General features: G+C 35.0%; 4 protein-coding genes and 1 long non-coding RNA gene across 6 annotated transcripts; all 5 read left to right on the forward strand.

Moving 5' to 3' along the window:
• The first annotated feature begins 18,824 nt into the window (after window positions 1–18,824).
• LOC115963166 (F-box protein CPR1-like) lies at window positions 18,825–21,477 on the forward strand. Its single transcript, XM_031082063.1, has 2 exons — window positions 18,825–18,970; window positions 19,653–21,477. Exons 1-2 carry the CDS (start codon window positions 18,855–18,857, stop codon window positions 20,692–20,694), a joined length of 1,158 nt encoding a protein of 385 aa, XP_030937923.1. The 5' UTR covers window positions 18,825–18,854; the 3' UTR covers window positions 20,695–21,477.
• A 3,053-nt stretch (window positions 21,478–24,530) lies between these two features.
• LOC115965067 lies at window positions 24,531–25,553 on the forward strand. Its single transcript, XM_031084271.1, has one exon. The coding sequence runs from the start codon at window positions 24,531–24,533 to the stop codon at window positions 25,551–25,553; it is 1,023 nt and encodes a 340-aa protein (XP_030940131.1).
• Window positions 25,554–29,966: 4,413 nt separating this feature from the next.
• LOC115963167 (F-box protein At3g07870-like) lies at window positions 29,967–31,335 on the forward strand. Its single transcript, XM_031082064.1, has 2 exons — window positions 29,967–30,780; window positions 31,060–31,335. Exon 1 carries the CDS (start codon window positions 30,158–30,160, stop codon window positions 30,761–30,763), a length of 606 nt encoding a protein of 201 aa, XP_030937924.1. The 5' UTR covers window positions 29,967–30,157; the 3' UTR covers window positions 30,764–30,780; window positions 31,060–31,335.
• Window positions 31,336–36,015: 4,680 nt separating this feature from the next.
• Window positions 36,016–37,734, forward strand: LOC115963332. Of its 2 annotated transcripts, XR_004085797.1 has the most exons (5): window positions 36,016–36,300; window positions 36,549–36,691; window positions 36,917–36,971; window positions 37,099–37,138; window positions 37,236–37,734. It is a non-coding gene; the product is annotated as an uncharacterized LOC115963332 (long non-coding RNA). The 2 variants fall into 2 exon arrangements; XR_004085796.1 differs by having other exon boundaries at window positions 37,099–37,255.
• A 9,282-nt stretch (window positions 37,735–47,016) lies between these two features.
• On the forward strand, window positions 47,017–47,649 carry LOC115965068 (receptor-like protein 9DC3). Its single transcript, XM_031084272.1, has one exon. The coding sequence runs from the start codon at window positions 47,017–47,019 to the stop codon at window positions 47,647–47,649; it is 633 nt and encodes a 210-aa protein (XP_030940132.1).
• Window positions 47,650–64,942: the final 17,293 nt, after the last annotated feature.

Genomic DNA, 64,942 nt, shown 5'->3' on the forward strand with positions numbered 1-64,942 from the left:
CTTAATTAAGTTAGAATAAAAGTAATTAAGCCGTAATTTAGAATTAGGGGTCAAAACTAGTTATAGTGTTTTACACTATTTGAGCTTTCAACCTATAATGTGGGAAATCAAATGTGAGGAGAGGATCCTTCAAGTGTACACCAACAAAGGACCAAAGCATGCTTCAAATTAGAAAAAGCTTATTTACTATATCTGAGACTAATCTGTGGGGTTAATCAGAAGTACTTTGAAGGTTATGTTAAATAACAATGGTGAGAGAAAAATTCCTTAAAATAGGTGTGTTAAAGTTTTTTTAATGACAAAATTTAGGTACAATACCTTAGGTACTGTTCATTAGGTTCTTAAAATTTAGCTATGTGGCTTTTTCTCATGGACGAAACTATATTTTTAGTTAAGTATAGCTATATAACTGAATTTTAAGAGGTGAATCTCAAAAAAAAAAAAACCTAAGTTTTGCCCTTTTTGTCAAACCTTTGCATGGAGCAATGTTTGGATGTCCTTTTTGAACTATATAAGGTTTGTTGATAGTGGGCCTTCCATGTTCTAACTTCTAAGCGATTGGGTTTGTGTCCCATGGCTTTTTGGCCCAAATTCTTTATGTTCCACACCCAAGATAATGTTAAAGACATAATAATTTTCATAACTATTAACATGATAAATTGCAATTGGATCAACATCACTTTCATATAGATTCGCCATTATCATAACTTTTATTTACATCAATCACAACATACTACCTCAACAGTTAAAAAAATATTATGAAAATTGTTATATTTTTAAACTCGTTGATAAACCTAATGATATGCCAATATAAATAAATACCTCAATTACTTTTGGCCATTTATGAACACCATCAAATGCAAGCAATGTTTTTTATTTTTTGGTGTAAAAAAAATGCATGTAATTACCATGCTCTTTTTATTTTTATTATATTTATTGTTTTAAAAATGCTCTTAAACACCCCTAGAGATAAATATTTTAGGGGAAAAAAGGAAATAGAGTAGATGAAAGCTTTAAGAAATCAAATCCTAGCATGAAAATGTGGAAACCATCATGTGAAATCAAATCCTAGCTTCTCCCTTTACCGAAAACTACAGGATGGATTCCATTATATTAATTTAAGCTGTTTGGCAATATGTAAAATATTTTCCAAGTGAAAATATTTTGTGTAATGGAAAATATTTTTAATTGTTTATCTGTGTTGTGGAAAATTCACCAGAAAATCATTTTCTGTGTTTTGTTTTGCATGTAAAAACCTATGGACAAAGTTTAGCTACAAAACCAGTTGTAGCCTAAGACTACAAACTGCTCTAATAAAATGACATATGTAAAAAATAGCATGTGCATTGCACATGATTACTTAAGTAAACTTAACTCAACTGATCCTAGTTAACTACACCACCTATTAAATAAATAAACAATAAAATAAAAACTAAAAACCAAAGTATATACGTATGATGTGATCTCTCTCTCTCTCTCTCTCTCATGGACTTCTCTCTCTGTAAAATGTAACCCAGAACCCAACTCCAACTGATCACCCATAGCCTTCTATCTCTACCGCCGGCCGGCCAACCTAAAGTAGTCTGGGAGCTTCATTTTCTGTCAGTGGTTCATCAAGCTATACGGTAGTTGAGATCCTTGATTCTGATATAGTTCCTGCTCCGTCAGGGTACTAGCAAGGTTCTTCCAAAGAACATGACAGACTTGAAGATGATTTGAAATTGACAGGTGAAGCCCAAAATTTTGGGGAAGGAACAAGGGTTGAGAATGAGAGGGTACAGAAAGGAGTGGCTAAAGGGAGAAGTTGCTCTAGTACCTTCAGGAATGATGGAGGGGAAAAGGAACTTAAGCTTACTGGATTTGAGGTTGTGGGCCGGCGGTGGAGACAGTATAGGATTTGAGGTGGTGGGTCAGTGGTGGAGACAGAGGGTTTGAGATGGTCGGTCGACGGTGGAGACAGGAGGGTTTGGGATCGGTGGAAGCTGGGTTTCTTCGTTGATTTTGGAGCTCCTCAGCGGCTTATCTCTAATAGTTGACCCAATGTCTGGGTTTCTTCGTTGAGAGAGAGCGAGAGAGATTATACGTTCTGGTTGTTTTGGTTTTTTAGAGCCCGTTTGGTTTGTCAACTGAAAACACAGTGTTCAATGTTTAAACACTGAACACTAGTGTCCAAAATTTGAAACAATATGTTTGGTGACAGAGTTTAAAATAGGGCTGTTTGGAAATGGTTGCTCAAAAACCCCTGTTTGAAATATATTTTTTGAAACATGCTCGGCTGTGATTTTAAACAATGAACAGACGTTTCTGATGGCACAACGGTAATAAAAATTGAATTCAGTTTTCACTGTGCTCGGACCCACTGATCAGCTTTTTTCTAATGTTTGTCTCCTCTCCTCTCTACTCTCATTTCTTCAGTCTTCACGCCCCAAAGAATATCATCAGTCTTCACGCCCCAAAGAATATCATCTCATCTCTCCTCTCCTCTCTACTCTCATCTCTACAAAGAATATCACAGTTCGAACTCCATTACTCCTCTCACCCACCTCCATTACTGCTCTGACCCAGCGGCATTCCACCTCACCCCTCACGGATCTGGCGCCATTACTCCTAACAGTAGCTTCATAAACGCGTCAAAATCCCACACACACATCATTTGGAAGAAACCCCTATGAATCACAGTAATCCCTTTCTCCCAATTAATTCCTCACCAACGACGCTCTGTTGCTAAGGAAAAGGCAAACTCACACAGTCTGAAGGGGTCGGTCAGGTAAAGGTTTTTAATTTTGTTAATTACTTGTTTCAGCTTTCTTTCACATCCCAATCAAGTTCAGATCATTTCACATTAATTCATGTTAGGGCTTCTTTTAATCCCATATATTCTTTCAGATGGACGCCTCACTCCCTTCCTCATCCACCTCTCTCGTGCATTACAGAGCATCTGCTTCCTCCTCTGCTTCCTCTTCTGACCGTGTTCCCTTACTGGTACGTCTGTGTAATATATAGTGAATCATGCTTCTAAGTTCTGTTTTAATCTTGTACGTAGCTGATTGAAAAAATCTCTTCATTTTGTGGCTTGCTGATGTATGCTTGTTCTGTGTTATGGTTTAATGTTTTCGTTGAAGTAGAAAGGGAGTATGTATAAACGGTTGTGTGAGAGAGAGACTTCAACTATTATATAGGGTTCCCATCCCCTGCAAATATCTCCAAACATTTTAAAATCCAGTACATGAAAATAACTTATACAATACACTGTTGGTCTATTTAGTTGCCAAAAAGTGGAAGGAGGGGAAAGAAAGTTTGGATTCCTAAAACTACCATTTTAATCCCAGATAGCTACAAGCTCCCTCAGGAAATAAATGAAGCATAAGTCAAATGTGGGTAATCACAAACTGTGAAAAAAACCTGCATATACAAAAAATTAAGTGAGAACTTCTTAAATGGTAGATCTATTCTTAAATTAAGTTATTATCAAAATTTTCTTTTCTTGAAATTATAAGTGCATGAAAAAATGAATGTGGTAATTCACAACTAAGATTTCTGTTGGCCTGCTTGAACTTGGTGTTGCTAATGCTGTTAACCTCTTTGGAGGTTTTTGTTGTTTTGAGTGTACTATTATCCTGACTGTGTGTTGACTCTTGTTGTTTTGAGTCTGGCCTTTTGGCTGGACTGTGTGTTGTTGTTGATGGTAGTTCCAACTTCTCAGATTTACATACAATCTTTGAAGCTTCACTTCTGTGTATGATAATTGAAAAATAGTATTGTGCATTCCTTGAAAAGATTCAAAATAGTATAATTGCTTCTTTATGTCATGAACGAAAAAGGCTTCAGCTTTGGTTTGATACATTAACCTTTCAACATATATTCAACTATAAATTTATAATATGCTCCTATGCCTTCATAAATATACAATGCCACTACAAGTTGAGCTAAAACTAATGTGTATAGAATGTGTATCTTTGTATTTTCCTTTATATGGGGTGAATTTTCTCTTATATGCCTGCTGCTTGGGTCTAGTAGTAAGTTAAAGATTTTAAATCCATATCATAGAAGACCATTTTACGAGTCTATGTAAGTATACCAACATGTATTTAGATGGATGATGCCGAGAATAAGAAGTGGCCTGAAGCAGTTGAGAGACATTTTATTGATATCTTGTTAGAAGAGGATGCTAAAGGGAATATGCCCCAAGGCCAGTTCAAGTCTGGAACTTGGACAACATTTGTCAATGAGTTTAACAAGTGTGCGTCTAAAAGTTACACCAAGACACAACTTACACAAAAATATCAACGACTGAAACAGAGACACCGCACATTCTCCCAGCTCATCGCACGTACAGGAATGGGATGGGACCCCATTTCAAATACGGTGACGGCCAGTGACGATGCTTGGGCTGCTGCATTTGCGGTAAGTCCTTAAATCTGACTTAAATATCAAAAATATAAAAAATATTAGGTTTATTGGCTTATGAGTGTATTAATAATAGTGGCTTTAAATAGTTGTTTTGTAGCATTTTCCCATGATGATACTTTTAGGAATGGAATAAAATCTGACTTATATATGGGGTTTACTGTGGGTTTAATGGGGTTTAATGTGACTTATAAATTCTGACTTATATCTTTGACTTATATTATTTTATTTATATTATTCATCTGTGAAATTACTCAATGTCTACAATTTCCTAAAAAACCTTTTTGGCTTTCTGAAATTTGGAATAAAGAGTGCTGTTATACGGTTATTATAAATTAGCCATCTACTTTGTATTGGGTTTTATATCAATAAAACATCTAACCCAATATATATGGTTGTTAATAGGTCAATCATAGATTCAAGGAGTTCAAGAGAAAGGGGATGAGACACTATGAGCTGTTGGGCACTCTTTTCAATTCAAACACAGCCACGGGTTTCCTCCAAATGTCATCTGCCCAACCAGCTCCCAATAGTGATGAAGAGAGAGAACTTGATGCAGCCTTTCTATCTGAGGGGGTACATGTCAATGTCAGCATCGATGGTTTGGATGACGTGGAGGAGCTGCCCACACTGAGTGAAGCCCAAAGCCGGAGGCAAGCTGAAAAGCGGCCAGCTGAACCGTCTCATTCAAGTGGAAAAAGGAAGAAAGGGCACTCCCTTGAATCCATGACTGAGGCAATATGAGGTTTTACTGACATGAGGAACTGTCGGGGGAAAAAGTCCATCGACACTGGAGACTCTGCTGTGGGGGCTGCCAATGAGTCAATTACAGCAGCTGTAACTCTTCTGAACCAGCACACCGATGTCGATTATGTCACGTATTGCAAGGTCGTGCAGGAGCTTCATAACGCCAAGAGTAAAGCCGCTTTTTTTGCCATGACGGTTGATAGAAGAAGGGCCTGGATTGAGTTTATTGGGGGTGGATTGTAGTAGTGGTGGTTGTGGTTGATAGTCTAGGAAGTTAACTGATGATGTGCGCCGTGTAGACAGCATAGGAAGTTAATTAGTACTCTTAGTTTGGTTTAATGTGAATACGCAAAGTTTGTATTATGTTAATACTATGAACAATGTTTGCATTATGCCTTCCTTTATTATGTTAACCTCCTTGGGACATGTATGGTATTTATGTAAGAAATATGTTTTGTGGTTGTCGTGTCTTCTATGAATTTCTAACTTTGGTGACATATATATATATATATATATTTAAAAAGTAAGCTGCTACATTCCATTTTGTAAATTTCTTTTTTGTGTCATATATTTGCTTCAAACGTTGTCAGCTATTTTAAGAATGTAGTATTTTATTGAGCATACAAGTGACATTGGCTGGAATGAGTATTTGGCTTATCCTTTCTCTTTTGTTAGTTATTTGTAGTTTTGGTGGAATTAGTTTGAAAGCAACACATGAATTGTCTGCAAATTTTGTATACAACTTTGGCTAATAAAAGGATTGTAATTTCTATGAAATCTGCAGGTATGAGAGAGCCACGTCTGTTATAATTGATCCAGGTCTATATAGCTTGCATAAATCAGGTGCATTTTGGGTCTCAGAGCAAAGGAGTGTACCATCTGCATATACGGTATTTACAGGTGAGGATTTTTGTTTATTGCCTCTCATTACTAAATCTTCATGCCTCCACAACCAGCTTTAGCTTTCAGGTATTCCTTTTTATAAATCTTTGTTTCATTCTTTGTTAATTATGATTTGATTTTGCTGGAAGTATCAGTTTCTTCGTTGAAAAATTTTAGATTAAGTCTCCCTTTTTCTGCTTTATGTAAGCTTTATTAATTTTGTTTCTTGCTGCTGGTTTTTTGTTTGTGTTGCAAAAATATCAACTTCTTAATTAGAGGTTAGAGTGTGTTCTTTCTCTTCTTCACTAATAATAATGGAACTACTATGGAAGTGGGGTTGGGTTTGGATCCTTCCAGCCTGTCCTTATTGATCTTATAAAACCAAGAAAAGATAGATGCATTTGCTTGCATTCACTTCTATTATTTTGTGAACATTGTAACAAGTTAAAAAATTGAGCTAACATTGTCTCTGGGTGTGTATTTGAGCTTTGACTTGCTTTTGTAGGCTTTGAAAGGCTTTGTCTTTTTTTTTTTTTTTTAATTAATTTTTTTTCCTGTTTGGGTTTAGATCAAATGTCTTTTCTTAGAATATTTAAACACGTTAAATAGTATATCTGATGTACTTTTACTCCAATAATAATTGAACAGGAACAAGTAGAGTATATAATTGCAGTTTTTCCTTCTCTTAACTAGAGCTTTTGAACTCATTTTGGAGGGCTTTTTTTTCCTCAGAAATCAAAAACTGCATAATTTGTGGAAATCTACAAGGAGAGGTACTATATGTAGCCTTAGCTCTTGTTTACTGCTCTAGGGCACTTCAATTCATAGGAAATGATTTATTTTCTAGTAATTAGAAGGATGTACTGAAGTTTGCTTTCAGACCACTGTTCACAGATGTTCACTAATTTCTTATTCTTTTCCTTTCTTCTGCTTTGCATGCATTTCTGGGTGAATAAAGTATATCAACCTGACTGTCATATGTTCTAGGAATCTGTTTTGTTAATGAGTTTGCTGTCAGGATTGGGATACTCACTACTGTACTTATATATATTCTCATTTTTTTAGGTACAATTTGATCAGCCTTTGACAAATAATCCGGAGAACAGTCAAGTGCCCAGAAGCCAATTGTTGCCTCTAAGAAGAAAAAAAGTAAATAAACTTTCAGCACTTTACATTACTTCAATGAAATTACTACATTTATATCTTGAAGTCAAAAGTTTAACATTGGGCAACCTCTCAAGATTTAAAGAATGGATATATTATCATAGATTCACCTTCTCTTCTTTGATTGCCTGAATTGAGTATTATTAACAAGTATGTGCGTAGGTGATGCTTGAATGTAAACATGCATGAATATAATCATGATTGTATCATTTTATATGTGTGTATAACACACGCTTATGATAGGAAATAAGTTAATATTGATGCCAAGAATATGGGAAACAGGTCAAAATAAGTTGATATTGAATTATTGATGCCAATAATAAGCTAGTGTTTTAATTTCTTTGCTTACATCCATGATCCATCCCTTACTTCTGATAGGAAATAAACTCTGTTATACTATATATTAAACAGCTTTAGAATGGGTATTTTTGGTCTTGTGTCTGAATTAGTTGGATGTGCGTCGGAGGGCATGCAGTTTATCTTTTGCCTCTATTTTTGGGTGTTTTTTACATCAAAATTATGCCTTTGTGTATTTGCAGCTTTCCCACGACATTACTTTAAACACAGGGTTGAGTTTAATTGTTGTTGTTGTTTTTAAATTATCAGGGAGGACCTCTAGTCGAATCTAACTTACCATGGTCAGCTAGAAGGGGAAATCTCTCTGAATACGATCGTGTCTTGAAAACAGCAGCAGATAGGTAATATATTAAAATATCATAATTGTGATGCTTCTGCAAGATTTATGATTCTTGCCTCATGTGCTGTTTAATGCTCGGATTTTCGTTTGTTATATGAAGTTATGAATAGATCATTAGTTAACATGGATTGTTGACTCTGAGCTTTGTTAGCCTATTATTAAGTTTTAACAATCCAAATCTTGAAATTTTAAGACGCTATCAGAAAAATGCTCTATGTTCCTGAGACTAAAAACATTCTTTTGTAACAAGGTAAATGCGTAAATTGAAATGATTAGTGAATACTTGTAATGCTTGTTCTGCACAGACGTTTTTAAATTGCAAAATTGTTGTGAAAAACAGGGGGGGAAAGAAGGAAAAGGCAACAAACAGAAGGTTCAAAGCTAATTTCCTCACTAAACAAAATTACGTCTTCCAACTCTCGCACACATAATAAAGGCAATAGCTTCCATTTGATTTGAATCTGTTTTTAATTTTTTGTAGTTATTTCAATTTCTTCTTTTTGTTCTTCCTTTTTCTATTTGATAAATTTTTCTGGTTAGTTTCTCATCAACAAAATAATAATAATACTAATTGTGGTCTGTCATAATGTCATTCTGAGGAATTAATCAGAGTTATAAAATTATGAACTCTAATATGTCTATTATCTAGTGAGTATATTTGTCATGCCTTACCCATGAGGTTGTTGGTCTTGTTTAAAAATGACCACTGCATGCCAGTTCACTTCACGGAAGCTTTACTCCATCACAGTCCAATGATTCTATACAAAAACCACTTGTCATAATCAATAGCATCCCACCCAACCTCTCCCAACTGTCTCAACAGCAAAGACCAGACCAGGAATAGGATCCAGTTAGCCTTTTGACAATGAAAGGTTGATTTCTGCACAAATCCCAGCCATGCTTTGCTTCGTAAGATGAAAGGTCTATTACAACATTTCCTTACTCGGAAAGAAATGCTAGAAGGCCTATAATAAAATCCACACAGACAGTATTTATGGTATTTTCAATATTTATGGTATTTTAAAACTTATTTAAGAAGAAAAAAGAGCCATGTATATTGTAGTCAACCATTTATGTTGTAATCACTAATGAGGTAGTGACAATATATATACATCATGTCCATCTCCCATGTAGTACATTGATTTCAACATTAATTTTTTGCAACTTAGTAGATTCATCATCTGGTTCCATCAGATTAGCAATTCGGCCTACTTGGTCCATTTCGGTCCATTTGGTACATTTCAGTCCACTTCAGTCTATTCAGTCCACTGGTTACACTTCGGTCTATTACGGTCCATTTCAGTCTATTCAGTCCATTAGGCATAATTCAGTCCAATGGGTATGTTTTAGTCCATTTTCAATACCACGAAGCTACATGCTCTAAAAGCAGTTTAATGATATTTTCCACGCACTCTCACAATCGGCTTTTCTTCTTGAGTTTTTGAAAAGGAATTAATGAATGTGAGTCAAATTATGAGCAATAATGAAGATACGTAATTATTTTTAGGAATAGGAAAGTTAGTAATGAATGAGAATTGAATTGATGGCATAGGACAGGGTAAATGCCAACATCGTGGGTAAAAGCTAGTGAACATACCTTACTTGGCTGCACGTGCATGATTGGTCCGAAAACTTCAAAATGTACATTAATGACCACTTGGCAAATAAAACCCTACAAATAAAAAAGAGAGTGGCAGCAATTCAATATGAGTGAAAGTCATAGCTAAATATTAGATTGGTATATTTTCAGCTAATATTGATCCATTCAATATTTCACTTTGACATTCTTTCACCCATGTAAAACGCAAGGGCAATGCAGTAGCTGATAAATTAACTAAATTAGCAAAGATCTTTCTCGAACCTTCAATTTTGGTTAGAAGACATCCATTGTGATGCTGCCAATCTTGTAATGTTTGATAGAAGTTTCTATTAATTCAATAAAGGACTAGTCTTATTTCTCAACAAAAAAAAAAATCCATTTAGAGATTTTTTTTTTTTTTTGGAAAAAAAAATTATTACAAAAAATCATTACATTTTATGCTTTTTAATAGGTTAAGGAGGAAGTCAGGTGAACTCATACTTAATCTTGTCTATAGTAACTTGTCAATTGTATCCATAGAGTATTCCATGTATAGTAGTCAATTACTGCGGAGGCTCCTTCAACTAATTAAGCCATAACAAACTAATGGAATCCATTTACTTTTTTGAAAAGGTAATACTATTTTGTTCATATGTTGTATTTGAGTATAAGCCAATAATAATAATAATAATAATAATAATAATATCATTTTGAAGAAAATATATTAAATGAAATCATTTTAAATTTTCGAAATTTTTAAAAAAACTAAACCAAAGATAATATGTAAAATTATCAATGTCATAATAATCTCTTACAAATATTTCTTTGCTATTCCTTAAATTAGGTCTTCTTGTGTTTGACAAACCATATTTGTCTTGAAGTCGTAAAGGTTTAATATTGTTTGGATTATATGGTGAGATGAATTTATCAAACACTTGCCTCCAAGGTTGGCCACATATCCACTTGATGGACTTACATATTTTTGCCATTAGAAAGGGGTTAATTCACAAATTTTATTTTATTAAAATATTAACATCATTAAAAGAAAAGGAAAAAAAAAAAAAAAATCATAGTGTACTCTACGAAGTAAAGTAATTTGTTCAATGTTTAGTAAGTCCAGAATGTAGAATTAGCGAAGGCGCCTACATTTTTTTAGGCTGCAAGGTTCATGTGATTGTAGGATCTATCATAAAAAATCCCTTGAGAAGCAGGTTTCTATACATAGAGCAATATAGATATATATACATAAAGCGATATATATATATATATATATGTACTTCTTTATAGTGGTTGATGTGAACTTAATGGCTGCCCACAGGTGTGATTTAGTTATGGCCGACACCGATTCAAATCGTGATTCAGGCATGGCTGAGTCCGATTCAGATGAGTACGATAGTGAGGTGGAGCTCGAGATTGCCACAGCCTACGTTCAGCTGTGTATAGAGTACGTGCAAAAGTACTACATGAAGCGACCTATGTGCACTAGTATCCTGAGTGGGAGGTCATATGTGATTGAAGTACTAGAAGGAAATCCGCAAGTGTGTTATGACATATTCTACATGGACAAGACCATTTTTAGACACTTGTGTAATGAGTTGAAGCGGTTGCACCTATTAGAGGAGGACACTGGTTGGGTTTCAGTTGAGGAGTCCGTTGGGACAGTTCTATTTATCGTCGGACACAATGCTGACTACTGGGTAGCTGCCAACCGCTTCCAACATTCTCTCAAGACCATTCAAAGGCGGTTCCGGCGTACCTTGCATGCTATCCATGCTTTGGGATGTATCATCATCTGACCCGACGTTGATGCAACTGAGCTCCCTCAATCACTTCGAGGGAATGGGAAATATTATCCATGGTTTGAGGTATGCTTTGATTTTTCTTTTTTTGGTGCTATCCATGCTTACTTATTCACACTATATTGCACATAAGTGTAATTTATTAATTACAGCTACCTATTTTTTTTACAAAAATGTGTGGGGGCTATCGATGGGACGCACATAAGTGCTTCTGCCCCATCCGGTAGGAACACCGCATTTAGAGATAGACGGAGTGATATCACCCAAAACGTGATGTGTGCATGCAACTTTGACATGCGGTTTATGTATGTGCATTTGGGATAGGAAGGGAGTGCAAATGATTCATGAGTCATACAGGACGCACTTGGACATGCCGAGTATGAGTTCCCTTGGCCGCCTAGAGGTTAAAAAAAAAAAAAAAAATTTACTGCATTTGGTTTTCGATTTGGTCATTATTGCATCTGACTTTGCATTTCCAAAGTATTTTGTAGCATATTACAGATGTGAAAAACTATTCAAAATGGGATTATGGAGTAGCAGGATGAAATTCTTGTCTATGATAATTCTCAAAAAGGGTGTGAATTTTTGTGGGTTGTGTGGTTTATATGTCATATTTTTTTAAATCTCATGTCACATATTTTATTCATGAATGTCTTTTAATGGGTTTGTTTAAATTTGGATATTTACGTTAGATCACTTAGAAATCCAAACTGAGGTCAATGAGTTTGTAACTACTTTATATTTTGTCCTTTCTGTAAAAAAACAAAAAAAAAAAAAGCTTCTATACACTGCACTTGATTGGTAGCTAGGTAATTTCATTATATCTAAACTAATTCTCTCAATACATGAACTGTGTGATTAATATTTAGCACTCTATATCATGGATAAAAGGCCGTGTAAAAGTTTGTCATCTCACTAGGGAAAGTTGCTTTCATGGAGTAGTAAGTTAAAGTCAGTCACTGCATGGTCACTCATTTTTTAAGCTGACATCAAAAAACTGTAGTGCATGCTTCGTATACATACATGTATAGATACACTTTGGTAGTAAGGAACTAGCAAGAATAGTTGTGTTGGGTAACATTAATTGGCAATGGTTATCACTCGTATTGCAGGATCGTACTACCTCGTTGACTCGGGGTACGCAATAGGCAATGCATTCCTCCCCCCACACAAGTCCACATGCTACCATGTCCAAGAGTTTCGGGGTGCAAACCGGCAACCTAGTACCCCACAAGAGTTGTTCAATTATAGGCATTCCTCATTGCGGATGGTGATTGAACGATGCTTTGGCGTCTTGAAGGCGAGGTTTCCAATCTTGACTGGAATGCACTCCTTCTCTATCTCTAGATAACGGGTGATTGTGACTGTTTGCTGTGCACTGCACAACTTTATTCGCATGTATAACCGAGCGGATGAAATGTTCCATGTGTGGGAAGGATCATTTGTGCGTAACAGCGACGCAAACCTAACAGGAGCTGCACACGTAGGCAGTGGGGGCACTAAAGAAGCTTTTAATTCTCGGGCACAACGAGCAATGTCAGAGTATCGTGATGTGATAACTGCTGCTATGTGGGCAGATTACATTGTTCAATGATTGAGCTTTTTGGGCATTATTTTATTAAAATGTGGATGACATGGAACTTTGTATAAGTCTAGATGAAGATTACTGTGTTTTGTTGTTGTTATAGGTTTGTATAACGGGGTAGTGAGCCTCTTTAATTTGGACTGCAGCGGCTCTTACTGTTGTTTTTGGTGAACTAAATGGCTGCCCATGAAGCTGGATTGTCAACATATATTAGTCACTTTTTGAATGGCTTTCACACAATTACACTACTCTCCCTCTTTTTGAAAAGCTAGATTCTATTTTGTTCCAAATACATATATCCTTTATAGGATTTTAGTGATAATACTTGTTACATTTGTTTATGTTCAAAGAAAATTAAAAAAAAAAAAAATCCTACTTAATTATGATCAATATTTTTGTCACAAAAACATTGAGTACATTATTATCAATTAAAAAAATTGTTTGCAAAAAATTAATTAGTTATTTTGCATCATCACCAAAAGTAAGAAGAATGATTTTCAAATGAAAAGATAAAATATCAAATAATAGAAACTTAAAAACAAATATGCATTAATTGATATTTAAACATAAGAAATACCTCACTTATATTAATTGACTTAGGCGAATATTGAGCCAGTTTTGCTAATAAGAGGGGAGGGCTGCTTAATTGGTTTGCCGAGGGTTGCAAAGGGACTGGTGTGTTTTGTGTGTGTATGTGAAAATGTATTATGCCTGACCCCAATGGTAAAGAATTGTAACTGAATACATGCTTTGTGTTTATGACATCTTTTTCGTTTTTCTCCTTTTTGTAGGTATCACTACTCCATGAATCAAAGTTAATGCTTTGTTGACTCTCTTTTCTGGTTACTATAAAAATATGATTAGCTATTGTCAACGTGGTTGGAGAGAGGATGGGTAGCCTTGGATCAACAGATAATAATGGATTATTATTATTAATAAGAACTTCTTGGGTTATTTCCCAGCCTCATGATTGATGATTATGTAATGTACTGTTCTTTAATTTCTATGAATTAAACTTATTTATTATACTAAAGAATATATTGCGGGTTTAGTTACATTTTTTTCATTCCTTCGGATATCTCAGCATTATCATTTGCGAGTACGACAGAGAAGCTAAGCGTAAGTGGATATAGAGGCAATATCCTGACAATGAACGGCCTATATTCAAGTATATATACTTACTATCATCAATAATAACTTTGTCAAATAATTACTATCATCAATAGAAGAGAATTGTAACTTACAATTCTCCTATGTTCCAATAAATTATCAGTACTATAAAAGTACCATTAAGCCAATAACATACTATTGTAAGAATCAAGAGTCAGCCCGATACATATTGTATACACTAGCAAAATGGATGACTCAAGATTGTCTAAAAATATTACACAGTGCATCAAGTTCAAAAGGAGTTAGTAGTACATAATAAGATAATATGATTACATAGTAGGAATTAACACATCATCATAACAGTTTGGTTTACAAAATCGTCATAGTTAGCAGTAGTGCAAGCGCGGTGAAAAACAAACACCAAGCAATGAACCTAATCTTCACCATTTTCTTTGGTTGGTCTGAGGGGTGGACCTTGTCATGTATGACCCTCAATTCCTCTCGCAATACACATAGCTCTTCTTGTAGTTGTTGGAAATCCTCCGCATATGACAATGGCGTCTTCAAGGGAATACACCATTGAAAAAACCGACACGTGTCCTTTGGGCAACATTGGAAAAGCCTGTACCGGTTCTCATTTCGCTTATCCGAAATCTTCACACTTGCTTTCAAACCACAAAAATAGTTGCAATTTTGGAATCGAAGGCCATCGTCAATATCGTCATGCATTGTGTCTGACATCTGCGAGAAGAAGCCACAAGCCTACTCACTTACACATTACAAAACGTAATCAACACTATTAAACAACCATTTGAACATGCTATCCATTCGTGCAACAAACACTATAGTAACATATCCAAGCAGCCCAATTGAGGAATCCATGTCGTTACTACTGATTAGTCCGATTTTTATTTTGTTACTTAATAAACATTGTAGCTAAGACCTAATTGAACCCATTCTACATTTTAGCACCTTATATATATATATATATAGACAACGCAATCACAAGAAGGTTAATTTTTTTTTTCCCTAATCAACAACATTATCATTCAACAAGCGAAACAAAGGCTGTCAGCTTTACAAGCATCAACAATCACTGCTGGGATACAATACATATTGAAACAACATGCTCCACAACATCTAAATGCAAACTTTGCAGCCACATGGGCAGCAGTATTGCAACATCTCCTAACACAACTAAACTTACAATTCAGAAACAGTTTATGCAGATCAAGTATATTACTAATAGTAATAGCAATGGACCAATCAGGCTGCATTACCTGTGTGGTTAGGGAATGAAAACAGTACTTAGCATCAGCTCACAGGAAGGTTATTCAAAGAGATTCCCTTATTATATACACCTGACTCGGGAATGTGGGGGCAACTAAGAATTAAGATGGATATAATTACTCTAATACTTTGGTAAACAGAAGCTATTATGGCTACAAACTTTCAAAATTTTTTCTAGCACAACCACTATTCACAGAACCCAAACAGAGAAAACCGACAGTACTGAAATCTACAAATCAGCCTCAGAGAGACATCATATCAAGTTGAACGTGTATACTATATTAAGTGAAAAACCAAAAACAGTAGATTTTGTGCATTATTCATTAATTCTATATGCAGGTATTAGCCAAACATTGAGAGTACCAATTACCAACAATAAAAAGCTACAATCTTGATACATTATAATGAGGAAATCAACATTGGCAATAAATAAAAACAAGTTGTTTTGTATATAACAAAGTAAGGAGAAACGAATCATGAGGTAAAATCCGTGCGAAAAGTAGATGTTGTGCATCTTTGTATGTGCAGCCATCGCTAAGTAGTATTCTATATGCTGAGCATCAGCTAAACAAAAGAACACTAGATGCTGAGCATTATTCTATATGCAGCAAATAGCCAAACAAGGAGTCCTAACTATAAAAAGCTACAATTAACATGAAGTTTTGAATACAACATATGACATAAAGAATCAAAACAATTAACACAGAGAGAGCTATAAAGGAAAACCAACCAAACGGGCTCCAAACCTCACAAAACCTTTGTTTTGCTCACTATAATTGAGGAACACATTATATCCATCATATCCAAATTGAATTCAACATAATTCAGTAAAACCTGTCACAAATTCATGAGTAATTAAACTACACCCAATCAACTAAAACTAACAGTACAAATTCACAAATGAAACTAATAATCAGCTACGGAGAATTTCATATTAGCTTAAAAATCACACTCAAAAGACCCTCAAATTTCAAACAGCAAGCAAGTAACATTGGAGTTTGGTTGCTATGAAGCCCTAGGAATAACCACAACAAATTATTAATATATAGAGTTCTCAGATTTGTTAGAATTTTTTTTCTTTTTTGTTTAATCTTCCGACGCTTTCTCGGCAACCAAACAGAGTGTTAAGAAAAATGGAAAATCGACTGGGTTGTAAATCAAAAATTGTTTCAACAGCAAAAGATTTTGAGAAAACCCTTCTACATTTCGAGAATGTATGGCGTGTATATTTGGATTGTAAATCAACTATTCTCTCAACAGCAAACAAAGAACTGGAAAAATGGGTTTTCCCGATTGGTGAGGAAAAACAAGGAAAAAAAAACAAAAAACAAAAAACACAAACAAGTGGAGACATCTAAGTGAAGAAGGAAATGTTCAATCTTTACACAAAAACCCATTGACAAGCAAGGTGAAAGTGAGATTTGAACCTGGATCTTCGAGTGATGGGTCGGCGGCGACAAAAGCTCGATCTCGGGCTTGATCTTCGAATGTTGACGGTGGAGATGAGATACGACGACCGTGAAGCCCAGCCGTGGATCTTCTTTGGCGTCAATGGAGATGAGGACGGCGTGGGTTTGGCTTTTTGGTGGAGATGAGATACGACGACCGTGAAGCCCAGCCGTGAATCTTCTTTGGCGTCAATGGAGATGAGGACGGCGTGGGTTTGGCTTTTTGGTGGAGATAAGATACGACGACCGTGAAGCCTAGCCGTGGATCTTCTTTGGCGTCAATGGAGATGAGGACGGCGTGGGTTTGGCTTTTTGGTTTTCTGCTCTGAGGGAAGACTGAAGAGAAAGGGATAAAGACGGAAAGAAATGGGATAAAGAAGGGATAAAAAAGGGATTACAAATTTGTTATTTAATACGGGTCAGCTTTTTTGATCAAACAAAACATACATACCAAACACATATTTTACATTTTTTGAACACTGAAAAATATTGTTTAAACTATGATACCAAACACATTTTTTTGTTTTATTCACACTAAAAACACGTTGTTCAACAACACTTTTTAAACCACAATTTTCACATCTTTTTAAACAACAATTTTTGAAAACTATAACCAAACGGGCGCCTAACCATTTACCTTCTAAACTAATGGCCTGTTTGGATGTTTAAAAAATGAGGGGGAGTAGAGTAGAGGGAGGGAGAGTAATTCAATTACCTTGTTTAGAAGTTTTTTAAGGAAGGAGGAAGAGGGGTTTGAAGGGATTTGGAGGGGTTTGGAATACCTCTAATCCCTCATTTTTAATTCCCCCAAATTGGAGAGATTTGGAGGAAGAGTAGAATAGTTAAATTATTGACTAAATGAATTCTCTAATTTACCCTTTCTAAATTAACAAAATTACAAATCATTTATATAACTAATCTTTGTTTGTTTCATGAGAAAATTTAAGCTGAATGAAAAAAATGAAAATAAATTTAAGCTGAATGAAAAAATGAAAATAGTGCAATAAATCCAATTCGAAATCAAGTTCTAAAATCACAGTAAATTATTAAAAATAAAATAACTTTTTGTTATGAGAAACATGCAGTCAACTTTTTGTTGCAAAAACGATTTGTCTGTTTCGTTCCGTGTAGTTTTAAAACCAAAATAATAATAATAATAATAATAATAATAGTAATAATAATAATAATAAAGAGAGAAAATTACAAAAGACTCTTTTCCTTTTAATATTCGTTTGTATTTTCCCGGATTTTCCGAGCAAACAAACAGAGAGAGACGTACTGAAACACGTCCCAGCAACTGTCCATTCCTTGAATCGGCGTCGGAAATCCATCTTTGGCAAACAAACTCTGGTACACAGGTCCCATGGATGGCCTTCCATCTTTAGCTTCCTTTTCTTTCTCCACCTACACTAGATAGTTCTTCTGCGCCATTCTCACTCTGTTCTTGACTTCTTGTGAAGCACCACTGGCTCCCAGTCCTGGGTTAGAGCTCCTAGATATCGGCTCAGCATCGTAACAAACTCAGAGAAAGCAACAAAGAAATAGAGAGAGAAATTCTACACTACTAATCTTTGTTTGTTTTCTGAGAAAATTAATTAACAAAGAAAACTCAGAACTTCCTGTAGAATGAGAATGTTGATTAAATAATTATTTAATCTAACAAATTAATTATACACCAATGTTGCAAGTTTATTTTCAAATAGGGGTAAATTTGTCTATTTAAATCATTTTCTCTTCTTTCTATCCTAATTTTTAAAAACATCCACACAAGAGGAAGGACTAATTACTCCCTTTTCCTTATTAATTTTAAAAACATCCAAACAAAGTAGAGGATAATCATTCCCCTCTACTCTCCTCCCATTTACTAACATTCAAACAAAGTAGAGGATAATCATCTCTCTCTCTCTCTCTCTCTCTCTCTCATAATCATTCCCCTCTACTCTCCTCCCCTTTACTGACATCCAAACAAAATAGAGGCTCTCTCTCTCTCTCTCTCTCTCTCTCTCTCTCTCTCTCTCTCTCTCTCTCCAAACAGGCCATAAACTCTTTTTCTCTTCAGTCAAGACCCAAATTATTTCCTCTACTCCACAGCACAAGCTTCGTCCCTCTTGCCTTCGTTGGTTCTCTCTCTTTGAAATCGGGGGCAATGTCAGACAGCAACAAGTCAATTTGGTGGGGGTATTTACCTGATGAGATTCTTACCCATATTTTCACTTTCCTACCTATCAAATCCATTATCATCTGTACCTCTGTCTCTAAAACCCTGGGATGCACGGACGCGGCTCCCAGGGGCGCGCACCCGCGTCCAACGCGGCGGGACGCGGCGACGCGGGAGGGACGCCGCAGACCGCGCGTCGGTGCCGCGTCGTGCCGCGTCCCGCCACGTGGCATTTACCGATTCGGCCCGACGCGGCTCAGTTCGGCGCCGATACGGCCGAAATCGGCGCCGACGCGGCCGAAATCGGGCCGACTCGGCCTGTATCGGCCGTATCGGCCTGTATCGGCCGAAACGGCCGAGTCAGGCCGAAATTCAAAAAAAAAAAAAAAAAAAAAAAAGGTGCAAACGCACCGTTTATAAATTATTAGTAAAATATTTGTTTATAAATATTAGTAAAATATTTGTTTATAAATATTTGGTTAAATATTTGTTTATAAATATTTGGTTAAATATTAGTAAAATATTTGTTTATAAATATTTGTTTATAAATATTAGTAAAATATTTTTTTATAAATTATTAGTAAAATATCTGTTTATATAATGTGAAAAAGTAAAAGTATGCTTAGCAATATATTAAACATATATTATAAAAATATTTTTAATAATTTTTTAATCGCCGAGTCCTGCCGCACCCGCACCCACCTTTTTCAAAAATTGCCGAGTCCCGCACCCGCACCCGCACCCGCACCCGAGTCCCGAAACGCACCCGTGCTTCATAGCTAAAACCTGGAAATCCCTAATCCAAAACCCTACTTTCATTTCCACCCATCTCCACCACTCCCACACCAAAAGCCAAAACCTCTTCCTCCTCTTAAACATCTCACGGAATGACAGAGAAGTGAATGCATTGCATAAAGAAGACGATGATCCTGATTTCACTGAATACACCAGCTTTGAATCCCCTTTCCATGCTCCTGCTCCAGGCTTGCACGAAGTCGTCGGTACTTGTAACGGCCTGCTATGCCTCTCCTATAGTTTACCCAATCACGCTAACGAAATCTTTCTCTGGAACCCTTCTGTGAGAAAGTTTCTCCAACTCCCTTCTCCCAATGTCACCTTCGACACACATGGTAAGTCCTGCAAGTCTTTTGGGTTTGGATTTGATCCCAAAACTAATGATTATAAAGTGGTCAGGATTCTTTCCATACTGCGTAGTTGCGACGACTTTGGAATGTCTCGATCCGTGGTCGATGTTTACTCACTCTCCACTGGTGAATGGAGAATGCTTAGTGCTTCTGCTTCTCTGCCTCCTACATGCGCTATAACTAGTCGCGGGCCACCGGCATTTGCCAATGGGGCACTGCATTGGATTGCTGTCGCAAATGATAAAAAACGGTTTGTTTTGGTGTTCGATTTGGGGGACGAGGTCTTCCGCCAAATTCTGCTGCCAGAACTTCCAAGTTATGCAGGGAAGATGATGTGGAATCATGTTTCCGCATATGGAAATTCCACTGTTGGGTTTCAAAGAGGGATAGGGATTGGTCAGATCAATATATGGGTGATGAAAGAGTATGGTGTTGCATCGTCGTGGACAAAATTTTCACATCAGTGTCCAAGTCTGGGAATGCCCTCTCCATACCCAGTTGGCTTTAGGAGGAATGGTGAGGTTATATTGCTAAATATTGGATTAGAGCTTGTCTCGTGGAATCCAGATAGCCAAGATATTAAGAATCTTGAAATTAATGGATATTTGGATACTTTTTGTGGTTCTTATGTCGAAAGTCTAGTTTTGTTTGACAAAGCCACTAAAGGTGTAGTTACATACTGAGGAAAAACAGAAAATCGGTAGGATGCTTCTCATGTTTTTTTATATTCTTTTTATGATTTTTCATTTTGTTCTTTATGTATACTCGAATTAAGTTGATCATACTTGCGTATTGATTATCTTAATGGCTTTATCTTCAAGATAAATAGCTTATCAAGGTTGTGGTCACTCTCTATTATATTGAGATGATAGTTTAGTGCATAGCATGTATACTTAGAATTGTTTGTCCTCATTTCAAAATTTCTTTAATATAATCATTTATTACTTATAAAATAATGCACTTATAGTTCTTAAATTATTGCAGGACCTCATGCAATCATGGTTATTGATGAGCTCTAAATGAGACATTAATTCAGCAAAACAAAATATTCAACAAAGCTCTTTGATGTTGTATAGTTTCTTATAACTGAATTAACCTATTATGTCGAAATGGCTTGAAGTAGTATTATGTTAAACTCCTTTTGTGGCTACACCATTGTTATATTAGTATTTTTTGATGATTCGCAGTTTGGTTTCACAGTTTGGTTTCAGTGTATTCACTGAAATGATTAAGTATTTAATTTTGCCTACCATGCTTGCATTACGATGAAGATGCTTGTCATTGTTGTGTGTGTAAACATGGATATACTGTCCAGTTGTGTTAAATGTCTTTTTCCTTAGACAACTAGATTTTTGTTGTACCTGTCTAAAGAGGTCTAAAAGTCATTATTGATAAAAAGTTAAAAGGACAGGGAAGAAAAGGGGGGTGGGGTGACAATTGCATATTACATATTACCATCTAATAAGGGTTCTTTCGGAATTCACTTTAAATAGTTGCATTTGTTCTTTAATTTTTTTTTTGGTGGACATCCTACAATGATAACAAGTTTTAAGAGATAAAACACCCATCAAAAAAGTTTTAAGAGATAAATCTGATGGAATTAATGATTGATCCTGCAGACCTTAGTTGAAACATTGAATTAAAGACCACATTCTATGCATATGAACCGAAGACAAAGATTCACATGGCTTTCTTTCAGGACTATACATTTGTACATTTCCTAAGAAGTAGGGGAGAGGCCCCAACTTAGTGAGTTTGACTGTGGGAATTCTAGTCTTTGTTAAAAATAATATTGGTAATTAAAAACTGCATCAGTTGGTTTTAGTCTTTCAGTTGCAAGAGCATAGGCTTTTGACCAAGTAGGGAATTAAAGTGATTGCAAGCGTAAGCCCAAGAGAATTGAGACAGGGTTGTGTGGTGGATGTACAAGTTTTGTCGCTAGTGGCAGGTAACTTATTTTCATTTGATTTCTACTAATAATTGGTTGAATTGCTTTGGAACTGTAATAGATCTTCTATAGTTGCTAAGGAGCAAAAGAAAAAACCTACACTTCCACCTATTTGCCTACATGCTGATGATGTAACCTTTAAGGAATATGTTAATGAGTGGTGCATTTGAAAGTAGCAAAAGCTACTAAGCAAGTATTAAAGCTTTAATTTGGTCGATTACAATAAAAAAACTCAACATTGAGATAACATAGAGGCTAAAGATTTGTGGGTTTCAATAGTTTATAGAAAAAAAAGTTTTTTCTCATCGAATAAGAGATTTATGATTCGATCATTTGCTTGCACACAAAAAATCAATCGATGTCTCCATCTAATAATAAAAAGTAATTATAAGAAACTAACCTAATATGTTGAAACTTAAAACTAACTCTAAAAAAAAAAAAGAACTTCATTAAATTCTAAACTATGGAATTTTTCCCAAAAAAAGAAAAAAAAAAACTCTTAAAGATCTCATATGACTTTTGAGTTTTAAGTCAAGACCCAAATTATTTCCTCCACTCCACGCTCAACAGACGCTACACTTTATCTCAAAAAAAAAAAAAAAAAAAAAAGGCGCCCCACAAGCGCATAAACAAGCTTCGCCCCTCACAATACGTTTGGAGAGAATATGAGCAAAAGCAGAGAGCTTTCGAGAGAGGAGGAAGCCGAACTGTCCAGGAGCAAGAAAAAGGTTAAGGAAGGGCACCATGCTGATTTTAATGAGGATTTACATGAGAATGGACTTTTGTAGGGAGGTTCGAGCTCGTGGGGGGCTGAAAAGAAAACTTTTAAGGATAAATTGGTAGGAGAGATTCCAGGAGCCTATGCCAAGGCTTTTGACTTCTCGGACCTTATGGACATGGAGGCGGATTCAGATGAGGAGGTGGAGGAGCTACGTGAGGGGCTAGCAGCGGTGAAACTTACGAGAAAGACCAAGCTCCGTATTAGGAAACCTTGGACAAATGCGTTGATCATTAAGATGTATGGCAAAGCTTTTAGTCTTGGTGTTATGCAGAGTAGGCTCAACTTGTTATGGAAACCGGCAGGGTCTTTGGACTGTGTTGATCTTGGTAAAGAGTTTTATTCAATTAGATTCTCGTTGAAAGAAGACATGGATGCAGTTCTTAAAAATGGACCTTGGTTCATTGCGGGACATTTTCTATCCATCAGGCCATGGGAGCCTTTCTTCAAACCGGATTGCGCTATTGTTTCGTCCATCGCAGTCTGGGTTAGACTTCACCCATTACCTATGGAGCTGTATGAGGCGGAAGTGCTTAAACAAATTGGTGAAGCTATTGGGAGAGTTCTTCGGATTGACTCGAATACTGCCATGGAAGCTAGAGGGAGGTTTGCGAGGCTTTGTATTCAACTAGATATTACTAAGCCGCTTATTAACACTGTGCTTATTGGAAGATTCGAACAGCCTATGATTTACGAAGGGATTCATAGCCTTTGTTTTTCATGCGGGAGGATTGGGCATAGGAAGGAAGCTTGCCCGCTCACCATTAAAAAACCAGAGGCGCCGGCGGAAGGTGGCCCGATTGGCTGTGGTGTAGAGAAGGGTTCGTACCAAGGAGCGTATCAGCGTGGCATGCATGATCCGCACAGCTTTGGCACAGGTAGTGGAACCTCGAATGACAGAGGTGCTGACACTAAGGAGGACATACGGGCCTTGGATGCTTGTGGCACGTAGAAAACCTGTGCAGAAACGAACAAATGTTACAGGTAATTCTCAGGACCACGTTAAGCATGGATTGGGCCAGTCCGTTAACGGGCTTAGGAATGAGCCGAATGGAAATGCATGGGGCTGGCTAGATAGAAACAGGAGAAGTAAGGCTAATGGGCCTTTGAATGTGGGCCGAGAACCAGCTTTTGGTTTAAAGAAGGTAGACCACTTTGCGGAGACCCAGTCCAACCCTTTTGTCAAGGGTAAAAAGGATCTCGCGAGAAACAGGGCAGCTAAATGGGCGTCTAAGCCAGTTACAGATGTGGGTAAAGAAATCCCTTACAAAAGCTCAGTTGGGGTTTTGCTGAGTAAGGAAAGTGAGGGTGACTATTCCGATGAGTTGTTTCATTTCGCAACTAATGGCCGATCTGAGGTGGGGTTTCAAGCTTATCGTCAATGTAGCGGAGTGCTCGGAGGTGGTTCTGCTAGCTCAAGGGATGGGTTAGCCCGAAGGGAAGCTGGCGCTAGTGTGGAGAGCGCTATGGCCGTGGACGGCGATCAGTATAAGGGTGGCGGCCATCCAATTATTATCAGTAAGGTGCGAAATAATCCCTGCGGAGATGCTATTGGAGCCGAGAATACCCATATCTGCAATGGTGAGTCGGTGCTTTCCGAAGACCATGCTTGCGACCGGGGTGAAGGAATTGTTGTTGGGAATAGTGGAGCAACTGAAGACTCTGTGTTCAGGGGACAGAAGAACATAGGCGAGGATGGAATGGATGGATTGGAGTTTGAGGAGGGATGTGGAGAGCTTGGGTCCACTGATTGATTGTGTGATCCTTTTTCTATTTTTATTTAGTTGTTAGTCATGAATGTTATAGTGTGGAATTGTAGAGGCGTTCTGAAGCCTAATTTTCAAAGGCATGTTAGGGAGCTGGCTAGGGCTCATAATCCTTCTATTTTTGTAGTCATGGAAACTCGGGTTGGGGGAGGCAGAGCAAGGGAGATTATTGATCGTCTTCCTTTTGATGGTGCCATTCTTGCAGAGACAATCGGATTTGCTGGTGGCATTTGGCTTTTGTGGAACTCAGACAGAGTAGTGGTAGAGCAACTCGCGAGCACGGAACAAGAAATTCATGTCGAAGTAAAGGTATTACCTTCCAACTTTTCTTGGATTTTTTTTACTGTGTATGCTAGTCCTAGAACTGTGGAAAGGCAAGTGTTGTGGGACAATCTTAGTAGAGTTGCTGGTTTGCATAGTAAGCCTTGGATTATTGCGGGTGATTTCAATGAACCCCTAGCTGAAGTTGATAAGTTTGGGGGAAGACCAGTTAGCATAAATAGATCTCTTCTTTTTAAGGATTGTTTGGATAAATGTAACATGGTGGATATGGGGTTTAGTGGGCCGAGATACACTTGGACGAATAGAAGGGAGATTAGTAGTCTTATTCAAGAGAGAATTGGTAGATTTTTTATGAACCCAAGCTGGTGTCTGCTTTACCCGGATGCTAAAGTGACGCACCTGACTAGGTGTCATTCGGACCATTGTCCTGTTTTGTTGGAAACTAACCCTAGTAGGCAGATGCATCTCACCGGACCCTTTAAATTCCAATCCTTTTGGTTGTCTGATCCTTCTTTTCCCAATGTGGTAAAGCAAGCTTGGCAACACCCTAGGAAGCTTAATGAAGCAATTGAAGTGTTTTCCAGGCAGGCCAGTTTATGGAACAAGAATCATTTTGGAAATATTTTTCAGAAAAAGAAAAGGGTTTTGGCCCGGCTTGATGGGGTGCAAAGGGCTTTGGCTAGCCAGCCGTCTGTCTCTTTAGTAACGCTGGAGAACCAGCTGATTAGGGAGTTAGATGTTGTGCTAGAGCAAGAAAGGGATCTTTAGGCTCTCAAATCTAGAATTAATTGGATGATTTTGGGAGATAGGAACACTTCTTTTTATCACGTGTCAGCTCTAGCTCGTAGGAAGCGAAATTTGATCACTGCTATAAAGAATGATGCTGGGGAATGGTTGTCTAAGGAAAGAGAGGTTGCAAATCATATCCGAGAAGGATTCATTAATATTTACACTACACCTCAGGAGGCAGCAACCTATGATTTCAAGTATAATTTGCAGTGGCAGACTAAGCTCTTATGTGAAGAGAAGAACAATATTAGCCACTTGGTGACAGAGGAGGAAATTAGAGCTGCTCTTTGGTCTCTAAAAGCTTTCAAAGCCCCCGGTCCTGATGGGTTACACGCCGGTTTCTTCCAAAGATTCTGGCTTGTGGTGGGAAGGTCGGTTAGTGAGGAGGTAGCTGCTGTTTTCAGAGAGAAGAAAATTCCGGACTACATGAACAGTACCAACATTGTGCTTATTTCGAAGTCCCAAGGACCAGAATCCATCGGTAGTTATCGCCCTATAAGTCTGTGCAATACAGTGTACAAGATAGTGTCCAAGATTTTGGTTGGAAGAATTAGACCTCCGCTAGATCAGCTTGTTTCTCCTTGCCAAACGGCTTTTGTTCCTGGTCGGAGGGGAGTGGACAATGTGATAGTTGTGCAGGAGATCATCCATACCATGGGGAGAATGAAGGGAAAAGGTGGTTATATGGCTCTAAAAATTGATTTAGAAAAAGCGTATGATAAGCTCGAATGGGGATTCATAAGGGGTATGTTGATTAGATATAATTTTCCGGATAACCTCATTGAGATCATAATGAGTTGCATATCATCTGTTTCGACTTCTCTTCTTTTTAATGGAGGGAGACTTGAACCTTTCAAGCCGTCGAGAGGTATAAGGTAGGGAGATCTGCTATCCCCTTATATCTTTATTCTTTGTATGGAATTCTTAAGCCAGCTTATCCAAGAAAAGTGTGAGGCTAAGGTTTGGTGCCCGGTAAAGGCATCTAGGAGTGGTCCATCCTTTTCTCATCTCTTTTTTGCCGATGATTTAGTTCTTTTTGCCAAGGCTAATGCAGATAATTGTAGCGCCATTAGAGAGGTTCTTGACACCTTTTGTAAGTGTTCCGGGCAAACAGTAAGTGACTCTAAATCCAGGGTATATTTTTCTCCGAATGTTGATCATGATGATAGGGAGGCTTTTAGTGATATTCTCGGCTTCCATCAAACGGAATGCTTGGGAAAATACTTAGGCTTTCCCATCAAGCACCAAGGAAACAATAGCCAGGACTTCGGGTTTGTGTTGGATAGGGTGAAGAGTAAATTGGCAAGGTGGAAGGCCAACCTCCTATCAATGGCTGGGAGGGCAGTCTTGATTCAAGCCTTTTCTTCAGCTGTTCCAGCTTATATAATGCAAAGTAACTTGCTGCCTAGTAAGGTTTTGGATGGTATTGATCGGGTAAATAGAAACTTCTTGTGGGGATCGACCGAGAATAAGGGGAAAATGCATTGGGTGGGCTGGAAGAAGGTTACAAGACCTAAAGATGAAGGGGGTCTGGGGATTCAAACAGCTAAAGGTAGGAATACAGCTCTTCTAGCAAAGTTGAATTGGAGGTTCCACACCGAAGATAAGGCCCCTTGGGCCAAGGTCCTTAGAATGAAATATTGTAGCCCTCAGAGACTAAATTCAAGAAATGCAAGCAAGCTGCTTAGCTCCAGAATTTGGAAGGGAATGTTGCGAGGTGAAGAAATTTTCAAGAAAGGGGTTAAATGGTTGCCGGGTTTTGAAAGTAAGTTGGAGGTTTGGAATGATAATTGGACTAGCTTTGGCCCTTTAAGGAGTACTATCCAGGGGCCTTTGTCTAGAGAAAATGCCAACTTGAAGATAAAGGATGTAGTGGATTCGACGGGCAGGTGGGATTGGTCTTCTTTTCAAATGATCTTCCCGGATGAGATTCTTAGAGACATTATGGCCACCCCTATTCCTTTCTCTTCCAGATTTGAAGACAGGATGGCCTGGAAGTACTCGGCCAATGGTGATTTTGATCTTAAAAGTGCGTACTTGCTTGCTACGGACAATAGGGGGGATGCTCCTTTTAAAGGTCAGTGGATTTGGAAGTTAAAAATTCTGCCCAGAATTCAAATGTTCGTTTGGAAATGTATGCATCATAGTGTTGGGGTCAATCAGTGTTTGGTGGATAGAGGGTTGCTAATGGAGGCCTGCTGCCCTCGGTGTCATGGTGAAGTAGAATCCATTTTGCATATGTTACGTGGCTGCCCTTTTAGTAGATCGGTGTGGAATCATTTAGGTGGCTGTGTGAATAACTCTATTTTCTTCTCCATGAGCATCCAGGATTGGCTTTTCTCTAATGCCACATCTAAAATCCAGCACAACTCGGGTCCTCTGCCATGGAGTCTTGTGTTTCTGTTCAGTCTTTGGCTGCTTTGGAAAGATAGGAACCTGTGTGTCTTCAAGCATAAAAATCCTAATCCCAATTTGAACAAAGACATTATAGATCGGGCTACTGAGTTTTTCTTTTGTGCTTACAATGGCCTGGTTACTAAAAGAATGATTACGAAGAACATCAGATGGGAGAAACCGAGGGCTGGTTGGCTCACTTTGAATACTGATGGGTCGGCAGCAAGTAGTTCTAGTCCAGCGGGGGGAGGTGGGCTTGTTAGAGATGAAAACGGAGATGGGGTAAAGGGTTTTGCAAGGAGGATTGGGAGTACTTCTAGCTACTTAGCAGAATTATGGGCCCTCCGGGATGGTTTGCAGCTGTGCTTACAAATTCATGCTCATTCGGTTGTCATTGAGGTAGATGCTAAAGCCATTGTGGAGACTTTCAACTCTCCAACTCTCCCTAGTTCTTGTGTATCTCCTATCATGGATGAATGCAGACACATAGCCAATCAGATTCCTCAGGTCAGGTTTAGACATATCTATAGAGAGGCCAACAGGTGTGCTGACTTTCTAGCTAGACTTGGCTCTTTGCTTGAAATTGGTTTTTCTGTTTTTATCAGTTCGCCTGTGGACTTATTTCCCTTCCTGGAGGCTGATGCCAATGGAGTGTATGTGAACAGGAGGTGTCCTGTTTTGTTGTTGGCTGTTTAGTGTTTTATGAACTTTCCTTTTTACCAAAAAAAAAAAAGCTTCGCCCCTCTTGCATTCGTTAGTTCTCTTCTCTCTCTCTGAAATCGGGGCAATGTCAGATAGCAACAAGTCAGTTCGATGGGGTGTAGGAGGCAAAATTTTAAGCCAATTATAAAATGTCACATCAGAATTTAATGGCAAATTCTGAATTAATGTCATTAAATTAATTAAATCAAATGATGACATGTGTCATCCAAATTGGCATCACATTGGCATATCAAAATTTGCCATGTGTCATTTGGCCCACAAGATAAAGATAAATTTCCTATTCAAAATTTATGGATAATTATCTTTATTAAAGTAAATAATAAATAAAATAAAGATAAATTTTCTACTCAAAATTGGTAGATAATTATCTTTATAGAGATAATTATTTATCTTTGTTGATTATTATCTTTATCAAAATATGATATTTATCAAAATAGATAAATAAAGATAATTATCTCTAAGAAGAATTTGGGCCAATCAAACGTCTACTACATACTTTCAAGTATATCAATTCGAAGTGGAGCTTATCCTCTAAAATCACTATAAATAGAGTACATCCCTTCTCATTTTCAACACCAAGTTTTCAAGAGGCCTAAGTTCTGGAGAAATTCCGTCTCAAGAACTTGAAGAACATTCGAAGAACTTGAAGAACATTCGAAGAGCTTGAAGAACTTGAAGGACAATAAATCTCTAATAAGCTTGAAACTAGAGATTTATTGTAAAGGCCAATCAATCCATCTTCCAATCAAAATCAAGAAAATTCTTGTTTGAGTCAAATTCAATGAAGATAGAATCAGAGGGTATTCTTTTATAAAAGAATCAAAAGAGAGATGGTACTCATACATCAATACAAATTTATATTTGCAAACCTATTTCTTTTCAATTGTTTGATTTTCTTGAGAAAAATTTGTGTTTACATGGGGATGTTTACTTGATGAGATTCTTTCCCATATTTTCGTTTTCCTACCCATCAAATCCATTATAATCTGCACCTCTGTCTCAAAAACCTGGAAATCCCTAATCGAAAACCCAGCTTTCATTTCCACCCGTCTCCACCACTCCCACAACAAAAACAAAAACAACCTCCTCCTCTTATGGCTCTCACGGAATGACAAGCAAGTCTACGCATTGCATAACGACGACGACGATCCTGATTTCACTGAATACACCAGCTTTGATTCCCCTTTCACTGCTCCACACCTTCATCCCCATCACATAACATGCAATGTTGTTGGTACTTGTAACGGCCTGCTCTGCCTTTCCGACGCTAACGAATTCTTCCTTCTCCCAATGTCACCTTCGATTCACGCGGTTTGTTCCACGCGTCTTTTGGGTTTGGTTTTGATCCAAAATCTAATGATTATAAGGTGGTCAGGATTCTCTGCATACTACTGCGTAGTCCTTCCGAGTTTGGAAAGTGTCGACTGGAGGTTGATGTTTACTCACTCTCCACTGGTGAATGGAGAATGCGTAGTGCTTCTGCTTCCCTGCCTCCTATATGGGGTATACTTCGTCGTGAGCGACCGGCATTTGCCAATGGGGCGCTGCATTGGATTGGTCTCAGAAATGATAACAAACAGTTTGTTTTGGTGTTCGATTTGGGGGACGAGGTCTTCCGCCAAATTCTGCTGCCGGAACTTCCGAGTTATACAGGGAGGATGGTGTGGACTCGTGTTTCCATGTATGGAAATTCCATTGCTGGGTTTCAAAGAACGGTAGGGAGTGGTCAGATCAATATATGGGTGATGAAAGAGTATGGTGTTGCATCGTCGTGGACAAAATTTTCACATCAGTGTCCAAGTCTGGGAACGCTCCAACCATGCCCAGTTGGCTTTAGGAGGAATGGTGAGGTTGTATTGGAAAATGACAGAAATGATGAGGTTGTATTGGAAGATAATGGAATTGGTGAGGTTGTATTGCTAAATGATAGAAGAGGGCTCATCTCGTGGAATCCAGATAGCCAGAATGTTAAGAATCTTGAAATTGATGGATCTCATAAGACTTTTTTTGGTTCTTATGTCGAGAGTCTAGTTTTGCTCGACAAAGCTAACAAAGGTGTTGTTACATACTGAGGAAAAACAGAAAATCGGTAGGATGCTTCTCATGTTTTTATTTATTCTTTTTATGGTTTTTTCATTTTGTTCTTTATATATACTTGACATTGATCATACTGCGTATTGATTACCTTAATGGCTTTATCTTCAGGATAAATAGCTTATCAAGGTTGTGGTCATTCTCTATTATATTGAGATGATAGTTTAGTGCATAGCATGTATACTTAAAATTGTTTGTCCTCATTTCAAAATTTCTTTATATAATCATTTATTACTTATAAAATAATGCACTTATAGTTCTTAAATTCTTGTAGGACCTCATGCAATCATGGTTGGTGATGAGCTCTAAATGAGTAACAAACATTAATTCTGCAAAAGAAAAGATTCAACAAAACTCTTTGATGGTGTATAGTTTCTTAGTATTGAATTAGCTTACTATGTCAAAATGGCATGTAGTTGTTTTATGCTAAACTCCTTTTGTGGCTACACCATTGTTATATTAGTATTTTTTAATGATTTGCAGTTTGGTTTCAGTGTATTTACAGAAATGATTAAGCATTTAATTTTGTCTGCCATATATGCTTGCATTGTGATGAAGATGCTTGCCAATGCAGCGTGTGTAAACAAGGATATACTGTGCAGTTGTGTTAAATGTCTTTTTGAGAAATGGACTCAATTAACTAGTGGAACTGTTTTTGGGATTACGGGTTGGTACTTTTAATAATTTGTTCTTCTCCATTTTTCCCCCCTCATCCCCCTTCCCAACATGATTCCTATCTGCTTGGTTGCCACTGGTGTTGAAAATATGGCAGGAAGCATATTCATGGTTTTCAGTGGCCCAGTTTTTGTTATTGCATTCCTTTCCATAGCCTATCTCATCTCGAGGGAAGAGGAGCTTCATGAGTATATATTTTGTAAAGTAGACAGAGTTCTTATGTTCCTTTTTTCTGTGCTTACCAGTTAATTGAATCTTTGTCTTCCATTTGTATGTTGAGCTTAACCATTTAATTCAATGGATAGCTTATTTTGTAATTTAGAACAGAAGAGGTACAATGTTTTGTCTATGTGTGTTGGTTTTTTTTTTTTCAGTACATGAAGTTTGGTTTCAATGGCTGAGAGTCCTTGTTTATTTGAAATTTCCAGTTGTTTCCTTTTGGAACTTCTGGGGCTTCGCTTTGGTTTGGTTGGACTATATGGCTTGGCTAGAAGATATTGGACATCTCACAATGATGCCGTTTACTCTCCATGGACTATTCTATGTAATTGCATGGGGAAACCTCCTACAAGAAGTGAGTGCAAATGGTGTAATTCTTTTTTTGTGTGTTGCATGGGGAAACCTCCTACATGTGTTTTCTTCTTGCGGCTATATTTGTTTGTTTGTTTGTTTTCCAGAAGAAGCATACATTTATAATCACTGAATTTGAACTACCCTCTTGCTTGAGTGGCAATATATATTCATATATTATTTATAGCATACCCAAAAAAAAAAAAAAAAAAAAAAAAAAAAATGCAAAGAAAAAAGACAGAAGCAAATAGGAATGACAATGCTTGATAATTATTTAATAAAGCAAAAAGTTTCAAGACTTATGAGCAGTAACAACTATTAATTTTATCAATTTAATTTGACCCCTGTTGAAATTGATACTTAATTCCATTTCCTTCTACTTGGGCTGTTCAATCCACAACTTTTTGATTAAAACATTTTATTTATTATTCATATGCACAATTACCTTGAATTGTCAGTTTCCACTGCAAGACTATAAAATACAGACTAAGTTTATGGAAATGAAGAGATAGCTATTTGATCACTATTAAGATTGGTTGTAGTTTCATAGATTGGCCATGGGCCTTCATGTTACTCTTGTTGGACTACGTAGCTTGATCAGACACTTGATGAAAGAAAGACTAGCTGGGATTGGAAAGATGAGCTAGCTGGGATTGAGGTGGGAGTTCCACTTTAAAATGGACTTAAATCTTGAGAAGTTCTGCTTGAGGTCTGAGATTGTACAGTGTGTTGGTTTTTGGGGTGGGGGGGGGGGGGGGGTGAAGTATAGCTATTCAACCGGGGGAGGAAAGGTTTTTTTAGGGGAACTAAAAGCAGGCTTACAAAATATGGTTATGTGGTGGCAGTCTTTATTCATGTTTATTATACAAATAACAAGACGATTGTTCAAAGACACAAGCACAACACTATTAACTATTCTAACACTATTAACAATAGAATTTATGATTTAAATTAACTTTGGCAAACGGTTTATGGAATGAGAATGTGACGACTCAGGTAAAAGAACGTCAATAACTCTTGATCATTGGGTAGATCGTAATGATATTCTTGCTTAGACATCAGCTAAGGCTGTCTGGTGAACTTTGCTGAGTTACATTATAGTTGACTAAACTTGTTTGTTATAGTTGACTAAACTTGTTTTGATTTGTATATACTCTTTCTTGATTGTTGGATATATCATACTGATATTATTTTTTAGACTGATGCTAAAGGCTGTCTGGGGAACTTTGCTGCATTACGGTATGGTAGACTAAACTTTTTTTTGATTTGTATATACCCTTTCTTGATCATCGCTTAAAATCATTTTCTTACTCCTTTTTTCTTTTTATTCTATCATCTTCTTGATTTGATGATATGTTCATAGATAATGATTATGAGAAACACAGACTTGGAAAAGCATGGTGCTAATGTACGTGTCATTGACCAGACTTGTTGGTGACCAATGGCTCCCATCCATGTTATCTTATTCATGTGACAAAACATTTGTGATGCTAACCAGTTCATGGTAACCTGAAAAATTATGTGCAAAACATGGGAATAGTAGTGAGTCCCTTCAGTCTTGGCTTCTTGTCATAATCTTTTAGCTTGGAAGTGCTTGGTGTTTCTGTATGCATGTGCTGATCAGAGTGCTTCCTTGGTTTTGGAAGAAGCCAAGCTGATATATAATTAGATGTATGGTTACATGCTCACATTATTGCAACAGAGTTTATATGTATCTCACTGTAATTAATTTGTTGCTTATCACGTAGAGTTGGAGCCATTTTCTGTTAAAGCCATTTTTGAATTGGGTAGAACTAGGCTTGCTAATTTCACCACTCCCACAACAAAAACCTCCTCCTCTTCAGCCTCTACTCACAGACTCACAAAGAGTCCTACGCATTGCATAACGAAAATGACCCCGATTCACCCAACATTCCAGGTTTGATTACCCTTTCCATGTTCCATTCCTTAAGTCACCTTGCGAAATATACAGTGTGGTCGGTTCTTGTAACGGCCTTCTCTGCCTTTCCAATAATAAACTATCTTACACTAACAGATTTTGTCTTTGGAACCCTTGTGTTAGAAAGTTAGTTGAACTTCCTCTTCCCAATGTCACCTACGCTACACACGGTAGCTTCGATGTGACTATTGGGTTTGGATTTGATCCCAAAACTAATGACTATAAAGTGGTGAGAGTTGTGACCTTACTAGATGGTCTTGACCTTGAACATTCTCGACCTGAGGTTGAGATTTACTCACTCTCCACTAGTGAATGGAGAATGCTTAGTGCTAGTTTGGTTTCCACGTGTGCCTTGACTCGTCGTGAGCCATAAGCACTTGTCAATGGGGCTCTACATTGGGTTGCTTTTAGGAGGGCTGATGATAACAACCTTCAACATTTATTTAGTTTGACAATTCTTCTTTTATGCAAGCATTCAAGAGGTTTTGCCTCCATTTTAGCTCACTAATGAATATATTACCTTATTTGGAGGGAAAATTATTGAAGTTCATAGGTAATAAGCATATCTTTAGCCTTTTATTTTTCTATAATTGAAAAATTCTTATTACAATGTTCTTTGTCTACATGTATTTGTCTTCAAGTTACGACATTCAGCTACTAATGTTTTTTTGTAAATATGTATAAGCATAAACTTAGTTCGACCATTATTATTTTATGCAATCATTCAAGAGGTTTTGCCTCCATTGTATCTCACTGATTATATTTCCTTAATTAGAAAAAAATTATTGAAGTTCATAAATAGTAAGCATCTCTTTAGCCTTTTATTTTTCTGTAATTGAAAACATGCTGATGAACAAAGCATTTGTAGGTTTATAAGATTTAAGAGTGATTTATTTTGTAGCAATGAGATCTTTGATAATATTCTATTGTTACTTGGGAAGAAATTGTGGTTCAATTTGTGGTGTTTGCTTCTTCTTCTTTTTTTTTTCCTTCTTATGAAGGATGTCACATTTCTAGTACTTTCCCTTGGTTAGGTTGTTTCTTTACTATATAACTTTCCCTGGTTCAAAGGTAGCAATAGATTGTAGGCATGGCAAGCATTCTTGCCTATATTTTATCTCAATGATGAATATATTACCTTAATTGGAAGGGAAAATTATTGAAGTTCATAAGTATTCAGCATTTGTTAGTCTTTTATTTTCTGTAATTGAAAACATGCTAATGAAGGAAGCAATCTTAGGTTCATAAGAATGATTTTAGTTTGTAGCAATGAGATCTGTGATATTATCTTTTTATGTAATTGTTGGCATGGGAATATGCTTAGATCATTTGCCTTGGTCCCCCATTCCTCTTAGTACACATGTTCATGTGGTAACGTCTTGGAGTAATTTTAATATGTACATTCCAAAAAATCACAAATATCAGTGTTAGTTTTTATTTATTTATTTTTTTGATTACTACCCTAATTGGTGTTATTTTATCTACTTGTGGTATTACATCACAAATACAATTGCACTTACAGGTCTTTATTTCTTGCATGACTTAATGCAATCATGATTGGTGATGAGTTGTAGAAACATAATTTAACTTACCAAAACAAAAGATGCAACAAAGCTATTGGAGGTGTTTTGTCTTAGTATGGAATTAATTTATTTGTGAAAATGAATTGTAGCTGTTTATGTTAAGGCTCTTTTTATGGTTACAATATTCTTCTATTATTATTTTTGAATGATTTGCAATTTGGTTTTAGTGTGTTTGTAGAAATCATTAAGCACTTAATTTTGACTGTAATGCTTGGATTGTGATGCAGATGTTCACCCACGCAATGTGTGTTTTGGGGACAAGGATGTGTTGCCCAACTGTCTTAAATTTCTCCTTGCCCAGTTGTGGGTTATTTATTTATTTATTATTTTCAAATATTTTTTTAAAATATTAAACTCCTTTTGTGGCTACATTCTTATGTTAGTATTTCTAGATGGGCAAAACTTATATACAGTATCTTAGGTACAGTACATAAGGTACCCCTTTTAAAATTAAAAAACCTGTCCACTTGCTTAACAGTGATACTGCCATTTGCTTCTCCGTTTATTTCTTTTCCTTCTTTCTTTTTCTTCTCCCCTGTTTCAGACTAAAGACTTCCCACGAGAAAACCGAAAACCCCAAAACCCCAAGCTCCTATCGTTCTCTCTGTCCCTCTCTATTCTTTTCTTTCTCTCTTTCTTTCCTTCTCTCTCACTCAGATTAGATGAAATAGACGAATCCAGCTCTAAAAATAACTCAATCTCGCTCTGATTTCGCAGATTGGTTGGCTGGCACTAAGAAAATTTGTTGGTATGTATTGGCTAAATCTCATTATAGGTTTTCAATTCTAGTTGCTGGGTTTGTGTTATTTTGAGGTTTGGTAGAGTTTTTCTTTGTTGATTATGATCTGGGTATCAATTTTTGTTATTGGGTCTATGTTATTATTGCTTTGGTTTGATTTGATTTGGGTTTTCAATTCTAGCTGCTGGGTTTGTGATATTCAAATTGTGAGTATGGTGAGGATTTTCTAGAAATCACATAGTGAAACTTCATTGCAGGTGATGGGGATCAATTGCAAAAGGCTGTGGAAGTTCTATCTGATATGAAGGGACTAGGATTGTCTCCCAATAGCATCATGTATTCCATGTCTGCTGTGATGTATTTTAGGAACAAGACAAAAGCTTTGCTGTTGATTTCAATTGTTTGTATTGACTCCTTTTAAAATCTTAGTGATTTGATTCTTAAAGTGGTTAACATATTTTATGTTCAATGGAAAAATAAAAATTATAGTTATCCCTATCGGATGTGAAAAACTCCCAAATAGAAATATAGTCTTTCTTGTTGATAATGAATTTGACAGTCCTTTAAATTGTAGTCTTTCTTGGCAGGTTTGCAGTTGCTTAACATTTTTGATATTGCTTTTCAGCTCAAATGCAGTTGCTTTTGTTAGAAATCAACTTCAACAGCATGGAGATGTTCAGGTGTAGTGTTAGTACTTAGTAAATTGGTCCCATACAACCTTAAAGCCTGTATAAATTGCATATTCTTTTCTTTTCATTTATATTTTAAACATGGGCAGTGTTAACTTTCCTCTTGTTCTGATTTCAGCTAGCTTGTGATTTGTGAAGCACTGGCTCAAGCAGTTCTGGTAATGAATTAAATGATCATTTTTTTTAATCTACACAGATTGGTTAGGTATTTTACTTGGGAAGTTATAATGACCTAAAAATGCATATGCCCTGCAGGATCAACGATCAGAAGATAATGTCAGCATTGTCATTTAGGGTATGCACCTATTCGTTCATATATAACTTTTATATTTTATTGGTGAAGCCAATTTGAGTTGGCTGAATAAATCTAATTCATCCTCTGACCAAAAATTAGAGAATGACAATGGATCTCAAGATTCATAATTATATGTTCTTTTCCAACTAGAGGTTTAATTGTTTACAAGCTAAAGTTCAAAACATGGTTCAAAATTTTTGTTGGCACTTATTATTCTTGAAATATTGTGTGTATAGTTATTCACTTTGTTTGATTATTTAGAAATGAAATTTTACCATCTTTTGACTATTTTTGTTAATATTTCTCATTTTGCCTTGGTTCTAACTTCTTGCCTTGTTCCTTTTTTCTGTGCTAACCAGTGAATCGAATTTTTGTCTTCCATTTGTATGTTGAGCTTAACCATTTAATTAAATTTATAGCTTATTTTGTAATTTTGAACAGAAGAGGTACAATGTTTTATGTGTGTGTGTGTCGTTTTTTTTTTTTTTTTTTTTTTTTTTTTTTTTTTTTTTTTTTTTTTTTTCAGTACATGAAGTTTGGTTTCATTGGGTGAGAGTCCTTGTTTATTTGAAATTTCCAGTTGTTTCCTTTTGGAATTTCTGGGGCTTCACTTTGGTTTGGTTGGACTATATTGCTTGGCAAGAAGATATTGGACATCTCACAATGATGCTGTTTACTCTCCATGGACTATTCAATGTAATTGCATGGGGAAACCTCCTACAAGAAGTGAGTGCAAATGGTGTAATTCATTTTTTGTGTGTTGCTATATTTATATATATACATGTGTTTTTCTATTGAGTCTATATTTGTTTTTTTTTTTTTGTTTTCCAGAAGAAGCATACATTTATAATCACTGAATTTGAACTACCCCTTGCTTGAGTGGCAATAAATATTCATATATTTTTTTGCATACAAAAAAAAAAAAAAAAAGCAAAGGAAAAGGACAGAAGCAATTAAGCAAATAGGAATGACAATACTAGATAATTATTTAATAAAGCAAAGAGTTTCAAGACTTACGAGCAAGAACAACTATTAATTTTATTAATTTGATATGACCCCCATTGAAATTGATACCTAATTCCATTCCCTTCTACTTGGGCTGTTCCATCCACAACTCTTTGATTAAAACATTTTATTTATTATTCACATGCACAAATTACCTTGAATTGTCAGTTTCCACTGCAAGACTAGTAAAATACAGACTAAGTTTACGGAAATGAAGAGATAGCTGTTTGATCACTATTAAGATTGGTTGTAGTTTCATAGATTGGCCTTGGGCCTTCATGTTACTCTTGTTGGACTACATAGCTTGATCAGACGCTTGATGAAAGAAAAACTAGCTGGGATTGGAAAGATGAGCTAGCTGGGATTGAGGTGGGAGTTCCACTTTAAAATGGACTTAATTCTTGAGAAGTTCTGCTTGAGGTTTGATACGGTACAGTGTTGGTTTTCAGGGGGGGGGGGGGGGGGGGGGGGGGGTGAAATATAGCTATTCAACTGGGGGACAAAAGGTTTTTTTAGGGGAACTAAAAGCAGGCTTACAAAATATGGTTATGTGGTGGCAGTCTTTATTCATGTTTATTATACAAATAACAAGGTGATTGTTCAAAGACACAAGAACAACACTATTAACTATTCCAGAATGGGATTTTGTGATTATATTTCCTTAAAGATGTTATACACAATAGAATTTATGATTTAAATTAACTTTGGGAAATGGTTTATGGAATGAGAATGTGACAACTCAGGTAGAAGAACGTCAATAACTTTTGATCATTGGGTAGATTGTATTGATATTCTTGCTTGGACATCAGCTAAGGCTGTCTGGTGAACTTTGCTGAGTTACGTTATAGTTGACTAAACTTGTTTTGGTTTGTATATGCTCTTTCTTGATTGTTAGATAGATCATGCTGATATTCTTTTTTAGACTGTTGCTAAAGGCTGTCTGGGGAACTTCGCTGCATTATGGTATGGTAGACTAAACTTTTTTTTTTGATTTGTATATACCCTTTCTTGATTGTTGCTTAAAATCATCTTCTTACTCCTTTTTTCTTTTTAATCTATCATCTTCTTGATTTGATGATATGTTCATGGATAATAATTATGAGAAACACAGACTTGGAAAAGCATGGTGCTAATGTACGTGTCATTGACCAGACTTGTTGGTGACGATTGGCTCCCATCCATGTTGTCTTATTCATGTGACAAAACATTTGTGATGCTAACTAGTTCATGGTAACCTGAAAATTATGTGCAAAACATGAGAGTAGTAGTGAGTCCCTTCAGTCTTGGCTTCTTGTCATAATCTTTTAGCTTGTGTAGTGCTTGGTGTTTCTGTATGCGTGTGCCAATCAAAGTGCTTCCTTGGTTTTGGAAGAAGCCAAGCTGATATGTAATTCGATGTATGGTTACATGCTCTCATTATTGCAACAGTGTTTATATGTATCTCACTGTAATTAATTTGTTGCTCATCACATAGAGTTGGAGCCATTTTCCTTTAAACCAATTTTTGAATTGGGTAGAACTAGGCTTGCTAATTTCACAACTCCCACAACAAAAACCTCCTCCTCTTCAGCCTCTACTCACAGGCTCACAAGGAGTCCTACGCATTGCATAACATTCCAGGTTTGATTACCCTTTCCATCTTCCATTCCTTAAGTCACCTTGTGAAATATACTGTGTGGTCGGTTCTTGTAACAGCCTTCTCTGCCTTTCTGATGATAAACTATCTTACACTAACAGATTATGTCTTTGGAACCCTTGTGTTAGAAAGTTAGTTGAACTTCCTCTTCCCAATGTCACCTACGCCACACACAGTAGCTTCAACATGACTATTGGGTTTGGATTTGATCCCAAAACTAATGACTATAAAGTGGTGAGAGTTGTGACCTTACGAGATAGTCTTGACCTTGAACATTCTCGACCTGAAGTTGAGATTTACTCACTCTCCACTGGTGAATGGAGAATGCTTAGTGCTAGTTTGGTTCTCACATCTGCTTTGAGTCGTCGTGAGCCACAAGCACTTGTCAATGGGGCTCTACATTGGGTTGCTTTTAGGAGTGCTGATGATAACAACCTTCAACATTTATTTAGTTTGACAATTCTTCTTTTATGCAAGCATTCAAGAGGTTTTGCCTCCATTGTAGCTCACTGATGAATATATTACCTTATTTGGAAGGGAAAATTATTGAAGTTCGTAGGTAATAAGCATCTTTTTAGCCTTTTATTTTTATGTAATTGAAAATTTATTATTACAAGTTCTCTGTCTGCGTGTATCACTGTATTTGTCTTCAAGTTACAACATTCAGCTACTAATGTTTTTTTGTAAATATGTATAAGCATAAGCTTGTTCGACAATTATTATTTTATGCAAGCATTCAAGAGGTTTTGCCTCCATTGTATCTCACTGATTATATTTCCTTAATTGAAAAACAAATTATTGAAGTTCATAAATAGTAAGCATCTCTTTAGCCTTCTATTTTTCTATAATTGAAAACATGCTGATGAACAAAGCAATTGTAGGTTTATAAGATTTAAGGTTGATTTTTTTTTTTTGGTAGCAATGAGATCTTTGATAATTTTCTATTGTTACTTGGGAAGAAATTGTGGTTCAATTTGCGTTGTTTGCGTTTTTTTTTTTTCCTTCTTATGAAGGATGTCACATTTCTGGTACTTTCCCTTGGTTAGGTTGTTTCTTTACTGTATAACTGTCCCCAGTTCAAAGGTAGCAATAGATTGTAGGCATGGCAAGCATTCTTGCCTACAATTTTATCTCAATGATGAATATATTACCTTAATTGGAAGGGAAAATTATTGACGTTCGTAAGTATTCAACATTTGTTAGTCTTTTATTTTCTGTAATTGAAAACATGCTAATGAAGAAAGCAATCTTAGGTTCATAACAGTGATTTTAGTTTGTAGCAATGAGATCTGTGATATCATCTTATATGTGCATTCCAAAAAATCACAAATATCAGTGTTAGTTTTTTTTATTTATTTTTTATTTTTTTTAAATTTTTTTATTACTACCCTAATTGATGTTATTTTATCCACTTGTGGTGTTATATCACAAATACGATTGCACTTGCAGGTCTTTATTTCTTGCATGACTTAATGCAATCATGATTGGTGATGACTTAATGCAAAACAAAAGATGCAACAAAGCTATTGGAGGCGTTTTGTGTTAGTATGGAATTAATTTATTTGTGAAAATGAATTTTAGCTGTTTATGTTAAGACTCTTTTTATGGTTACACTATTCTTCTATTAGCATTTCTGAATGATTTGCAATTTGGTTTTAGGGTGTTTGTAGAAATCATTAAGCACTTAATTTTGACTGTCATGCTTGGATTGTGATGCAGATGTTCACCCACATAATGTGTGTTTTGGGGACAAGGATGTGTTGCCCAACTATCTTAAATTTCTCCTTGCCCAGTTGTGGGTTTTTTTTTTTTTTTTTTTAATTATTATTTTCAAATATCTTATATAAATGTTAAACTCCTTTTGTGGCTACATTCTTATGTTAGTATTTCTATAGATTATTTGCAATTTGGTTTCGGTCTGCTTACAGAAATCAGAAATGATTAAGCACTTAATTTTGCTGGGATACATTTAAATGGCAGAACATGTTTTGTAATATTATTTTTCTGGTTGTGTTTTGTACATAAAATGTGAATTTTATCTTTGATAACTGATATCCTACAATGATAACAAGTTTAAGAGACAAAACCAAATGGGATAGATGATCAATTATGAAGACCTCAGTCCAAACATTGAATTGAAGGCCACCTTTCAATTCATATGAAAAGCAGAAACTTTAGACCCAGAATATAGATTCTTTTAGGATTGCACCATGCCGTTAAGAAGAAATAGAGGAGAGGCCTCCATCTCGGTGAGTTTGAACGCTGGAATTCTAGTATTGCAAGTATAGGTTTATTTCCCAAACCTTTGTTTAAATTGGTATTTGTTCCTGGGTTTATTTAGCATGCCCTCAATTGTCATTTACGACTTCGTTTTCTTCTCACCTCTTCAAAATAGTACCTCTTCAAAATAGATTTATTTTATTTTATTTTATTTTATTATTATTTTTTTTACGGTTATCATATCATATTTATTGATTTTATGGGGATGTGCTATCAACAGTTCGTTTAATTACTAAGTGGTGGCTCAAAAAGTGATTGTATGTACAATTGGCAATACCTATAAAATTTACACTATTTGATATGACGGAGCAATGGTCTTATAAGAAGCTCATGTGCAATATGAGTTGGGGAAATTGACAAAATTGGAGAGCTTGAACACAGCAAGAAGCCAAGCTCCATAATCACAAAGAATAGACCCACCCCTGGAGTCTCATGCATTTTGCTACCTTCCACTGGACAATACTATTTCAACACTAGATGCATATCCTTATATTCCGTGGCATAAGAAGCATCCTGATGAAAAAATTTGTGATGAAACCGGGTTTGTCCCATTGACGCGACTTTCATTTCAAAACATCGTTAGCATTTACACTCCAGTAACAAAAAAATTTCAATTTCCAGAAAATCTAGCCGCTTCAATGCTAAATTCACCATGCCTATGAAATGCCTCACCCTGCACTGTTGTGACTTATCCAGGGAACAAATTCCATGCCATAAAACAAGAATAGAAGAGTGAGCATAAGAAAATTACGGATAATGCCTTTGTCAAAGACTCAAATGAGCTCATACGAATCTGTAAAATGCCCTTACAATCTCTCCAAATAAGATTCTTTATTTTATTAGGAACCCGGATTGATAACACTCCCCTACACACAAAAATGAGGACCCATGTTGCTTGAAGAAGTTCCCCAATTTTAGTGATAGAATTTTAATGCATAAATTTTGTTATTTCGGATTTTTTTTTAATGGTTGAATTTTCTTTTATCCGTCAGGTGCCCGCCTGTTTTTACGTTGTTGTTTTTGGAATTTGAAATTTTTTTTTTTTTTTTTTGGGGTTGGGGGGGGGGTGGGGTTTGGCTTTCTAATGTAGTAATTTCTGTCAATTTTTTTTTCTTTTAAGAAGAAATTTCTGTAACTTGAAATTAGGGTCAAGAACAATTTAGTTTACTACTACTTTAGCAGTTTTCAACCCGCCCATTCAAGTGTGGGGGGGGGGGGGGGGGGTGGTGCATCATTAAATAATTTATCATTAATTGTTATTAGCCAATCAAATTGAACGATTCTTGGAAAATACTATCCCAAACTTCTTGTTGACTCTAAATCCATTGCTTATGCAAAAAAAAACTAGCCCGTATCTTAACTTATTAATAAGAACAATTATCGAGTACTAAACACCATAGATTAATATTCTACTATATGTCTGTATCTATATAAATAAATAAAAAATTTATGCTCCTCTAAAAAAAAAAGGAATTACATGTTATAAAATAAATAAATAAATACAATCCCACAAATAAATAAATTCAAATAATTTCTATCAACTTTCTTATACTTTCTGGCATCAAGTAATTTCCATCCAAGCGGTGGTGTGCATCATTCACGGAATGATTGTTGGACAACGAAGTCTATCTATCATCGTGTTGGATACTCTTTTAAGTCTTTTTTTTTTTTTTTGAGAAGAAAGATACTCTTAAGTCTAATTCAACAATTCAAGGTCTGATAAGCAAACGTGATTTTTGGGACAAAAAGTGCTTTTCCAAAAAAAAAAAAAAAACAGAGCGCTAACGACTACGTTTTTTTTTTTTTTTTTTGTTATTTTTGAGAAGAAAAACGCTAACGACTTTGATTGACTTGGAAGCATATAAGTATTCATCCCATCCCAATGCAAATGCCTCAGTCTTAACATCAGATATATATTTTCAGTCTTTCAAATGGGTTGTTTATGCTGGAAATATCAAGTTTTGTGTCTACTCTCCTTGTTCTTGCATTCTACTCCATCGTCTTTTTCTTCTTCTTTGTCTTCAATCTCACCTTGTTCTGCTTTGCTCCATTTTAATCACTCTCTTTCTCTTCATTCATCCGCTTCTCCTTCTTATTATACATCTAGAATTCAGCTGTGTGATATTTCATATCCAAAGACAGCCTCTTGGAAGGAGGATATGGACTGCTGTACTTGGGATGGCGTAGTATGTGACCAAACCACTCGCCATGTTATTGGCCTCCACCTCAGTTGCAGTTGGCTCAATGGCTCCATTCATTCCAACAGTACCCTCTTCTTTCTTTCCCATCTCAGGAACTTGAATCTCGCTGGGAACTACTTAAATTTCTCCGTAATTTTGTCTGAGTTTGGCAATTTTAAGACTTTGACTCATCTTAACCTTTCTTATTCCATGTTTTCTGGCAAAATGCCGCTTGAAATCTCTCATTTTTCTTCACTGGTTTCGCTCGATCTTTCTTACAACTATGGGCTATTAATTGAAACACCAATATGGAATAACCTTACTCAGTTAAGGGAACTTCTTCTGGATGACAAAAATTTGTCCTTATTTAGACCTAATTCTTTGATGAACCTATCCTCCTCTTTCACAACTCTTAGTCTCAATGACTGTTACTTACAGGGAAAACTCGAAAATAGCATCCTCTGCCTTCCTAGTAAACAAACCCTTGATCTAGGGTTTAATTCTAATCTTGATTTGGGTTTTCTTCCAAAGTGTAATTGGAGCAGTAGTTCCCTAAAGTTCTTAGCTCTCTTCGATAAGCTTTTCAAGAGAATTACCCGAATCTATTGGCAACCTGAAGTACTTGAAGCATTTGGATCTCTCTGAGATGAGGTTTTCAGGAGAATTTCCTGATTCTATGGGCAATTTGAAGTCCATGATGTATTTGGATCTCTCCTATTGCAATTTTACATGGTCAATTCCAATATCACTTGGTAACCTCACACAAATTACTCATTTGGATCTACATGCAAACAAGTTTACTGCTTCAATACCAACTTCACTTGGGAACCTTACAAAACATACTTTTTTGGATCTGTTATATAATAGTTTTAGCGGTGAGATTTAATTGCTACTTTTAAATTTTAGTTGTTTTAGGCATACGCATGAACTAACAATTTTTTTAAATTATTGGGGAATATTTCAACAGGTTTGCTACTGTTTTCACTATTTAACTTGCCCAATCTCTCAACTTTATACCTTGGCTATAATCAACTTGTTGGTCCCCTTCCTAATCACGTAAGTGGGCTTTTGAATCTAATTGATTTCTCTATAAGTTCAAATTTCCTATATGGAACACTGCCAAGTGCCATCTTGGTTGTTCAATTTGCCATCTTTGTTGAGGTTAAATCTTGATAGTAATCAATTCATTGGAGAGATTGGCGAATTCAAATCCAATTCATTGGATATCTTGATTTGGGTTATAATAAGCTTCATGGCTCTAAACCTAGGTCAATATCTAGATTTGTTAACCTTACTTCTCTATCTCTCTCATCAAATAACTAGACTATTATGTTGGAGTTAGAAATGTTTTCAAAGCTCAAAAATCTCTATTATCTTGATCTTTCAAATAATTTAGTTAGCATCAACAATAATGTCACCTATACCCTGCCCAAACTTGAGAGGCTGAACTTGTCTTCTTGCAACATTAGTGAATTCCCAATTTTATTAAGAACAACACCAACATTACAATACTTAGACCTTTCCCAGTATAGAATTTATGATCAATTTCCAAGATGGTTGGGGGATGTGGGGAGGGATTCATTATATTTTCTTGATCTTCGGGACAACTTGCTTCAAGGACTGATGAACTAGAAATTTATGGTCGTCATTATAAGAAAGTTGTCATTCACCCAGAGAAGACGTTAAGCATTTATTTCGATCATTGATGACAAAACGTAACTGACAGACCAACGGTCACAGAATGAGCTGTGGCCTCTAGACAGAGATTCTGTAACGCACTAGCCATTGAGCATAAATGCAGCACATCATTGCCCACTAATGAGGCATACCACTATAAAAGAGAAGATAACAGAAACCCAAGGTACGCCCAATTACACACAAATACTCTAGGAAATCTCTCTCAGCTCATTTTCCCTCTAGAATCTTTCTCCCTTACTGACTTAAGCGTCAGAGGCGGTTTGGCTGATGCCACACCAGCGTGTTACTCTTCCCCTCTATTCATTTTTGCAGGATTCTCATCTACAGAGACGACACCATTCACAACATCATCCATCTGCTACAATGAGGAGTTGAACTGTTGATTTTTTTCATCATCAAGGACCATTTCCCACTCTAAATTTTCTTACTTTGAAATATTTGTTTGTCTCCAATAACAAATTAACCTGAGAAATCCCTTTTTCTATTTGCAATGCAAGTTACCTTGAGGTCCTAGACTTGTCCCATAACAATTTAAGTGGCATGATTCCTAAGTGTTTGGTACACTCTAATGTCCTCTCAGTGTTGGATTTGCGAATGAATAGCCTTCTTAGTACCATCCCTACAACATTTTCCCAGGGAAATCATTTTAGGAATATTAACCTTAATGGCAATCAATTGGAAGGGCCATTGCCAAGATCTTTGGCAAATTGTAGGAACTTCGAAGTTCTAGATCTTGGAAGTAACAAGATAAATGGAACCTTTCCATATTGGTTGGAAGGTCTTTTATATTTGCGGGTTCTTGTCATAAGATCAAACAAATTTCAAGGTTGTATAGGCAATCCTAAGACCAAATGTCCTTTCCCAAATTTGTGAATCCTAGACATCTCTAACAATGAGTTTAATGGTCCTTTGCCAAGAAAATATTTCCAATATTTAAAAGCCATGACAAATGTGGATGAAGGAAAAGTGGCATTGAAATATATGGAAGAAATGTATTATCAGGATTCTTTGAATGTGATGATGAAATGGTTGAATATTGAGTTAGTGAGAATCCAAATTGTCTTCACGATCATTGATTTTTCAAACAATAGTTTCAAAGGAGAGATGCCAAAGATAATTGGAAGACTAAAATCACTCAAGGGGCTCAACTTTTCTCACAATAACCTTATTGGTTATATTCCATCATCATTTGGAAATTTGACAAATATTGAATGGTTAGACCTCTCTTTCAACAAGCTTATCGGGGAGATTCCTAGGCAATTGGTAGATATACCATGGCTTGCAATTTTAAATCTGTCACATAACCAACTTATAGGGCACATATCTTTAGGAAAGCAATTTGATACGTTTGATAATAATTCATACACTGAAAACCTGGATTTATGTGGATTTCCATTGTCAAGAACATGCAACAGCCTTGAGGTAAAGAAACCACCACCATTGACCTTACAACAAGAAGACAATTTAGAGTTAGAAAATGGGTTTGGTTGGCAAGTTGTATTGATGGGTTATGGATGTGGAGTGATATTTGGAATGTTGATGGGATATCTTATGTTTAAAATTGGAAAACCATAGTGGATTGTGAGGATGGTCAAGTCAGAGAAAAATATCATGCTTAGAAGGTTGAAGAAGAATGCCCAAAGACATGGTGGAAAAAATAACTAGTCTAAACCATCTGTGGGTGGTTTTGCTAGAGTTTTTCAAGAAGGTTTCGAAGGCATGTTGTAGTATGTTGTAATTTGTGGAAACCATTTCAATTTCATAAAATGGTTGGGAGTCTATGTAGAATGCATCTATCGTGGGTCTTCCTTGTTTCTAAATCATGGGGTTTTCAACTAAGGAGGAGATTTTGGACTTGCCAGAATCTAACTTCGACAGAAAAAAAGAAAAAAGAAAAAGAAATCAACTCTGAATCTGACAGAAATGGCAAAGCCTAGTAGAAAGTGGAGCTCTCCTTCAGCCCCATCCATGTGGTAGGAGAAACATCAATTATCAATTTATAACAGTGTAACTACATAAGCAAATTTGTGTTATTAATTTTGAATATAAAATACAATAGAATAACTTAATATAAAATAAATAAATAAAAAGTATAAGTTTTTTTTTTTGAATATATAGCAAATGGTGGAGGAAATTAAATTACCGAATATATATATATATATATATATATTCAATCTTTCAAAATCAAAATGGGGTGTTTAGGTTGGAAGTATCAAGTTTTGTGTTTAGCTAAAGAAATAAGTTTTTGGTGTTATATGAATGAAAATAATATATTGAGTGGTCAATTATTGTTGAGTGAGGAATATCAAAAAATTATTGTTGAAGAAGGGATAGCCTTGCAGGTAAGACACATTGAACACTCAGGTGTCTATATGTAACATCCCGTGAGTTTAAAAAAAAAAAAAAAAAAAAAATGTAAGTCAAAATTTTGTGGACCACATGTGCCCCCACCTAACCCCACTACCCATCATTCTCATCCACTCAATTTCTCCCACATCTCTTCTCTCTTTTGGCCGGCTCTCTCCTTTCTTTCTTTCTTTCATTTTCTCTCTTTTCTTTTCATTTTGCTGAAACACACACACACTCACCCGCCAGCCTCCACTCCAAAATACACTATCTCACCATCATTTTTCCGGCAAGATCACCGGAAAAATACTTAGGAACTCCAAAGCATCTTCATTATTTTATTTGAGGTAAAAGTTCAAATCTTTTTTTGATGAGTATTATGTTCTTGTTTGAGGTTATTTTACTCAAGCTTTAATAATGTTATTCATGTGATTTAAGAGCTTTGGAAATGATATTCATGTGTTTATATGTATGGATTTTGGTCTTGGTGGATGTATTTGATGAGTGAGTTCATGATTTTTACAAGGATGGTTATCTAAGGCTTGTTGTGGTGAAAATTTAGAGGTTTTGAGTTATAATATGTGATAGATGATGAATATAATTTTTATTGATTATTTGGAGCTAGTTAAAGATTTAAATTGTTTGTCTTGGAGAAAATTATGATTTTGGTGTCATGGGTCACTTGATGATGTTATAAAAATCTTGTGGGAAGCACTTGTAAAGTGTGGAGGTTTTGATGTTAGATATGACACCTTGAAAGATTTATGAGTATAAATGGGAGTCTATGCCTTGCAAATTAAAGTGTTTTGAGAAATTTTGGAAGTAGAATACATTACATGTGAGGTTGAACACTAGGCTTGCCTAATTGAGTTCTTACTTGGCAATTTCTAATTTGTAGTTAGATACAATTTCAAGCTTTGTGCTCATTGTGATAGATTTGCTTGACATTGTTTAGGTTCTAGCTAATTTCCCCTTGGAGCTTGGAGAATTAGGATTTTGCGGTTGCGAGGTAAGTAGCTTTTTAATGGGTATTTTTGGAAAATAACCATATCTTATAAATATTGTTTTTGAGTCAAACACATTTTGGAAAATGATATATATGGATATATGCTTTCTTAAAAGTATTGTGTTGTGACCCTTACTATATATGAAAAATGCATCATATTTGATATTACATTTGGGGAAATGCATGAATTGTTGATATGGAAAAATGAGCATCTTTTATTTAATCTTTGATAAGAAAATCATTGATTTTATGGTGTATTGAAAAGTTAAAGATGTTTATCTTGTCTTGTATTATTTGAGAAATTGTTAGAAAATCTTTTGACAAGAATGAAGTTTGAAAACCTTACAAACTTTGTAGAAGTTAGATTATTTAAGGTTTTCTGAAACTATTTGGATATGAACTATGTGTTTCAAAGTAAGGTAACTTGTGAGTTTATGTGATTTTAGCCCTATGCCATGTGTGATTTCCCGGTGATCACCCGATTTGATTTCCGTAGTCTTTGTGACAATGGAATCAAATTTAGGTCAGTGCCCTTTCACTTTGGATGACGCGTTCTTCCCTGTTGTCCATGGGGGGAAGAGGTTCCTTGATTGTATGTGGGTGAGGCTGCTGTCCATGGGGCCAAGAGACCACATGCAAGAAAGGTCCTATTTGACGCGCTCTCTCTGCTGCCCATGGGGGGAGAGAAAAACCTTGAGGGTATGGGTGAGGCTGCTGTCCATGGGGCTAAGAGTCTGCATACCAGAGAGGATAATATCATGCCAGTTGTGAATGGGTGGATCCCCTGACCGGTCTATGTGGTAGTGTGGTAGATTTATGATAATTTATCTTATGTTAGATATTTTGGTTTTAGAAATTATATTGTTGATACTCACAGATTATGGTATATAGTTTCAAGGTATTTACTTTGAGAAACTTTGTGCTTCATTATGTAATCATTCTTGTCATATTATTATTATTGAAGATGAAACTTACATTTCCCCCACCCCCATTATTGTGCTACTTACTGGGCTTTGTCTCATTCTATTATTTTTATAACTTTTCAGAGTAGGCAACAATCTTTTGAGACAGCTTTTTGGTGGCTAATAGTAGTTAGACTAACTACTGATGGAGGCGGAATTTTTGTGTAATGGATATATTAGATGGTGTACATCTTAGACTAGGCTTGACTCATTCTTTTGTATATTATAGTGGTTATGACTATATTTCCACTGATGGGACAAGCTGTTGTTATGTAATTGTTGTTTTCAGACCTCTATTCTTTTATGGCCTATGGTCCTTGTAATTAATGCTTAGAGCTCTGACTTACTCTGAAAGTATATTCTATGGGATGATTATGATAATTCTTGTTGTTGGCACTTGATAATAATTATGTGGATTGAATTGTCAAAAAGGAAAAATTTACAAGTACTTGAGACGTCTCTCTCATACTTTGGACCCTTTGGGGTTTGGGGCGTGACACTATATATATATACACACATACCCTTAAATTTGATAGTGTTTTGTGGTCACATGGTTGGCTTTGGTTTTATTTTCAAATGTTTTATCTTGCTTGTAAAAAACAGTTAGATGTCATATTATTTTTATAATAATATTATATTCATATTATGTCTTCTCTTATTAATTGCCCTTTATTAAGTACCAAGATATCTACTTATTATATAATTGTATAATTGTTGGCATGAGAATATATGCTTTTAGCTCATTTACCTTTGTCCCCCACCTTCCTTGCTACACATGTTCATGTGGCTTGAACTACTTAGTAAGTGAATTCCCCAAAACCACAAAATATTGGTGTAGGTTTGTTCCTTATGGTTACTACCCTAATCAGTGTTAATTTATCTATTTCTAGTGTTAAATGAAAAAGAAGAATGCACTTACATGCCGTTCTTCATTTTTTGCAGAAACTTGTGCAATCATGGTTGGCGATTGGCTGTGAATAAGTAATACACTTTAACTCAGTAAATGAAAAGATTCAACTAAACTTTTTGATGTTGTTTAAATTCTTAGAATGAGATTAGTTTATTATGTCACAATGGTTATTTATGTTGAATACCTTTTGTGGCTACACTATTCTTATATTAATATTTCTAGATTGTTTGCTGTTTGGTTTCAGTGTGTTTACATAAATTATTCAGCACTTAACTTTGTCAGCCATGACTGTACTTTGATAAAGATGCCTATTTAAAACATTGAATTAGAGGCCATCTTTCAATGCAAGGTAGCAACGTTGGTCCTGACATTTTATAAGCAACAACCACCAAATTAACTTCGAAAACACCTTCCACTGGACAATACTATTTAAATACTAGATGCATATCCTTAAATTCCGTGGCATAAGAAGCAGCCTGATGAAAAATCTGTGATGAAACCGGGTTTGTCCCATCGACACGACTTTCATTTCAAGTAATTTGTGTTAACATCATGGTTCTTGGACGCTCCTATCCAAGTTGTGGTTGTGCATCATTTAACTTTTTCACCAAAATTGATGGAATAATTATTGGACAATGCCAAGTCTATCATATACGTGTTGGATACTCTAATCCAACACCTCATGGTCCTACGGGCATAAATGAACCTGCATTATTATTCAGTATTTTGAAATTATGTTTTTTTGGAAAAGTGTCAGTTTTAAAAAATGCTTAATAAAATTGGGAATTTTTTTTATTTTTATATATATAAATAAAGTGTTTGTTAAAAGCTGTTAGAAAAAATAAGCAATAAGTCGACTTATAAATGAATCCCAAACATGCTTGAATATCTAGTAATTAATAGTTTCTAAGAACTAAAAATCATAGCAACAATAATTCATGTCATTCAACACTAGAAAAAGAAAAATATGAAGTTCAACAACAAAAAGAAAGAAAAGAAAAAAATTCCACATCTCTTTTTTTAAAGTCAAATTCGACAAGTAATTTCTGTGAACTGCTTTTCCTAAGAAGAAATTTCTATCAACTTGAGAAATAAGAGCACTTTACTACTTTTCCAGTTCTTGGACACTCCAATCCAAAGAGGTGGGGGTGCATAATAGTTTTTCCCATCATTAAGTAGCTTATAGCCAATCTTGACCGAATCATTCTTGGAAAATGCTACCTAACTGTGTTGGAAACTCTCATTCTTGGAAAATTCCACCCAAACATTTTTAATTTTATTTTAACGGATACAACCCAAAACGTGTTGGATATTCTAATAAATCCCACTTACACAAAAAATCTATTCTTATTTTGGATGGAGATTTCATTGATTCAAAAATGTCCCTACACCCCTAGGTTTAAAAAGAGAAAAAACTAAAAGACAACCCGATAAAAATGCATCCTTAACATGTACAACATTGCCTACATAATAGGATCATATTCTCGTTGGTTTTCAAATTTAATCCGAACTTCAAATTTATTCAGTCAAGTATTTTAATTTTTAATTTTTAAAATTTGTTTAGTAGGGAATTCTACTAACCACAAGTAATTTATCCTAAACTCTCAATCGTGGTTTTTCATTTTGTTTTTAAAAAACCCCATGCGTTAGTGTTACGGAAATTGAATGTAATAGTAACACTTGAAAAGAAATTTTCTACGCCGGTTATTATGTTAAAGTGTGACAATTTTGATTTTATTTTAATGGGTGTAGATGTTGTGGCATATCAAATCTAACCGTCTTGCCATCAAATTTTTACTACTTATCAAAAAACAATTTATGAGAAAATTTTTCTTTACATGATAATAGGTTTCCTTTTCTTGAAAATTAATAAGACACTATCTCTAATTTAATATATCTCACACAATTTGTTTTTTTTTTTTCTTAAAAGATATATCTCATACACGTTAGACATATTTCCTAAAAATTAGCACACACTATCCCTATTTAAAAATATCTCACACCTCTCTATTTATTTTAGATTGTCTCTCCATTTGTTCCCACCCTTATTTTGGCGGTAGTTTAGTACCGCAAAAAGAATCAAATTCTATCTTTATTTTTATCTTTGTGTTATTTATTTCATTGTGTTTACAATGGTGGTTGTTTTATTTAGTTTAATATGTTAATAATTATGGTTTTTTTCTTCCTTTTTTTCTAAATTAGTTTTTATGAACAGGTTGTGAGTGGGATTGCTTTGCCATTGGAGTCCAATACGATATGCGTGGAGTAATGATGGGCAGGTGGCCTTGTGGAAATTAATAGCTTTTAGCCAATCTTGACCAAATGATTCTTGGAAAATAGTCTCCAAATGTGTGGGTACACAAAAAAACTAGCTGGTTTCTTAATTTATTGATAGAAATAATCATCAAGAAGTGGAGTGGACATCATAAATTTAAATTCTACTATATTTATAAAAAAATAATAATCAATTTCTCAAAGATATAAATTCAAGTAATTTGTGTCAACATGACGGTTCTTGTACACTCCTAGCTATCCAAGTGGTGGGTGTGCGTCATTTAACTTTTTTGCCAAAATTGATGGAATGATTGTTGGACAATGCCAAGTCTATCATGTACGTGTTGGCTACTCTAATCCAACACCTCATGGTCCTACAAGCATAAATGAACCTGCATTATTGTTCAGTTTTTTGAAATTATGTTTTTTTTTTTTTTTTTTTTTTTTTTTATGTGTCAGTTTTAAAAAATACTTAATGAAAAAAAAAATATTTGGTAAAAGCTGTTAGAAAAAATAAGCACTAAGTCGGCTTATAATACATCCCAAATGAGCACGAATCTTTAGTAATTAATAGTTTATGAGAACTAAAAATTGTAGCAACAATAATACATGCCATTCAACACTAGAAAAAGAAAAATATGATGTTCAAAAACAAAAACAAACAAAAAGAAATAAATTCAACATCCCTTTCTTTTAGTCAAATTGGACAAGTAGTAATTCTGTCAACTGCTTTTTTTTAAGAAGAAATTTCTATGAACTTGAGAGACAAGAACACTCTACTACTTTTGCAGTTCTTGGACACTCCTATCCAAGTGGTGGGGGTGCATAATAGTTTTTCCCATCATTAAGTAGCTTTTAGCCTATCTTGACTGACCTATTCTTGGAAAATGCTACCCAAACGTGTTGGATACTCTCATCCTTGGAAAATTCTACCCAAACATTTTTATTTTTATTATTATGGAAACTATCCAAGCGTGTTGAATATTCTAAATCTTGCTTACACAAAAAATCTACCCCTATTTTGGATGTATATTGCATTGGTTCAAAAATATTTCTACATCCTTGGATTTAAGTAGAGACAAAACTGAAAGACAACTCGGTAAAAATGCATCTCTAACTCTCATGTATAACATTGCCTACATAATAGAACCATTTTCTCGTTGATTTTCAAATTTAATCTGACTTCAGATTTATTCGGTCAAGAATTTTAACTTTTAATTTTTACAGTTTTTTTAGTAAAGAATTCTACTAACCACAAATTATTTATCCTAAACTCTCAATCATGGTTTTATATTTATTTTTAAAACCCCCATGTTTTAGGGTAACGGAAATGGAATGTAATAGTAACACTAACAAAAGAAATTTTCTATGAGGGTTATTCTGTTAAAGTGTGACAATTTTGATTTTTTTTTAATGGGTGTAGATGTCGTGGCATATCCAATCTAATCGTCTTGCAATCAAATTTTTACTACTAATCAAATTACTACACACTATCTCATACACTTTAGACGCACTTCCTAAAAATGAGTACACACTATCCTTATTTAAAAATACCTCACACCTCTTTTTTTCTTTTACATTGTCTCTCCATTTTTTCCCACGCTTATTTTGGTTGTAGTTTAGTACCGCAAAAAGAGTCAAATTCAATCTTTGGTTTTTTTTTTTTTTTTTTTTTTTTTGTGTTATTTATTTTATTGTGTTTACAATAGTGGTTGTTGTATTTAGTTTAATATGTTAGTAATTATGGTTTTTTTCCCTCTTTTTTTTTTATTTTTTATTTTTAAAATGGTTTTTATGAACAGGTTGTGAGTGGGATTGTTTTGCCATTGGACTCCAATATGATATACATGGAGTAAAGATGGGTAGATTGTTATCTTTTTTTATTTTTATTTTTATTTTTTTATTTCATTTTATTACTTGATTTGGTTTGAAAGTGTACATCTCTCTTTTATATTACCACCAATGTGATTGTGTTTATATTTAGGTACATGTTGATTTGGTTTGATGTATTCATTTCTTTAATTTTCAATAACTCGGTATACACCTTTACGATTTGGGTAGAACTATGGAAGAGTGTTATTTTTGCAATCAATGGTTAATACGAATTTTGTGTTAAATTAAAGGAAATGTCACTAAACCCAAAATAAAGTTAAATTTACAGTTTTAACTTATTGATAAAAATAATATGAAAGACACCATAAATTTAAATTCTACCATATATATAAAAGAAAAAAAAATACATAATCTTGAAAAAAGGAATAACATGTTAAAAAAAAAAAAAATCAATTTCTCAAATAAATAAATTTCAAGTAATTTGTGTCAACTTGATGGTTTTTGGACTCTCCAATCTAAGAAGTGGGTCTTTTTGGCAAAGATAGACTAAATGATTGTTGGAAAATTCCAAGTCTATCAAATACGTGTTGGATACTCTAATCCAACAAACAACTCATGATCCTGTTATAATCTCATGGTTTGTCCCATTGGCACGACTTTCATTTCAAAACGTCGTTAGCAGTCACACCACAGTCGCAAAAGTTTCCAATTTCCAGAATATATAGCCGCTTCAAAGCTAAAACCACCATGCCTATGAAATGCCTCCCCCCACACTGTTGTAACTTATCCAGGGAACAAATTCCATACCTCAAAGCATGAATAGATGAGTGAGCATAAGAAAATTCAGGACAATGCCTTTTGTTAAAGAATCAAATATATCACACGAGTCTGAAAAATGCCCTTACAAGCTCTCCAAAATCCAAATAAGATTCTTTGTTTTTTTAGTCAAATCAAACAACTCCAGTATAGTCATTTCTGTCAACTATTTTTTTTTTTTTTTTTTTGGAGAAGAAATTTTTTTAAACTTGAGAGACAAGAGGAATTTACTACTACTTTAGCAGTTCTTCAACACTCTTATACAAGTGGTGGGGGAGCATCATTAATTGCTTTTAGCCAATCTTGACTAAATGGTTCTTGGAAAATACTACCTAAACGTGTTGTATACTCTAAATCCCCGCTTACGCAAAAATAAACTAGCTGGTAATTTAACTTACTAAAAAGAACAATGATCGATACCATAAATTTAAATTCTATTATATTTATATGAATAAAAAAATAAAAATTTCATGTTCTACTTAAAAAAAAAAAAAAAAAAAATTAAATGTTATAAAAAAATACAATATTTCAAAAGAAAAATGTTATATTCACAACATTTTCATAATACTTTTATAATAAGTCTTAAGTGGTACGTTACTAGTAGCTGTTATGGGTGGTTGAAAAAGTAATTTAAGTTATAAGTTTATGTAGGAACCAATAACAACTAACCACCTAGAATTTATTTTAAAAATATTGTAAATATATCGCTTCTCTTTATCAAATAAAAAAAATTCAAGAGAAGTGAATTTACTAAATAAATATATCACTTCTCTATATTTTTTACCTTTTGACCAAAATTGACTAAATGATTGTTGGATAATGCCAAGTCTATTATATACGTCCAGCAACTCAAAGTTCTATGTGCGAAATGAATGTCCTACATTATTGATCAGATTTCTAAAATGGAAAAGTTAGGGACACAAGTATGTGGTGGGCTGTAAGCGGTGAAGGTAAAATAGTGGATTTATACTTCCATCAGCCACAACTTGTCATGTGATGAGTCGTAACAAAAATTGTAAATTATTTTCTATCCCTAGCATTACTCCTATAAAAGCAGGGACGGATCCACACTAGGGCCCACCCCCCATTAAAGAAAAAAAAAACTAGTATAAAAAAAATTAAAATTTGCCCTTATATATATATTTGTCTCTTCTCCTCTAAAATATTTAGATATTGACTTACAAGAAAATAAATAAATAAATAAAATTCATGTCACTTTAAATACAATATATATATATATATATATATATATATGGACTAAACAAAAATCGTGCACAAAAGAAGAAACACTTATTTTGTATGTTATACTTTGTTGATATGTTTTATAATATGAAATGTTTAAGAAATACTTATTTTGTATGTAGTATTTTTTGAATATGAAATAGATATTAGTTTTTATTTTCATAATTTTTTTTTTTGGTTTTAAGTTTTGGCACCCCCTATGATTCCTGGTTCCGTCCCTGCATGTAGAATCCAACACTCTAATCCAACAACTTAAGGTCCTACATGCAGAATGAATGTACCTACATTATTGATCAAATTTTTGAAGGGTGTGCATCTTTTTTTACCTTTTGACTAAAATTGACTAAATGATTGTTGGACAATGCCAAGTCTATTATATACGTCCAACAACTCAAAGTTCTATGTGCAAAATGAATGTCCTACATTATTGATCAGATTTTTAAAATAGAAAAGTTAGGGACACAAGTATGTGGTGGGTTGTGAGCGGTGAAAGTAAAATAATGGATTCATACTTTTATCAGCCACAACTCGCCATGTGATGAGTTGTAACAAAATTGTGAATTATTTTCTGTCCCTAGCATTGCTCCTATAAAATTATGATTTTCGGAAAATATAAAGCGGTTTTAAAATGTGTTTGATGAAATTGGGCTTTTTTTAAAAGCTGGGTATTTGGTAAAAATTATTAGAAAGTAATTTTAAAAAAACTGAGTGTTTGGCTAGCACTTTTATATATATACACACACATATACATATGAGTTTTTCATACTATATGATGATTTCACCTTCTTAATAATAATAATAATTGTTATTGTTGTTATTATTATTATTATTATATAGTTTTTGACTTATTAATTATTTTTATTAGTATCATAATTATTTATCATTACTATTACCGACTTCTTATCAATAGTAATTATTTATTTATTTATTTTCATTATAATGACACACAATATGATAATGAGAAAAAAAAATTCAAATACATAGTAACAATCCAAGTTTTTTTTTTTTTTTGAAAGCTAGTAATAATCCAAGTTTAAATTGTAATACATGATAATTTAAAACAAAACAAATTAGTTAAAGCTTTATGATGTTAAAGCTTTCATTTTTATCACCCTTGAGCTTTATCATCAAAATGTACTATTAGATATCTTATACGAGTTTACAAATCTAACTTGTATGTACAATAACTTGTCTGTGTTTCACACTTCATGAATCTTGTTTAAGTGTTTCAGTTAAGATAGGTTGCAAGTCTATCATGCCATGATCTCTTTTCTTGCAAAGTTTTTCAAGAGTTCATAGTAGTAGTTAGGCTTATGTACTTTTATGTAATAGTTATGGAAATTGTTGGTTTGGACTTCTCTCACAATTATGCTTGTGGTTTTGTCACGAATTGCCAAATTGGGAGATTGTTAGGGTCATATTTTATGTAATTGTCTAATCCTTTGACAAAATGCACTTTACTTGTAAATTGGGTAGATCTAAGTTGGGTTTGATACATATCAAGTTGTTGTATTAAAGACATGAAAAATTATCTAAGAAACAAATGAAGAAAAGCTATTTTATTGTAGCTCGACACTAGCTCGACAGAAGACTGCTATCGAGAATTAATGGGAAGCTCGACACTAGCTTGACACTAGCTCAATCTATCGAGCTTTATGAATTCAGAATTTCCAGATTTGAATTTCGGCCCATGTTGATATTTTTGTTTAGGTTTTCTTTTCTCACAACCCTAGACATATATAAGGCTTATCTTAAAAGCCGTCATAACAGAGATATAGGGACCAAGAGCTAAATTCTCTCTGTGAGAAGCTACTACGTTTGTACACCATAGGGTTTTGTAACCAAATACTTCCTGATCTTCATTGTTGATAAAGTGAAAAACTTTGCAGCCAATAACAACCATTCAAGTTGCTGGAGTTAGTCATGTACTGAGATTTGTGCGAAGGAGTTAGTCACAGATTAGAGATTTGTGCAATAAAGGAAAGAATGCTACTACAAGACTAAGTCCAATTGTGTATTGGAGCGAAGGTTCAATTGTAGGTTGGTATTTCGGAATAGGCCAGGGTAGTGGTAAGATTCTTTATACTTGTAACCGCTTAATTTTTTATTAGTGGATTCTTGGAAGTAATGACCTTAAATTCACCCGGTAGGGTTTTTGCCTTGCGAAAGGTTTTCCCAATTTGTCAACAAATCAACGTGTCAGTTTAATTTCCACTGCATTTAGTTTATTTGGTAATTTGTTGGTACCTCCATAATTTGCATGTAATTTGACTTAATTAATTAAATAGGGCAATTGAATTAATTAACTAGAGTCAAGCTATCTTAACCCACTAGTATCTTAATTTATTGATAAAAATAATCATCAAGAGGTGGAGTGGACATCATAAATTTAAATTCTACTTTATCTATAAAAAAAAATTCAATTTCTCAAAGAAATATATTTAAGTAATGTGTCAACATGATAGTTCTTGGACGCTCCTATCCAAGTGGTGGGTGTGCATCATTTAACTTTTTGGCCAAAATTGGTGGAATAATTGTTGGACAATGCCAAGTCTATCATATATATGTTGGATACTCTAATCCAACACCTCATGGTCCTAGGGGCTCCAGTTTTTTAAAACTTTTTTGGAAAGTGTCAGTTTAAAAAAATGCTTAATGAAATTGAGATTTAAAAATAAATAAATAAATAAAGTGTTTGGTAAAAGCTATTTGAAAAAACAAGCATTAAGTTGGCTTATAAATGCAACGGCACAAATCTTTAGTAATAAATAGTTTCTAAGAACTAAAAATTGTAGCAACAATAATACATTTCATTCAACACTAGAAAAAGAAAAATATAATGTTCAAAAACAAAAACAAACAAAAAGAAATAATTTCAACATCTTTTTTTTAGTCAAATTGGACAAGTAATTTCTGTCAACTGCTTTTTTCTAAGAAGAAATTTCTATCAACTTGAGAGACACTCCCATCCAAGTGGTGGGGGTACATGATAGTTTTTCTTATCATTAAGTAGCTTTTAAACAATCTTGACCAAATCATTCTTGGAAAATGCTACCCAAACGTGTTGGATACTCGCATTCTTGGAAAATTCTACTCAAATATTTTTATTTTTATGTAAACTACCCAAACGTGTAGTACATTCTAAATCCCACGTACACAAAAAATCTACTCTTATTTTGGTTGAACATTTCATTGGTTCAAAAATATCCATACACTCTTTGGTTTAAGTAGAGACAAAATTGAAAGACAACCTGGTAAAAAGGCATCCCTAACTCACATGTACAACATTATTTAAAAAAAAAAAAGATCATTTTCCCTTTGGTTTTCAAATTTAATTTGAACTTCTAATTTATTCAGTCAAGAATTTTAAATTTTAAATTTTATAATTTATTTAGTAAAGGATTCTACTAACCACAAGTAATTTATCCTAAACTCTCAATCATGGTTTTTCATTTTATTTTTAAAACCCCCATGTTTTAAGATAACCGAAATGGAATGTAATAGTAACACTAAGAAAAGAAATTTTCTATGACCGTTATTAAGTTAAATTGTGACAATTTTGATTTTTTTTTTTTTTAATGGGTGTAGATGTTGTGGCATATTCAATCTAATCGTCTTGCCATTAAATTAGTACACACTATCTCATACACGCTAGACACATTTCCTAAAAATGAGTACACAGTATCTCTATTTAAAAATATCTCACACCTCTCTTTTTCTTTTAGATTGCCTCTCCATTTTTTTTCCCATCCTTATTTTGGTGGTAGTTTAGTACTGCAAAAAGAATCAAATTCTATCTTTGGGTTTTTTCTTTGTGTTGTTTATTTCACCGTGTTTACAATAGTGGTTGTTGTATTTAGTTTAATGTGTTAATAATTATGGTTTTTTTCCTTCCTTTTTTTTTAAAAAATTAGTTTTTATGAACAAGTTATGAGTGGGATTGCTTTACCATTAGAATCCAATAAGATATACACGGAGTAAAGATGGGCTGATTGTTATCTTTTTATTTTTATTTTTTTTATATTTCATTTTATTACTTGATTTGGTTTGAAAGTGTACATTCTCTTTTATATTACCACCAATGTGATTGTGTTTATATTTAGGTATATGTTGATTTGGTTTGGTGCATCCATTTCTTTCATTTTCAATAACTCGGTATACACCTTTACGATTTGGGTAGAACTATGGAAGATTGTTCTTTTTGCAATCAATGGTTGATACGAATTTTGTGTTGAATTAAAGGAAATGACACTAAACCCAAAATAAAGTTAAATTTATAGTTTTAACTTATTGATAAAAATAATATGAAAGACATCATAAATTTAAATTCTACCATATATATATAAAAGAAAAAAAAATTATATAATCTTGAAAAAAGGAATAACATGTTATTAAAAAAAAAAAAAAATTCAATTTGTCAAAGAAATAATTTCAAGTAATTTGTGTCAACTTGATGGTTCTTGGACGCTCCTATCTAAGTAGTGGGTCTTTTTGGCAAAAATAGACTGAATGATTGTTGGACAATTCCAAGTCTATCAAATACATGTTGGATACTCTAATCCAACAAACAACTCATGATCCTGTTATATCTCTCATTGGCACGACTTTCACTTCAAAACATTGTTAGCACTCATACCACAGTCGTAAAAGTTACCAATTTCCAGAATATCTAGCTGCTTCAAAGCAAAATCCACCGTGCCTATGAAATGCCTCACCCCACACTGTTGTAACTTATCCAGGGAACAAATTCCATACCTCAAAGCATGAATAGATGAGTGAGCATAAGAAAATTCAGGACAATGCCTTTTGTTAAAAGACTCAAATGATATCACACGAGTCCGTAAAATGCCCTTACAAGCTCTCCAAATAAGAACCTTTTTTTTTTTTTTAGTCAAATTAAACAACTCTAGTATAGTCATTTTTGTCAACTAGTTTTTGTTTGTTTGTTTTTTTTTTTTTTTTTTTTTTTTTTTTTTGAGAAGAAATTCTGTTACTTCTGTAAACTTGAGAGATAGAACAATTTACTACTACCTTAGCAGTTCTTTGACACTCGTATCCAAGTGGTGGGGGCGCATCATTAATTGCTTTTAGCCATTTTGACTAAATGATTCTTAGAAAATATCACGCAAACGTGTTGTATACTCTACTCCCTTTTACAAATAATAATAATAATAATAATAATAACAGCTGGTATCTTAACTTATTAGTAAGAACAATCATTGGCACCATATATTTAAATTCTACTATATTTATATAAATAAAAAAAATAAAAAATTTCATGCTCTGCTTATAAAAAATGAATTACATGTTATAAAAGAATAAATAAATACAATTTTTTAAAGAGAAATGTTATGTTCATAATTGTAAGGACTCAATTTGTAACGATTCCAAACTAATATTGGGTTCGTACGTTAAATGGCCAAACAATAAAATTTGTAGAGCGTGGGCTGAAAGACTAGACCTTGGTCACCGGACAGTAGTTAGTCATGATGTTCATGGCGGGCGCACAGAGGTGAACTTAGCGTATCTAATAAGACTTTTCCCTCGGCACGGCCTGAGTGGCTCCGGTCCTTAGACCTCGTCCGATGAGCTTCATGTTCTTATTATTCTCCCTTTTTTAGGATTCAATGGCTTGGGAGACGATCCCTCCTCCCCTTTTTTGGCGCATTAGCCCTTATATTATATAGCCCTTCTCGGTTGATCCTGACTTTCCATCTGTTGATCAGGTAGGTAACTACTCGAGTACCTGTCCCATCAGCCGCCTCTCCCTACTTTCTGTTAGTTGCAATAACCGAAGTCACACTGTGCAGGAGTCTTTTCCTATCAATGTGGCTAGGACGTTTGTTGGCGCATTCAATGTGGAGGTGACGTCTTCTCCTTGAACTACTCCCACATTGTACCCCCGTGCGAGTCCCATTCTACTCATCTTTTCTTCTGGGAGCGCTTTGGAGGCTGCCTTTGATGACATGTCGTTATTCCCTTTTAGGCTTTGGGATGTCGAGGAAAGGGTCATCCTCGGCTACCTCTTTAGGCTATTTGGTCTTTCACTACTTGTCCTCGGCAACTTCTCTCCTCGGCGCGGGCCCTGGGCCCTAATGGAAAGTGGGCTGGGACACAAATTCTCTGGCCCCACAATAATATTCTCACAACAAATTCTAAGCGGTAAGTTATTAGTAATTGTTATGGGTGAGTAAAAAAGTAATTTAAGTGATGAGTTCATATTAGAACCAATAACAATTAACCACTTAAAATTTGTTGTAAAAATATTGTGAAAATATTATAAATGTATCACTTCTCTTTCTCAAATAAATAAATTCGAGTAATTTCTATCAATTTGATAGTTTTTGATGCCCCTGTCCAATTGGTGGCTGTGCATCATTTTTTTTTTTAATACTTTTTGACCATAATTGACTAAATTATTGTTGGAAAATGCCAATTCTATCATATATGTGTTGGATACTCTAATTAAACAACTCAAGGTCCTATATGCAAAATGAATGTACCTGCATTATTGATCAGATTTTTAAAGAGTGTGCTTCAATTTTTACTTTTTGACTAAAATTGATTGATTTATTATTGGACAAGGTCAAGTCTATCTACACGTGTTGGACACTCTAATCCAACTACTCAAGGTCCCAAGTGCAGAATAAATGTACCTGCATTATTGATCAGATTTTTAAGAGGGAAAATGGTAGAGACACAAAATAATTTACAATTTTTACTAAAATTTACCACATGGTGAACTGTGTTAAAAGTTGTGGATTATTTTGTGTCCCTAAACCTTGCCCCTTTAAAATTTTGCTTTTCTAAAAAAATGGTGTGGTTTTAAAAAGTGTTTAATGAAATTGAGCTTTTTTGAAAAGTTGAGTATTTGGTAAAAACTATTAGAAAGTAATTTTGAAAAAATTGATTGTTTAGCTAGCACTTATATATATATATATGATTATTTAATAATAATAATAATAATATTATTATTATTATTATAATATAGTTTTTGACTTAGTAATTATTTTTATTAATGTCATTATTATTTGTTATTGTAAGGACACGATTCGTGGCGGACCATAACAGTGTCGGGTTCGCACGTGAAAAGGCCCTAACAATATCATTTGTAGAGCGTGGGTTTGGAAGGCTAGGCCTTGATCGACAGGCGGTGGGTTTTTTGTGGTGTTCGTACAAGTTTAAGTTTTCCTTCACCCCTGGAGTTTTTCTCCTGGAGGTGGGCTGGGAGGCTCTGGTTTTTGGCCATTTTTCCCAACCCCTCCTTTAGGTTACTTATTTTTCCTTTTATATTTGCCTGCGTTCATTGTCCTTCGTCCACGTATAGGATCAACCTTTCCAAGATTGATACTTGTCCCGTCAGTCCATACCCAAAGTCGTTGGGGATGGTTGTAAAAGCCAAAGAATGCGGCTCTGTCAGGTTCAGAGTATTAAATGGCAATAACAGCAGCTTTCCCTGGATATTTTAGATCTTTCTTC

This window comes from Quercus lobata, chromosome 10, assembly GCF_001633185.2.
Source record: "Quercus lobata isolate SW786 chromosome 10, ValleyOak3.0 Primary Assembly, whole genome shotgun sequence".
NCBI classification, from domain to species: Eukaryota; Viridiplantae; Streptophyta; class Magnoliopsida; order Fagales; family Fagaceae; genus Quercus; species Quercus lobata.

Bases quoted from the DNA above. Each gene is read 5' to 3' on its own strand.
- LOC115965067 (XM_031084271.1), top strand. From the start codon at position 24,531: ATGAATGTTATAGTGTGGAATTGTAGAGGCGTTCTGAAGCCTAATTTT.
- LOC115965068 (XM_031084272.1), top strand. From the start codon at position 47,017: ATGACAAATGTGGATGAAGGAAAAGTGGCATTGAAATATATGGAAGAA.
- LOC115963167 (XM_031082064.1), top strand. From the start codon at position 30,158: ATGCGTAGTGCTTCTGCTTCCCTGCCTCCTATATGGGGTATACTTCGT.
- LOC115963166 (XM_031082063.1), top strand. From the start codon at position 18,855: ATGTCAGACAGCAACAAGTCAATTTGGTGGGGGTATTTACCTGATGAG. The intron at 18,971-19,652 runs CCTGGGATGCAC...CATAGCTAAAAC, and splicing joins TGTACCTCTGTCTCTAAAAC to CTGGAAATCCCTAATCCAAA.